The sequence below is a fragment of the Megalobrama amblycephala genome, linkage group LG14 (genome assembly GCF_018812025.1).
Source record: "Megalobrama amblycephala isolate DHTTF-2021 linkage group LG14, ASM1881202v1, whole genome shotgun sequence".
Classification (NCBI taxonomy): Eukaryota; Metazoa; Chordata; class Actinopteri; order Cypriniformes; family Xenocyprididae; genus Megalobrama; species Megalobrama amblycephala.
The window spans coordinates 19,641,931-19,714,019 of record NC_063057.1 but is presented as its reverse complement, the minus strand read 5'-3'; the positions used below and the strand labels follow the sequence as shown (position 1 = coordinate 19,714,019).

At 35.4% G+C, this 72,089-nt stretch overlaps 3 protein-coding genes across 3 annotated transcripts in view; 2 read left to right on the top strand and 1 right to left on the bottom strand.

Moving 5' to 3' along the window:
- nup107 (nucleoporin 107) overlaps positions 1-120 on the top strand; it is a 14,460-nt gene extending 14,340 nt beyond the window's left edge. Inside the window, exon 26 of the mRNA XM_048157165.1 lies at positions 1-120. This exon is cut by the window's left edge and continues 70 nt beyond it. Coding sequence (XP_048013122.1) covers positions 1-38 — 38 coding nt within the window. The 3' untranslated portion in view covers positions 39-120.
- Positions 121-20,248: 20,128 nt separating this feature from the next.
- Positions 20,249-47,965, bottom strand: gnai1 (guanine nucleotide binding protein (G protein), alpha inhibiting activity polypeptide 1). The gene is made up of 9 exons (XM_048157167.1): positions 47,527-47,965; positions 34,178-34,220; positions 33,947-34,088; positions 31,228-31,385; positions 26,958-27,086; positions 25,548-25,677; positions 24,499-24,652; positions 22,017-22,224; positions 20,249-21,284 (listed from the first exon to the last, which is right to left on the bottom strand). The coding sequence occupies exons 1-8, from the start codon at positions 47,642-47,644 to the stop codon at positions 22,034-22,036; spliced, it is 1,065 nt and encodes a 354-aa protein (XP_048013124.1). The 5' UTR covers positions 47,645-47,965; the 3' UTR covers positions 20,249-21,284; positions 22,017-22,033.
- A 6,884-nt stretch (positions 47,966-54,849) lies between these two features.
- cd36 (CD36 molecule (thrombospondin receptor)) lies at positions 54,850-69,662 on the top strand. The gene is made up of 12 exons (XM_048157166.1): positions 54,850-55,214; positions 55,865-56,025; positions 56,504-56,648; positions 58,329-58,475; positions 58,888-58,979; positions 59,087-59,136; positions 59,386-59,455; positions 64,735-64,919; positions 65,013-65,131; positions 65,234-65,307; positions 65,403-65,457; positions 69,156-69,662. The coding sequence occupies exons 1-12, from the start codon at positions 55,092-55,094 to the stop codon at positions 69,339-69,341; spliced, it is 1,407 nt and encodes a 468-aa protein (XP_048013123.1). The 5' UTR covers positions 54,850-55,091; the 3' UTR covers positions 69,342-69,662.
- Positions 69,663-72,089: the final 2,427 nt, after the last annotated feature.

Here is a 72,089-nt window from a genome sequence, read left to right as displayed (position 1 = left end):
AAGGTCTGGATCCACTTGGATATGAGATTCAGCCCTAGACCATGTTTTCTCATGCTGTTTATGTCCTTAGTCCTGTTTGGAAAAAATTTTTTGTATTTGAATAAAGATTGGTCGATTGTATTTTTTTTTTTTCCCCTTCTTCTATTTCTTCCTTAAATATTTATTTATAGTAACAGGTTTAGGATTAGTTCATAGTCTTAGAGAAACAGCTTGATTTATTTCCACTTTTTTGTTTGTTTGTCTGTTTATATAGCACAGTTTAATACAACACAGGTTGTCCAAAATGCTTCACAATCACAAAAACTAAAAACAAATATAAGGGTAAAACAAACATATAACCTATGACAAAACATACACACAATAAAAATCTCCAATCATTAAAACTCACAGAATTTAACAAATGTGATTTTAACATGGCTTTGAACACAGGTAAAGATTTGGCAGATCTAATAGCGACAGGGAGATTTAGGACTGGCTCGAGAAAAGGCTCAATCACCTTTATATTTGTATTTTGTCCTAATAATGCAAAGAAGATATTTATTTTTGGATCTCAAGGATCTGGGGGAAGTGTAAATTGTCACCATCCTGCACAGGTAAACAGGGGCTAAATTGTGAATGGACTTAAAAACAAGTATGATAATCTTATAAATTATATAACGTACTGGCAGCCACTTTAATGAAATTAATAACAGTGTCATGTTTTTTTGCAGACTTGATCATTTTTGCTGCTGTGTTTTGTGGTTTAGTCTTTGTTTAGTCTTTTTATCATTTATTTTCCTTTAAGCTTTTAACATTCTAACATCAAACTGTATATATAATATTATAATATATTTGTATGTGTGTGTGTGTTTGTGTGTATATAATATGTGTGTGTATATTTTTATATATATATATATATATATATATATATATATATATATATATATATATTATAACATTGTAGTGATATTTTGTGCTCTATACTCTAATTCGGCTGTCTTAGTTATAAAAAAAAAAAAAAAACTTTAGATTAGAGCATCTAAAGTACTTGCAATATAAAAAGCGCTCCAAACGATTCAGTTCGAGATTGAGCTGTTCGAATCATTCAGACCGATTCTGATTCAGACCGGTTTGTCTGAATCGGATGACCGATTCATTGTAAAGAACCGTTAAAATGATTCATTTGCGATTCTGGTATCGTTAATTGTAATTAGAAACAGCTGGCAGAAAAAACACGACTTTAGAGACTTCTTGTTCTTGAATGGCCTTTTCTGAACATAGTGACAGAGAATGAAATAAATATGATGGCGACACACAAATATTGGGAAGTCTTCTCACAGCTGTCACGACAGTGTCCAATCGAGACGCGAGTTCATTATCTGTCAACTTACAGTTTGAGTCTCGAGCAGACAGACCACAAATCTGACGAAAGCGTTTCCGGTGGAAAACCTAAAACCTTCAAATGACACATCTCATATCTCCGACACCATCTCTGTGAGTTTCCCAAACACCACAATACACGAGCTCGTGAGCTGTTTAAAGTGCTTTCTCGCGCGTGACAGACAAGCATAGTTTATATCTCACAATTTGGACTTCTTCCATACGAAAATGTATGGGTGCGAGTTCGGTTATAGTAGGCTATATCTATGTTACAAGGTAAAAAAACAAAAAAGAAAAGTAAATGTCATAGGCCATTTAGACCAAAATGTCTTTTCGCATAGCTATTAACCTATTTCAGCATTTCATTTTTATTCATTTCATTATTTTATTATTTACTATAGGCTACTATATTTTACCTTTTTATTTGTAAGCCATGAATTATGCAAGTGCTTTGAGTTCTTTAACATTGTTGATCAATATTGACCTTTGCAGTCGCCAAAAGTGAAAAGGCTGTGTTGACTTTGACATCAAATTCTGTCTTTGGTTGCTCTGGTTCATGGGCCATGTTACAATTTAAATAAATCAATAAATACCATTGATACACTGACCCTCACAGTCAAGTCCCAGACCTGAAACATCAATATAATTTAAAAATGAGTGTTAACTTAAGCATGTTGTGCTTTCATGATACTGCACAGCAGTGCTTCTCAATCAGGTGACCGGGGCCCACTAGGACGCATAAAATCAAGATGTAATCTAATGAAATCATTTATTTTTTCTCCACAATAATTATTTAACATGACGCTAGTTATAAATTATGGTTAATTAATATAATATATCACTATACCTCATTTTGTAAATAAAAAATAGTTTTAAAATAAGCACCTTTGTTGTAATTTTTTAGCAAATTACCGAAAAATCCTGCCTCCTTGTTTTGTTTTGACAACAGGGGGTCTTCGAGTCAAAAAGGTTGAAAACTACTGTTGTAGAGGTTATAATTATAATATTTATAATACTGTTGTAGAGGTTATATATTATATAGCTGTATTAAATTAAGTTAAATCTGAATTTAAATTAAGTTAAAACATGATAATTTAGACTAAGCGTACTATATTTAGTTTGTCAAGTCTAAGTGTAGAATTTTCTAAACAGAAATCAATGAATAAACCTAGGCCCTAAAACCATGAAATCAATCTCTCCCGCCAATAAACAGCTGTTTAAGTGGATGAGAGGCATTATGGGAGGCTAATGGGATGGATGAGTGATTGATGCAGTGCAGATAGATGTGAGGTCCAAAGTCAAGCCCATCTGAATGCTGGAAGAATGACATGAGGATAATATAGGGACACTAATACACCACTACTGAGTCTTCTTGTTATAGTTACTGGACATGGATTAATCAGTGAGCAACAGTGTGCTTGTTATGAACAAGTTAGTGCTGAGTAACTTACATTTTAGACACAATATTGCCACTTACTATTATTTATTCATTTAAGAATTTTTTTTATTTATTTATTTATTTTTTATTCTTGAACTAAACAAAGAAGCACAAATAAAAATAATGGGGTAAGACAAAGTAAGATAAAACTTAAAGGATTAGTTCACTTTCAAATAAACTTTTCCTGATAATTTACTCACCCCCATGTCATCCAAGATATTCATGTCTTTCTTTCGTCAGTCGAAAAGAAATGAAGGTTTTTGATGAAAACATTCCAGGATTATTCTCCTTATAATGGACTTCAATGGCCTCCAAATCGGTCATTTTTTCGAAAATGATCGATCGTTTCGCTAGATAAGACCCTTATTCCTCACCTGGTATCGTTTAAAGCCCTTTGAAGCTGTACTGAAACTATAAGTTTGACCTTCAACCGTCTGGAGGCCATTGAAGTCCACTATAAGGAGAAAAAGGAAAAAAACCTTAATTTCTTTTCGACTGAAGAAAGGAGGTTATCAGGAAAAAATTTTTTGAAAGTGAACTAATCCTTTAATACTAGAAATGAATATCTTTGCTTGCTTGCTTGCTTTAAATAAATGTTATTGTAAATCTTATTTTAAAGGTGCAATATAGGACATTTTAGGAGAGGCTACCAATAGCGAGCTAGCTTTCAAATTGTAACATCCCACCCTCCCTTCAGAGCGCTTTCCAAAGCCACGCCTCCTCCAAAACACATGAACGCGCACACACACAGCTGCTCTCGGGAAAGCATCACAAGAGACGGCATTAAAGTACCTCATGTCTCAGTGCACATAACATAACAATAATTATGAACGTAAACAGCCCTGTTTACACTAGTGCGTTTTCGTTTTAAAATGAAAACGATCCTTGTCTGCATTTCCAGAGCATTTCAGAAACGATCTCCATCTACACTACAAGACCAAAAACGCATGTCACATGACCGTTCATGCACTCTGGGAATGCATCTACAAGTGTAAACAGTTGACTTTTAGCTGAAATGCAGAGTTTAACTGCACAATGGCTGCTAAAAATGACAACCAGCAAAGATTGCAGTTCAGTCTCCATGTTATTGCTTACACGGTCGTCAAAGATATGCAGAGCAAACGTGAGCAGCCATGCCATCGTTTTCAAAAGTCTCCATTTTCGAGGTTCAAAAACGCTAGAGTAATGTAAACGAAAGGCGTAACCATAGCAAAACTTATGAGTTTTAAAACGAAAACGCACTAGTGTAAACGGGGCCTTAGAGAGCTTGTACCTGACTGCTGCAGATTAATTTTAGTGTTGATACTGTTGACATGGAATCACATAATTCCGAGTCTGACTGAACAGCTCCAGTTAGAACATACATTGAAAGGCAGGTATCGTATTATTTAATTTGGACCAAATATAATGATTGGATTAACATTTTATGGTCCTACGCCTTCCACAGACGATATATATTTATAAAAATTACATTTAGATCGTTTAACATAGTGATTGCTTTCAGGATATGAGACTTTCAAACAGTATAAAAAAAAAATTCTGTAAAGAATCAACTATTGCACCTTCAAGGATGTGCAGATTCTGTAATTTTATTTATTATTTTCATCTATTTAAGCTTTATTCTAACTTATCACATCTTTTATTAATATTGTCACTAGAGAGTTTTAAAGTCTTCGAGTAAAACAATAAATAAAAAATGCGTAAAAACTTTGTAAAACTTGTAAAAATGAGATAAGCACAGATAACAACATGATTTTTCTTATTTTGATACTTTTCCAAAAAAACAAAACAAAACAAAAACATTCCTGAAACACCTTAGGAGGAAGACTGTGTGCAGGACACAAGATTAAAGCACATCTTCTTGATAGTGATCCACAATCCATCCTGTGGGTTGTTGTCCATGTAAGCGGAGAAACCCATCTAAGTTTAAATCGCATACTCTGACACTCTGACAGGAGACAAATTGCTTGCCAGGAAGTAAGAGTACAGTGAACCCTGGTGTGTCAACCTTACGGGGGCGTCTCTTAATCTAGATCCAGACGAACGCAGCAGATTCTCCTGCTCTCCAAACCAGCAGACTTTTGACAAGTTTGTTAGGGCTCTTAAAAAGCCGTTTCCCAGGGGAGTTGGTTGAGCGCTCTTCATTGAGTGTTAATGAGGGTCATATACTGCTACTTGGCTGAATAGATAGATGTTTGCTCTCACCACAGGAAATGTTAAAGAACTTCCTGTGTGTTTGAGCAGCCCAATTAGTGAAGACTGTTCATTTAAACGTGTTAATTTGGGGTTCATGGAAAAACGAAAGCAGATAGGCCTTTTTAAATCTCAATATTTGTGTGTAATGAGCCAGAGTAAGGAACTGTCTTTGAGACAGAAGCCCACTTTCACAGGAAATAAGTATGGAGGCATTTCAATATGTGATGCTCCATCTTCATTGTCTTCTTCTAACAAGACTGTATTGTTTTTAGTTTGATCTAACAGAATGGTTTACTTGCTCACTCCTAATTATCTTAGTCGTATATCTAACATAACATGTAACATATATTAATACCATTTATTAAATAAAAAGATCAATCCTCATTTAACTTTTATTTATCATTTATTAATTTTAAAAAGGAAGTATTTTTGTATTTGTATATTGGTTTATGTCCAGAAAAATGCAGGTTCACTGTAAAAAAGTGTGCTGTCTCACATTTATCATTATATCAAAAGTCCAAATTATAATGAGGTGCATCACAAAAAATCAATTTAATTGTAATATATATAATAAAATTGCCTTGCCTTATACACTACCATTCAAAAAAAAAATATATATATATATATAAAAAAAAAATATATATATATATATATATATATATATATATATTCGTTTTTATAGAATAATTGAGCAAGGATGCATTACATTTACCAAAAGTGATAGGAAAGACATTTATAATGTTACAAAAGATTTCTATTAAAAAAATTATAATTATAAGCAGCACAACTGTTTTCAAAATTGAGAATAATAAGATGTATTTCTTGAGCACCAAATCAGTAGAATTATTTCTGAAGGATCATGTGACACTGAAGATTGGAGTATATTAAAATTGTAATATTTCACAAAATTACTGTTTTTATTGTATTTTTCAAATAAATCAAATAAATGCTGCTAAGGTGAGCATAAGAGATTTTCAAAAATAGTACAACTTTTACTGGCCCCAAACTTTTGAACAGTAGTGTATAAACACCACAAATTCTTACACATAATGTACATTTTATTTAAATTTTGCATTTAAAATATGTAGTCATTTGATAAGGTATCAGGATAGCATGAGGTAACACATTAGGAATTAATTTTTTTAAAGGCTGAAATGCTTAAGGTCTGCTTTGTACATTTTTTTTTCTGTCTAACATCTAGACTACAAATCTATAGCACTGTTTCTAATGATAAATGGGTCTCTGGATAATTTCCAATGACAGCATCACGTTGTCTGATTGCTCCCACTCTGTTCTGGATGAGTGTGCATTTACCCTAATGTGTTGATTACTGACTCCCATTAAAGGGCTTCACTTTCCCACACAGGAAACCAGCAAAGCCCCTGAGAATTAATTATGATCCCACAACACATGCTACAGTATATGACTCTTCATTAATACACACTCTTTCAGAAAAAAATCTACAAAATATACAGTATTTAACAGTTAACACATTTTATTTTATGACTTTATTATTATAGATGTTTGTCTACTATATTATGCATATTCAGAAAAAAACAAAGTGTGTGTGTGATCCTGGTAAACCCTATGTTATGGGGACAAAATGTCACCACAGAGATGGCAATCAATGTCCAAAATCCTTGTCCTTGTGGGGACATTTTTTGGTCCCTATGAGGAAAAAAGCTTATAAATCATACTAAGTCATGTTTTTTGAAAATGTAAAAAAGCAGAAAGTTTTCTGTGATGGGTAGGTTTAGTGTAGGGGGATAGAATATACAGTTTGGACAGTATAAAAATCATTAGTCTTTGGAAAGTCCCCATAAAACATGGAAACCCAGTGTGTGTGAAGACCTTCAACAAGCATTTAACAAACTCTATAATTCATCCTATGTCCTTTGGGTGGCGCTGTGATACAGGACAGTATGTTTCACTCAGTAAATCAGAATGAGGAACTGAACAGCTTGGGGTTTGATCTTTCATTTCGAAATTGAGAGGGTGTGAAATGGCTGATTGCTCTGACCTGACCTGCAATAAGTCTTTTCCTACTGTGTAATTGGACAATTTCTTGAACACAGTTGCCGTGTGTCAAGAGGACATTATAACCTGTGGCTAAATTTATTTACCACAATGTTATAAAAGTTCTGGAAAAAAAACACATAAAGTGCTTTGTTAATAATTAAATATTTCAAAACCTTTCAAAACACCTTTGGGGTCTGTAAGGTTTTTTTTTAATGTTTTTTTAAATAGGTCTCTCATGCTCAACAAGGATGCATTATCTTTCATGAAAAATACAGTAAAAACAGTAATATTGTGAAAAATTATTACAATTTCAAATAACTGTAATCTATTTGAATATACATACAGTCCAAAAGTTTGGAACCACTAAGATTTTTAATGTTTTTAAAAGAAGTTTTGTCTGCTCACCAAGGCTACATTTATTTAATTAAAAATACAGTAAAAAACAGTAATATTGTGAAATATTATTACAATTTAAAATAACTGTTTTCTATTTGAATATATTTCACAAAGTAATTTATTCCTGTGATGGCAAAGCTGAATTCAGCATCATTACTCCAGTCTTCAGTGTCACATGATCCTTCAGAAATCATTCTAATATGCTGATCTGCTGCTCAAGAAACATTTAATGTGTACAATTGTACAAAATATTTGTGTACAATATTTTTTTTCAGGATTATTTGATGAATAGAAAGTTCAAAAGAACAGTGTTTATCTGAAATCTAATCTTTTGTAACATTATAAATGTCTTTACTGCCACTTTTGATTGATTTAATGCATCCTTGCTGAATAAAAGTATTCATTTCTTTAATTTATTTTCAAAAAAATAAAAATAAAAATTCTTACTGACCCCAAACTTTTGAACGGTAGTGTATAATGCTACAGAAGCTTTGTATTTCAGATAAATTCTGAAAAAACAAAGTACACAACTGTTTTCAACATTGAAAATAATCATAAATGTTTATTGAGCAGCAAATCAGCATATTAGAATGATTTCTGAAGGATCATGTGACACTGAAGACTGGAGTAACGATGCTGAAAATTCAGCTTTGCATCAGAGGAATAAATTACTTTGTCAAATATATTTAAATAGAAAACTGTTATTTTAAATTGTAATAATATTTCACAATATTACTGTTTTTTACTGTATATTTAATTAAATAAATGTAGCCTTGGTGAGCAGACGAAACTTCTTTTAAAAACATTAAAAATCTTAGTGGTTCCAAACTTTTGGACTGTACTGTATATTAAAATATAATTTATTCCTCTAATGGCAAAGCTGAATTTTTTAGCATCATTACTCCAGTCTTCAGTGTCACATGATCAGAAATCATTCTAATATGCTGATTTGGTGCTCAAGAAACATTTATTACTAATCTTTTGTAACATTATATATCTTTACTATCACTTTTAATCAATTTAAAGTGTCATTGCTGAATAAGACTTACTCTTTCAAACAAAAAAATCCTTTGAATGGTAGATATATTATTTAGCTAATATACTATATTATAATATAATCCAAATTATTATTTGTTCACTAAAGAAAGGCCAAGATAAATGTAGCTGCCATCATTTCAACATAAAATGGTTGTCCACATATATCATGCATGTGGAATGAAGTAAGCCTGTGCATTTCTAATCCATATACATTAGGTATAGAGTTTCTGAAAGCAGTGCTTCTAAAATGACCAATTAACTGATTAAATATATATGATGGAGCTCCAGTGCTGCTCACCATCATCCATTAAGTGGCCTCGCACCATGTGGTGGGATGGAAACAACACATGTTAATGACTGGAGGACAGATGTTACTGTGCTAACTGAGCATTGACCTGCTCAATATTCATCAACCTCATGTGATCACTATAAGTAAAGAGCCTCTGTTGTGTTGTTGCAGGTTAAAATAGTGCAACCAAATATTTTTGGAGTACCAGAACCAACCAGAATGATGGGATGATAAATATTTTTTTTGTTCGTGTAACAGCATTTTATTTTCTGTTTCCGGGAGTGATTGTAGGCGGTTGCTCTGCATATAAATTGTGTCTTCATGTCACAGTATGAACTCAGACTCAGAAATGTAGGCCATGCTTTAGATGATTCACGCAAGAACTCTCAGCCTTCTCTGCCCACAGAATCTCTCGATTCGGTAAAAGAACATAAACATCTGCTCTAACAAACACATGCTGCTATATCCAGACAGTCGTCATCCTGTGATACAATGAATAAATATCAACAGATGATATTCATTGTTTGTTTTCATATTTGAGCCTGGAAGGAAAGTCTAAAGGCGCATGATGTTTGCTCACTGCAAGGTCATTGTGTAAGTGAACCAAATTAAACTCTTGGTCGGTGTTCATGTTACAGTAAACGCCATTGAAAGGTTCAGAATTTTTCATTGCTGTTTAAAAATTTGCATCTGTAAGATTGTAAAGGCACAATATTTAAGATTTTTGGAGTAAAATATCCAAAATAACAGTAGAACAATGTTATGTATTTTGTTGACTTGTGTTCTTACGATATCTCAAAGGTTATGTTTTAATCCAGAGAAATAAGCTAGGTACACAAAACTCACGGTTCGGTACGTACCTCGATTTTGAAATCATGGTTTGGTATGGATTCAGTACAGCAGGTGGGCAGAAAACTAAACATAAAATTTCTTTTATTATTTAACAGTGATTTACTGAACAAATTGTGTTTTTGTCTTTAAATATATTGCATTAAATCATAACTAAAAGTTTCATAAGGATAAAAAAAATTATCTTTGCTGATGCTATAAACTATGTAGGGAGCCCTTACTTGACCATTATTCTATAATATTAAAGGTTAACAACTGAGCCCAAACTATTAGCCTAAATTCAATAGCTTTTTATTTTTATATATAATAATCAACACTCAAATAACAAATTGTATGCAAACATGTAAGCTGCACATAAGGCAGTTTTTGCATTAACTTCAAAATCTAATTATAAAATTAAGTTTTTACTCCAATTCGTTGTTGAAATACATTTCTACGCAGTGGCTGTCATTTTCATGACAGATTTATTTAAACATATATTAAATTATCAAGACATCACTAACAGGTTAAGTAAAATATAATGATTATATACGCTAATATAATGCATATATTAAGCAAAAGAGTTCATTTCTCTGGCGAACTAACAAACTTTAGACACTGAATGGCTTTTCTGAGATATTATACGTTTCAGTAAGTTGTACTGTATCTTTCAATATACCTTCAGATGTTCATTCATGTTTATTCTGTAACTAGTAGGCTACTAAAAAGGACGAGATGATCGCGTTCAGTCGTGCTCCACGCTCGCGCTGGCGGTTGAACTGAGGCGACTATACAGAGATCTGTCACGCCACATCAAAGCGCGTCAAAACGGCATTTTCTGTTTGAATTTTGTTGACAGAATTTGAAGGATGACACTTTGTTTCTTATCAAAAGTAACAAAATGCGAATATTGCGATTTATAGGAGACCTTAATGTTGCAATGTAATGCATTCGGTACACACCGAAAGCCCTTTACCGAAACGGTTCGGTACGAATACGTGTACCGTTACACCCCTAAAATAAGCCATTTAACCAGGACACGGACCGTGTCCATGTGTCGCCTATCAATGACATCATACCTGCGTTATCCTCGATTTCCGGTTTTATTTTGTAGAAATCATGGAAACTCCAAAGATGCTTTAATATATTATGTTTTATTAGACAGTGAGCAACTGTTTGGATACATTTATAAACAGAAAACTAATCATGTTATATAGCTCACCATAGTAAGTCTTATTTATTTTGAATCTCGTTTTCTTGATTTACAGCGAGTACCATGTTTTACCATGCCTTATATCAATCTAGCTTACTGCAACGTGCATTAAGTCTCTCATTGTACAAAGTAGCATTATAACATCTTTCAACACACAAATGTATCTAATATGATAAAACAGCACTGCGTTACCCCACATACACGTGACTGGAAGAAGCGGAAGCAGTTGTCTGCGGCATAATAAAAGCTCTGCTGCTCTCGAGCCGTGTCGTGTGTTGCGCTCGTCTCTCATTAGCAATCGTTCCAGCGGCCTCGTTCCGCTCCAACGGCTTTCAGCCAGACCCTGCTTCATACAACAGTAATGTTAATAAATCTTTAATACATTAGCTCAACCATGAATATGATTTCTGCCCGAGTCCCTTTGGATTCTTTCCACCGACTGTAGACGGGAAGACAACACCTCCCGTGATTGTGTGAAATCAAGGCATCATCAAGCTACACCTTTTAGAATAAGCAACCTCTAGTGGCAAAAAAATTACATATTGTGCCTTTAATACTTTTATGCAGTAAGGATGCTATTTTTTCATCAAGTGACAGTAAGTACTTTTCTTTGTAACAAAAAATTCCAAATACAGTAAATTGTTGTTTTGAACTTCCTATTAAAGGTGCTAAAGAGGATCTTTTCATTGACTGAGAAACCAAAGACTGTTAGTGAGTTTTTGAAATGAGCGCATGCGTAAGAACAACCCCCCTCCTTCACAGCTCATTTCGAGGGAACGCCTCCCAAAACTCGTGCACGAGTATTGGAACACGAGTGTTTACCACCGGCATTCGCTGTGTCGTGTTAGTGGATTCATTATGTCAGACTCACCGCAGGTAACTCATAATCTGCAGTTGTTACTCCTGTCTCCTGACAAAAACATGTGGCGCCTGTGGAGTGTGGAAAGTTACTGGAGCGCGCAGCAGCGCACGTCTCTCACAAGGAACGTCACGGCAGTGATTGACAAGCCAGAGGGCCAATCGTTTACGCGATGATCGCGTAAATAATAAATAGTCTTGCATAGATGCACCTAATAAATAGTCTTTTATCAGGTTAGTAAAGACAGTTTCAAGTAATATTGCAAAAATGTATAAAACAAAACATCCTCTTTAGCACCTTTAATCAAAGAAACCTGAAAAAAAATACACTGTATTTTTTTTTATACTGTTTTTGCTCAGATAAATGTAGCCTTGTTGAGCATAACAGACTTTTTTCCCAAAAACATTCAAAATCATACCAAAAACTATGTATAGGTAAGTGAAGTTACCTTTGTTTCTATAGCGCTTTATACAGATTGTTTCAAAGCAGCTTTACAGTAATAACAGGAAAATGATTCAATGATGCAAACAAGGAACACACCAAGCCGACAGTTTTTGTTCGACGGCCTACTAAGTTTTCTCAGTGTGTTCCGCACCATCGGCTGAAGTTGGTCCTCGTCGTCTTTTTTCGGCCGATTCGAAATGTTGAATCGGTGTCGGAGCTCGTCGGTCCGTCTGGTCATCTGATCATCCTGGGGTGCGTTTCCCGAAAGTATCGTTGGTGAACCATGGTCGTAAGTCCCATTGAACTCTAAAGGTAACGACGGAACTTGCGACCATAGTTCGCTTCGGGAAACACGCCCCTGATTGGCTGTTCAGCTACTGCCACCTGCTGGTTCGGAAAGGCATTTCATCTCACGCAGGCGCAGAACTGACGTGCTACATGGCCGTCTGCTTTCATCGCCACTAGTTCGTCGGCGTCGGCTTGGTGTGTTCTGGCCTTTACAGCAGCTCTTAAAGAAAATAGTGTCATTGTTCAGCTGAAGTCAGTTCAGTGTTGATTCAGTTCCACTGTAAATATCATCAATTATTAAATTAGTTAATTTCGTCTATAAAACAGTGATGTCGTCATCCAGCTCAGTGCAGCCAAAACAATAATATTGTTGAATATTAAGTGTATTAATTTGTCCCCAAGCTAAGTGTATTAATTGTAAGCTATATGTATATATATTTTTATTACTTAAAAAAATTTAAATAATAGTGGTTATATACTAAAAATTAAATAAAAAATAGGTGGCTGAACACTGTTCCATGATGTGATATTCTGGTCATATGAGGACACCTCTCTTTCAATAAGCATTATTCATGTCTGTAGCACAGTGTGGTTTTGTTGAGTTTTCTTAAAATTATATGAGCAATGTGCCTCTCTATACTAAAGCAGCAAAATGTGGGATGAAATTATGCGTAACATGTGAAATTAACAATATAGAGCATAAAGGGAGGGCGAGCATGAGAGCGAGAAAGAAAACAAACCAATTGCAGAGTGGGCGACAAAATCATTTTGTGACCCACTTTAACTGTTTGCTGTCAGCTCTTGGAAAATTATAATTGCTTCATTTCACTGTCAATGAATGTTAATTTCATTTTAAATGCACTCTTTCCATGTAGCTATTCCAGGTAGCGCTATTTCCAGGTTTTCTGAAAATGCTGAAAATTAGTCATTGTTCAAGTGACATTAAACTCAGTTGGCATCAACAAACTCGTTCTGAGATAAACGATAATAGCCGAACGTGCGTAGAAGTGCACCGTTACGCATTGTCCAATGTCACAGTCAAAACATCAGGAGCTATTAATAACAGCCTGCTGAAGGCATCATCAGACCAAAGGAATATCTCTGTTGCTATGGAGTCCAGAGTTGATGACATCACAGGGCATGCGTTAATATGAAAAAAAAAAAAGGCTGCTGGTTACTGAGAGGGAGGAAATATTGTACACATGCATAAAGCATGGCTGACAAAAATGTGTGGTGGTGGTGTTGTTTTTTAGAGACTGTACAAATTAAATCAATTTATAATTTCTATATAAAAAAAAAAGCTTTGGGTATAAAAAGCAAACCACTAATCTGCCCTGTTGCATATGCAATTTACACACTCAAAAGTGTCTTGCCTCAGTGGAAGTGCTATCTATTAATCAAATGAATGCTTTACAACATGATGTCTAATTGCATGAGAAGGTCACTAATGGAAAATCTAATGCTTCTCGTCTCCCACGCTCAACAGTGAACGCTGAGGGCTCAATGGATGCAACAATGAGACACACTCATGTGCCAAATAAATTACCATCAACCAGTTTCCAGTATAGGATTCAACAAAAGAGGTTAAAAACTCATTTTATGTAAGCCTTAAATGGATAGCTCAAATAAAAATGCTTTTTATTCAGTTACATACTCCCCCCTCATGCCATCAAAAATTTATGAGGAACACAAAAAAGCTGTTTTGAAGAATGTCCAGACTGCTCTTTTCAATATAATGAAAGTGGATGGGGACTGGAGCTATTATTACTATTATTACTCTAAAATATCTTCTGAAGCAGTCTGATAGCTTTAGGTGAGGAACAGAATAAAATTTAAGTCATTATTTGCTGAAAATCCCTATATGGCATTGGAAGACAGAATATAGTCAAAGACTATAGAATAACACACGACGTGTCACTCGTATTGTTTTGAATGGGAGAAAGCGTAACGCGCAATATGGCGGGATAAGTCCCGCCTTCTAAATAAGAGCCAATCGCCGACTGGTAAAGTCATCGCGTCACTTCAGCGGCCGTTAGAATCACCGGTTTCTATAGAAACAGTCAGACTCGCGCCTCCAAAGAGACGCGCATTTAGGTCTGCGCATGCGCATTAGCTTGATCCAGCCTGAAAAATAGTTGTTTTTTTTTGTCATGATGATGATTCGAGCGTTTAGAAACTAAATTTATGAGCCGGTTGTTGTTAGATTTCAGTGGTGATTTCAAATATGAAATTTAATCGTAAGGTTGGCAAACAGTTTTGGAGAATTTGATGTTTCCCCATTCAAAGCGATTGCATGATGCCCAGGATGCCCGAGAGGCGTTTCAAAGATGGCCGCCGAGTGAAATGACTTGTCTTAAAGGGACTTTGATACAGTTCACAGGTTGTGTTTCTTATATCATGTTTTTATGGTGCTTTTTGGAGCTTGACACTTTCATTCACTTTCACTGTATAGAAAGTAGCAGCATTAAAGGATTAGTTCACTTTCAAATTAAAATTTCTTGATAATTTACTCACCCCCAGGTCATGATGTTTATGTCTTTCTTTCTTCAGTTGAAAAGAAATTAAGGTTTTTGATGAAAACAATCCAGGATTTTTCTCCATATAGTGGACTTCAATGGAGCCCAAAGGGTTGAAGGTCAAAATTACAGTTTCATTGCAGCTTCAAAGGGCTTTAAACGATACCAGATGAGGAATAAGGGTCTTATCTAGAAAAACCATCGCTCATTTTCTAAAAAAATTTTTTTAAATGTATACGTTTTGACCATAAATGCTCATCTTGAACTAGCTCTCTTCTTCTTCTCTATTAGAATTCCAGCAGTGTAGACACTGCTAAGTGTATTACTGCCCTCCACAGGTCAAAGTTTGAACTAAATTGTCATATACAATATGCTAGTGCAAGTATATAACAATTACAAACTTTGACCTGTGGAGGGCAGTAATACACTTAGCAGTTTCTACACTGCCATCATTCAAATAGAGAAGAGCTAGTTGAGCATATATTGTTAAAACTTTATTATTTTTTTTTTTTTTTTTTTAAGAAAATGAGCAATGGTTTCTCTAGATAAGACCCTTATTCCTCGTCTGAGATCACGTAGAACGCTTTGAAGCTGCACTGAAACTGTAATTTTGACCTTCAACTGTCTGGAGTCCATTGAAGTCCACTATAAGTAGAATAATCCTGGAATGTTTTCATCAAAAACCTTAATTACTTTTCGACTGACGAAAGAAAGACATGAACATCTTGGATGACATGGGGGTGAGTAAATTATCAGGAAATTTTAATTTGAAAGTGAACTAATCCTTTAACTTTCTGTTTCTTGTTTTGTTCCATTCTTCTAAAAGAAATTGTGTTGTTTGAAACATTAAGGTTAGTAAAAGATAATAGGATGTCCAACAAGGTCATTAAATTGTATTTGTGTGTTTGTAAGACAAAGGTAAAGCAAGTGGCATTCATCTTGTGCTAAAGAAGGTGCCTGACACTGACATTGTGTTCAGTACTGGAACAACACTGATAAGGCACTTTATCACTGGGCTACACGCGCGCACGCGCGCGCACACACACACGGAAAAAGCACTACAATAATGCATTCTTTGTTCTCTTTTACAAAACATCAGTCGTTCAGCTCATTTGTGCCAGAGAGTTTGATGGCAATGCAGCTACTGTGTCAAAGTGCTACATCATCGCCTCCATGACATCATCACTAATTTATCTTGCTCTTTTTTTCCATCTAAAAATACAGCATTATCTTTTCATCCGTCTTGTTCTTCCTCCACAGGCAGCAAATCTCCACATAAATATAGCACTCAGAACGTCATCCCTGACCTGAAGTTGAAGAGTGTTGGATCAGCACTGCGGTTTAGCCGTCTGTAGTGGTTGGGGTTTGAAGATGACGTAGGCCCAAAAATATTCAAGTAAGCACGAAAAAGAAAAAAATATTTACATGAGTACAAATGGTTCTAGCTACACATCATATCACATTCTATTAGTGAAGCAAAAATTGTCAACAACTTAGCCTACTAGCTTAAAGGATTAGTTCACTTTCAAATAAAATTTTTCCTGATAATTTACTCACCCCCATGTCATCCAAGAAGTTCATGTCCTTTCTTCAGTCGAAAAGAAATGAAGGTTTTTGATGAAAACATTCCAGGATTATTCTCCTTATAGTGGACTTCAATGGCCTCCAAACGGTTGAAGGTCAAAATCACAGTTTCAATGCAGCTTCAAAGGGCTTTAAATGATACCAGACGAGGAATAAGGGTCTTATCTAGCGAAACCATCGGCCATTTTCGAAAAAAATACAACTGTATATGCTTTATATAAACAAATGATCACCTTCCAAGTGGTTCCGCCAAAACCGCACTTTAGTATTCTTCAAAAAGCTTACGCTGCATGTCCTACGCGCTGTATATGCCTCGTCTGGTATCGTTTAAAGCCCTTTGAAGCTGCACTGAAACAATAATTTTGACCTTCAACCGTCTGGAGGCCATTGAAGTCCACTATAAGGAGAAAAATCCTGGAATGTTTTCATCAAAAATCTCTTTTTGACTGAAGAAAGAAAGACATGAACATCTTGGATGACATGAGGGTGAGTAAATTATCAGGAAAATTTCATTTGAAAGTGAACTAATCCTGTAATCTTTGGATTAGCTAGAACAAAATATCACACTATGCAGATATTCTCATATTAAACTACTTGTTTTGAAGTCTCTTAAAAGTGTGAAATGATTTTTGTGGCTACATGTTTATAGATGGCTATGTTAATAACACATTTGGTCTTGAACAAGAAAAAATGTAGGACAGAACTTGATTTTGCTTGGTTAGATTGATTGGTCCGTTGTTGTTTGTGAATTTCTGCAATGTCATGTGAGTGACCGGTTACTGGAGGAGAGGCATTATTGTTTTGCCTTCACACAAAGAGATGTTGTTGCAAAGGAGAGGAGAAATGTTTTTGTTTAAAGATTATGAGGGCACAAACATTAAAAATAATGTATCACAGATATATCATTTAAAACACAGAAATATTCCATTGAAAATGAATTGAAAATGGTGACTTTTACCATCAACCAGACACGAAACTACGAACACGCTACGGATGTAGGCAGTTTTCTATATGCTCCTCTACTGGCCCCCTGGCTTGTGACCTATATACATGCCAGGTTTTCTAGATGATTCCCTAGAGTAGCTTGTAATCTTCAGTGTTTCCATTTGCTCAGCTATGGATCCAACAACTAAAAGTGATAGCATGCTTTTACTATAAACAGGTTAGGAAAATACCACCCTGAGTCTTATCTGAGGCAACAGGGGCTATAATTGTCTGAAGCTTATATTAGCACACTGATTTCATTACATTTTTTTTTTTTTTTTGTTGTTGGCAGTCAGAGCCAGTCATAATGTTAACCAATAGCCAAGATAGCTATTTGGGAATTGTGTTGGCAAACTTTTATTGAAGTCTGGCTCCATTCCGGTCTGGAACACCCACTTTTTTATGTTCCAATCAGTTCCTGATGGATAAAGAAAGTACCACTGTACATTATTTTCCCCATTTCACTGGGAAATACATTTTACAAAGTAAAATGGATTGTGAATGACTTTTGTATGTTAAGTAGGATATGAAGGCCATAATATAGAAATCTCGGAGAGTAGCAGAATTAGCTCTGCTCCAAAACCTATGAGCTGCCTCATTGCCTATGTTGGCAGTTGCCTTCAAAAAGTGCAGTCACAATTTTGCGGACAAAAAAGGGTCCATTTTCCGTTACTAATGTAGAGATGCATGAAGCACAGCTCACAAAGAAGTCACTTTCAAACCAAACAGCTTTCTGTTGGTGAAGGTGGTCCATGACCAACTTTCGATTGGATCAACATGAGTGAAATCTGCATGTAGAACTTTACATTAAAGGCTTTCGCACCGAATAGTTCTAGGAAATCACTTATAGGAACTAGCCACTAGGATAGTTCCCTGGAAACTAATTTCCCTCCAGCACCTGGAATAGAAACTGTGAAGCGGCGGACAGCGGCATCTTTAAGCGCGGCATTTACAAACACTAAAATGTGTTTGTTGTGCGTCGTGGGTTTCGTGATAACGGAATGTAAACGCATAATTTACGTGACTGAAAGAGCAAAAAGTGGGGCTAAGAAATGAAATCTCCTATGACAACTTTCATAGTCAACTTTTAGTAAGAACACAAATGCTGTTATAGCTGTTTTCCATGTTCGTGAAGAAAATATGTTTACACTGCTTTTTTAAAAATGCCGGGTGCCGGTGTTTGACATGCATTTGACTGGTCAACGTACACTCACTATAGTGCTGGTTTAGACCCTACTCTGAAGTAGGAGCTAATTTAATTCCCCAAAAGGGTTCCTAGTTCCTGCGGTGCAAACATGGCAAAATCTTGATACTTCAGCCAATAGTTCTAGGAACTATGAAAAGGTTCCTCCCTTTTTACATTTACTCATTTAGCAGTGAATGTGAACCCACGTCAAAGCAATATTCCAAGTGAGCGATTTGGAATGATTTAGACTACGTAAGACACAATTTTGCACTCCACTCAGGAAACTTATATTGCAATTGATTTCTTGGAGATTTATGTTAGCATTTTTCACTTTTGCACTGGTTCCGGAAGTATTTTTTCCATTGATTTCTCCCATAGGGATATCAAAAAAGTCTTTAAGCGTTTTAAGTCATGAACCAAGCCGACCAGCTAAAAGGTGAATCATAACATTACAAACTTTGATTGGAGGCAAAAAAGTATTAGAAAATCAGACAAAAATACAAAGTTACAAGACTGTGTACTTAAGTGCTTTAGTGAGGGAAAAGAACTACAATCCCATGAAGCATTGTCGAATTAAAAATGATGGAGAACATAAAACTAGTAATTTAAAAATGTTTTATGTATAAAATTTAAAAATGAAACAGGTTTATTGCAAAACATGCATATATTTACAAATATTTTAAGTATTTTGAGAAACGACATCATTCACAGTGCTAAATGGGAGTGGGCGGAGCTAAAGAGATCTTTTGGCAATTTTAGCTTGTTTCGACTCTCTGATTGGTGGAATTTTCTGTACAGCATCATGGGTAATGTAGTTTTTACTACGAATTCTGCTGTTAAAAATGATTTTAAAACTAAGTTGAAAAACAGCTTCAACAGAAGCAAATACCATCTATTAACAACTTTGCAGCTAACAATAAGGTTGTCTTTAAGGATTTAAGGCAGGAACACACCAAGCCGACGCCGACGAAAGCAGACTGCGGGATTGGCTCACGTCGGCAGCGTCTGTGTCCAAAGTTGCCCTGACACACCAAACCGACGCTAAACAGCCGACGGCCAAGTAGCACGTCCGTTCTGCGCCTGCGTGAGATGAAATGCCTTTCCGTACCAGCAGGTGGCAGTAGCTGAACAGCCAATCAGAATGATCAGATGGCCCGACGGACCGACGAGCTTCAACATTTCGAATCGGCCGGAAAAAAGCCGACGAGGACCAACTTCAGCTGACTGTGCAGAACACACTGAGAAAACTTAGTCGGCCGATGAAGAAAAACTGCCCGACGGCCAACCGTCGGCTTGGTGCGATCCTGCCTTTATACGTTACCATTCAAAATCAATTTTTCCTATGGAGAAAATTAATTTAATGAGTTTTTACTTCTGGAACATGACTGTTGCACTCTATTTTGAATTAAACTAAACCATTATTAACGATAACTATTTTTTTTTTTTTGTATATTGTGTCAGCCATTTTGGATTTTTCACTGAGCTCATTGCAGTGTATTCTGGGATAGCTTTCTCCACAAAAGATAGACAAGTTGTTTTAGAATTTGTCTTTCTCAAGCTGGTAAGCAGACAAGGATGAGTAGAATGTGAGAAAGGATACAGACAAACAACTCAGGAAGTAAATGCCTTTTATTAGCAAAATAAGGGAAATGAGTGTACAAATGTTCCCCCAATATGGAGAACACACAGACAGAGGTGGCAGTTTTCTTCATAATCAATCAACAGTATCGCTTGCCTCAAATGTCTTTTTGCAGACATTTTTATATTGTTTTTTTTTTTTTTTCCTGTGAAATCCTGAGCCCCTTCTCAGTCCATTTGTCTCTCAATGGCGTTCCTCGGCAACACGCCATTCTTCGAGCAGAAAGCCATTAAAATGGCGACCAGTGTCTGATGACAGGTGCTTGAGAGACAGATTCCAAGTCCTGCATGCGTCTCAGTGTCTGACAGCTGAACAGGACTCATCTCCATCTGAAGTGGCTGTTTGGTCTACTCTTGTTGCTATGGAGACCCAGAGGTTTGGACCACCTCTCACTGTATTAACCATTAGCTTTCTCTACACCGCCGCATAATATATATATACATAAACACGCAAACAGATACACACTCTCACTCTCTCTCACACGCTCACATTCAATGCATATGAGGATTTGTGCTCTCAAATTAGTAACATCCAGTATGAATTTCTTTGACGTTGGAGAGATATTCAGCAGGCAAACCCAAGCAAATGGACAAAGACTGCAGAAACGCATGCGAAGGCACGAGAACCAACAAACTGGATCAAGTAGCACAATCTTCCTCTCTCCCCATAGCAACAACCACAAAGGCAAAAAAAAAGTAACATTTTACAAGAAAAGGGAAACTTCTCTGATGCAAGAAAGCAAAATAAAAAGAAATCCCTTGTTTTAAAGAAACAAACTTGTGCCAGGGGGAAAAATAAACAACATGGCCGTGACAGCAACGACTGTACGAACATTCGACACAATTCATTTTTAAATGCTACTTTTTAAAATTTCCAAAGACAAAAACCATAAATAAAGCTGACAAAAGTGGCGTAATGTACAGCACTGGTCCAAGACTAATTTTCTCAATACTTAGTCTTGCAATCTTTCTCCAACAAAATGCACATCAAAACTGGCTTCAATTGCACCTAGAAAGAAAGAAAAAGAAGAGTTACTTAAATGTGACTTAAATGATTCACTATCATATTCAAACAAGGCATTAAGAGTAAACTATTTACTGCACTTTTACTAGTTCGCACTTATTTACACATTTAACATCACAATTTAAAGGTGAAGTGTAGAAATTTTACAGCACTTATTGCACTAAACAGAATGGCAAAAATATTCAGATTTCCAAGAAACAAAATATTCATGGTGACAAACAAACAGCTTTCATCATTGTGTGCAGAACAAGCCAACAACCAAACAATCAATTTAATGATCAATTTGATCGATTTAATGCATCCTGGCTGAATAAAAGCATTAATTTCTTTCAAAAATAAAATCTTGGATCATCAGTAGTACGTTTAAAAAGATATTGCCCCCTTAAAAGGAAGTCCGGATCTAAACTTGAAGAAATTCTTTGCCAAAAATGTGTAATTCTTGTTCATCACTTACTCGCACTCATGTCAACTTGTAGTAATAAAGGTAACATGAAGGTGAGTAAATGACAGAAATTCAGTTTTTTTTGGGCGAACTATCCCTTAAACATTGAAACATCTACAGACGTCACTTTTAAACACACATTCGCCCTGTAATGTTTTATTCCCTGATGGCTCCAGGGCCAGTATGCGACTTCATTCGCAATATGAACATTGAACATGAACAACACACTGCATAGCCAGCATGGCACATGTGACATTGAGGAAGCTGATCCTCACCAGATACGAGCCAGTTTCTAGAAGAGTCCGCAGTCCTTCAGGTTGTTTTTGATGATGACATCGGTCACTGCGTCAAAGACAAATTGCACGTTCTTGGTGTCGGTGGCGCAAGTGAAGTGAGTGTAGATCTCCTTGGTATCTTTCCGCTTGTTCAGATCCTCAAACTGGCACTGAATGTAGGCTGCGGCCTCTTCGTATGTATTCGACCCTGTGGGGATGGGCAGGAAACATTTTCAGTATGAGGAAGTGATGTCACAGGATGATGTTCCTGTGACATCAAATAACTGGAAATTATGTAATATCAAAGACTATAGATAAACACAAGACGCGTCATTCGTATTGTTTTGAATGGGAGAAAGTGCAATAAGCAGTATGGCAGAATAAGTCCTGCCTTCTAAATAAGAGCCAATCGCCGACTGGTAAAGTCATCGCGTCACTGCAGCGGCCGTTAGAAGCTCCGGTTCCTATAGAAACTGTCACACGCGCCTCCGAAATGAGACACGAGACGCGTATTTAGGACTGCGCATTAGCTTGATCCAGCTTGAATAATACAGTTTTTTTGTCATGATTTGAGCATTTAGAAACAAAATTTATGAGACAGTTGTTGTTAGATTTCATTGGCGATTTCAAATATGAAATTTAATCAAGCTTGGCAAACATCTTTAGAGAATTTGATGTTTCCCCATTCAAAGAGATAGGAGCTGCACTTGAATGCCCAAGAGGCGTTTCAAAGATGGCCGCTGAGTGAAATGACTTGTCTTAAAGGGACGTTGGTAATATATAAGGGACCACATAAATTTTATTCCAGGCTGTGATCAGTTTTTTTTGCTCGAGTCTTCAACCCCCGTAACACTCAACATTTCAAAGCATTTGGTATGTAACGGTTAAATGAGAATTAACTCAGTTATCTATGCAAATTATATTCAAACTGTAAGTATACAGAATGTATTCCAACAGGGTTTCCATACATTTTGATCAACGGAAATCAAATTTCAAATATTTAAAGTCATTTGTGAGTAAGTAATAGAAATATTTAAATATATATTTAAAATATGTTTACAAATAATTTCAAATAGAGGCCCTGCAAAAAACAAGTTATAGCTGATATAAATTTAGTGATAATTTAAAGCTGTATTTCCATCATTTTTCAGTAATGTTTTAGAGTTTCATTCATTTCCATGTCATTTCCAGACCTGAACATTTTTTCAGATTTTGACATGCTTTCTGAGTTGGGGTTGAAATAATGCAGTGTTTTATTTTTCTTTTTAGGTTAAGGGATAGGTTTAGGGTTTGTAAAAGGAAATAACTACACTTGGGCCTTTCTTGGGCATTTCAGCATTAACCTTTTCAAATAATTTATTATAGGGCTGTCAAGCAATTAATATTTACAATCTAATTAATAACAAATGAATCGCACATCAAAAGTTTTGAGTCATTATTGTGTTAAATGAGAAAAGCATCATAATCAACACTTTTTATTACACACAAACTTTTAGGCAACAGCCATGATTATTATTATTATTTTTTTCAGAAGCTGCATCTGAACTAGTATTTAGATACATTTACAGACCAAACAAAGTTTGGTTACCAACATTCTTCAAAATATATTCTTTTATGTTCCGCATAAGACAGAAAGTAGTACAGATTTGAAACGACACAAGGGTAAGTAAATGTGAATAAACAGAATTTTCATTTCTGGGGAAACTATCTCCAAAATAAGATATTATTTTTTTAATGAACTGATACTCTAAATAAGAAACTAAAACTGCCAGTAAGTGGCGTTAAATGTCTAAATTTATTAGTTAGTTATTCATTCATTTGATTCGGTCAAAACGGCTGTTTCATTCAGGAATGAAGTAAATGGCTCTCTTTATGAATGTGCCATTGAATCATTGGTTCACCCGATTGTTTTGCTCAAAATGTGGATTAGTTCAGTAATGAAACAACGCTGTGTGTTGCTTGGAGATACACAACAGTTCTGCTCTGACGTCACAGGTAATGTTTTTGTTTGCAAAACTGAACAACAAAAACAATATTGTGTCTAAAATATAACACAATATTAACTTCTTATTTATTGAACTGTTGTATAAAATCAATATCACATTTAAACTCGTGCTATTTGGGACAAAAACAGCACTTGTGTGATATTGCATTCGTTACACGAGTGATATTGCTTATATAAATATGAGAAAAAAACTCATAGGGGTATTTTTGCCCCAATATCTTGAATTTTAGTGGCATATATCTGCATTCTATAGGCTACATCATGCAGTGAGTTGTTGCCCTGCTTCATGTTCATCACTAACCAAATGTCTGAAATGTAAGATGACATATATAGGTCTGGTTCGGGGCAAGTGTGTTAAGAGTTAGATTTTATTTGCGTTATTTTTCCAAAAATAATTAATTAAATTTAAATGTTAAATTGACAGCCCTGAAAAAGTACAGTCATGTAACAAAGAGTAAACCAGTATGGGGGTCTGACCTGCATATTCTGGGTAGCAGATGGTGAGCGGACTCTTCTTGATCTTCTCCTCAAACAAATCCTTCTTATTCAGGAACAGGATGATAGAGGTGTCCGTGAACCACTTATTGTTGCAGATGCTGTCAAACAGCTTCATGCTCTCATGCATTCGGTTCTGCAGAAAGAGATATTGGTTGATGGACCATAAGCAATAAGGACAGAAAGAGATAGAAAATGGGTGTCGATTGTGTATCTTGGCTTGGAAGCATCTTTAAACACTATATTACATTACACAATGACAAATACCATCCACTTAACCATCATTTAATGACTACATGCCGAACTTTGTATCGAGTTGAAGCTGGGGGGGGTAGATGTGCTTTAGCCCTCTGCCATTTACTATTAAATCAATCAATACCTGTTTGCGAACCCTTAATAAAGTAGGGCTTAGACTGAATCAATATCACGTTGGTATGGATTATATGATAAATGCAGGAATTGGTTTTCTAGTCAGGCTGAATTTACCTCTCATTCACCTGAACGACACAAATTCAAAAATACTTCAAACAATAGGACCTGTATATAATAGTGTCACTAGTAAATCTACGGAAGGTTTACAGGAAAAAAAAAAATTTATAGCGAAGAAGAGTTATGTTTTCTTTTTGAGAATTTTCCTTTTTGGGTGAACTATTGATTTAAGACTCATATAAACAGACTACAACATACAGATTTAATTTTTTTTTTTTAAGGAAATACTAATGCTTGCCAGGCAGAAAAAGAATTAAAGTTATAAGTTGTGTTGGGTTTTAGGCTTTGGTTAGTCACGCCATCACAGTCGGTTCATTTTTCAATAGCTAACTAGTCAATGGGAGAATTTCATATTTTTCTTCAATTTTCTTCAATTCCGAAAATGTTATCTACAGAATGTTTGAATGAAGTTTGTATGTTTCATGCTTCCAGTTGGAACTAATTACAGAAATGTAGGAATAAAAAGTATAATTTTAATCTAGCACTGCCTTGCAAGCACTGTAATTCTGTATTTTTCGAAATAACAGGAAGTATTCTCGCACCATCTCTTCGTCTTCAGCCAGCACCAGGTCATAGTCACTCAGTGCAACACAGAAGATGATGGCAGTCACACCTTCAAAACAGTGGATCCATTTTTTTCTCTCTGACCTTTGACCCCCGACATCAAACATCCTGAAATACACAACATTTTAGAATGGTTAACAAAAATCAGTCTTAAACGAGTGAGCTATTTTGCTGACAACAGCTGCCTGTTAAGGGAGCATACTAACTGAAATGAAACCACAGAAGTGATTGATCTGGTACTCACTAAGTAGACTGAGTTTTGTGTGTCATTTGTGTCGCACAAAATATCAATTCACAATTGATCTAAATAGCATGTTAAATATTGAGTTGGACACTAGTTTTCAACTCTGAAAGGTCTAAAGCTAAATATGGGCAAAGAAACTGATGCTATGTACTTCCACTTCCTGTCTGAATCAGAGTGCAAGCCAGTTCAAGACAGACACTTCTCTATTTGTCTCTCTCTGCTTCTCTTTTCTATCACTTTTGCTCACGATTGCAGTCACACGCTGCATGGGTTGTCCCAATATTCACAATTTACACCAAAACACCAAATAAAACTAATGTGAAGTACTTCCTAATTCAATCCATGAATATGCAAATGCATATCATATGTTACAGTAAGTGTAATAAAGCTAATAAATCACTGTAGGTGAATTTCACAAAGAAATCTGCCATGTTTACATGTTTAAAGCTGCAGTCCGCAACTTTTTTGGTGTTAAAAATTTACAAAAATGATATAATGAGAATATACAACATAAATACATTTTCCAAACTCTGTTTTTGTCTTATCCTGAATCATAATGGTACACTTATAATAAGTGTTTATATTCTGACTATTTCAGACCGGACTGGTAGGGCCCGCCGCAGAGTATCACAGAAACTGCGTGACTCGCCATAGACTTACATGGAGAAAAGTAGCTCCAGGTACAATGTTCTTCCGCAAGACGCGAGCAGTTCTGTTTATTAACCGCTAGAGGGCCAAAAATCGCGGACAGCAGCTTTAAATAAATAATAAATTATAGTTTGCCTAATTTTTTTTGAATGATTAAGAGTTTTTGCACAATTAAGCACATCTTCTCCCAAACTTTACAGTAATGCAAGTGATTTTTATCATTTTTATTACAATCAGAATAAATTAAATTTAGTACAACAAAGTACAATTACATTCTATGAATGCACTTCTCAATTTAAATAATTGTAATTATCTAAAATATATTTTGTGTATTCTCAAAGTAATAATAATGATATTTTATAAGATATAAGAAAATGAATGCAAGAAAATTAAGCCTATTTGAAGACCATATTTTTTTTTGTGATTTATTTTTTTGGGGGGAGAAATAGGAGTATTTTCTTTGCAGTTTTGTAATAAAACATCCTAAAGTGCTCACTTAAAGTGGAGGTCTTTAAAAGTGAAGTGGGTCTCCACAATGCCTGTGGTTTTGACTCTGGTCCTTAGCACATCCTGTTGAGTGGGTATATAGGTGGCCTGTGCTATTCTGTCCAAATCATTCAGGTAGCTGTGGAGATAAAAAACAGAGAGGGAAGGGTTAGTTCAAATGAAATGAAATCGTGAGTGCAGTAAGTCAGTTTTGGTTCCAGTAAATCTCTTGACTCATACAACTTTTCCACCAGCATGAGCTGGGTGCTATAGTTCAGAGATAGTGCTATTGCCGGTTCGGAGTTTGTTCAACTTAAGAGCCTTTCCATCCCTGTTGAAAAAAAACAGCATATGCTGGTTAGGTATGTTTTGAAGCATGGCAGCTGGTTTGAGTTGGTTTATGCTGGTCATTAGTTGGTTGTGAGCTGGTTTAAGCTGGTCCTGAGCTGGAGCTTGTTGCTTAGGTCCAGCACTTGACCAGCTTAAACCAGCTCAAACCAGCTGCCATGCTTCAAAACATACCTAACCAGCATATGCTGCTTTTACCAACAGAGATCAACATGCACATTGCCCAATTTCTATATCCTAATTATTGTTAATGTAATTCATTTTTCCAGGAGCTCATTGCTTCTACGTTCAGTTAAACTGCTAACAGTGATTGTAAATCACTAAATTATAACATTATTTGCTAACTGCATTCTTTAAATTGTAATGTTGACATGCATTCTCTGTAAAGCTGCTTTGAAAAGATATATGCATCGTGAAAAGCGCTATACAAATAAATAAATGTGAAATGTGAAGAGAGCCACCACAGAGCCAGGTCTTACATCACTGTATACGTCTCATCTTTCCCAGCAACACTAGCGCAGCAGCGCTAAACACAAACACACCATTAACAATGTCAGACGTTGCTCTACTATTGATGCTCGTGGCTTTGCGAACTAATATCGGCATCTAAACACAGCGAATCCAACATGTAGATTACAATCGAGCTGCTATTAGCTCAATTATCTGCTATTTTAAAAAAAATGGCGGTCATAAGTTTCTGTTCGTCTTGTTAGTCACGGTAACCCCGCTCCCAGCCCATGCCTCAAGCAGTTCTTACTTGTAGATCAGCAATATTTTGGTGTTACTTACGAAACACTTTTCCTTGTTCAGAGGTGGTGCTTTGGGTGTCAAACGACAAAGAACTGATTTAAAAACTAGGCTCTGGCTCTGAACCAGCACTCAAACTGCCTTGGTGGAAAAGGGGTACCAGAGGTTCCGACTGGGTCTCTCACGAGACAAGGGAACAGGGGTAGACCTGGGTGGAGACGAGGATTTAAACTTTCAATCTGCAGTAATCCCCTTCTGCTAAAACAGATTTTTATACACATGCACGCAGCTCTGCTCAAACAATTGCACAACAGTCAACAGGGCCGTTTCCTGAAAACAAACGCTGAGCCGTAACGTCTGCCAACTGCCCACTTCATATGATGTTCACAGCCCTGACTAAAATGGTATGACACAGGCTACGCATTAGCTCGCGATTTGGCAATGCTTAGTAACAGCTTAAACAAAAGCCAAACCACATTACGCACTCACAAATACACAAATAAGACCAATACCACAAACACACACACACATATTTACACAGAAGCTCTGTTCTAAAACCTAGTGAGCTACCCAACTAGACAGCATTTTAAGATACCACAGGTTTTTCTGGCACAAAGTCTGCTCTAAAAGCAACCTTATGTTCATCACTTCACTTTGGCTGAATAATAAAACACTTTTTAATGTATTTGCCACAGAGAAGGCCAATCCAAGAATGCATCGCAACAAGCTCAGTGAGCAAAATGTGGTTTACTAGTAGGGTGAAATGGCAAAACTGGAAAAAATTGTAATTCCATACTGGAAAGTGCAGATAAAACCATAGTTTTATTGATAATGAACCTATAAATATTTGTGTGTGCTATGTATAAATTAATTTTATATAACAATTATAAATTATATTATACTTAAATAATGTTTTAATCATTCGCAAAAAACAATATACAGGTAAAAGCTTTTGATTCATAAAGTGAGGTGTGATACTATAATAATAATAAATATTCATAATCCATTTTTTGTTTTTGAAATTATTCTTTTTTTTAATTCTTTTTTTTATATATATATATATATATATATATATATATATATATATATATATACATACATACACACTTTTTATTTGAATTCCATTGATTTGTCAAGTGAGAGTGATACAAAAATAATATAATAATATATATTTTTAATAATTTTAATACAATAAACCAATAGATTACATACAATACAGAGGATATTTTATGTAATCTATTGGTTATTTAGTTATTGTATTAAAATTATTTAAAAGAAACTTAAAAGAAATTAAACTCCTCACCTATGGCCTGAGACACTGGGATAGACTCTAGACCCTACATTGAACAGACAACCGGTTTGGAAAATGGATGGATGAAAAAAGAAATAAAACAATAATTGGTCGCACTTTATATTAAGTGGCCTTAACTACTATGTACTTAAATCAAAAAATAAGTACAATGTACTTATTGGGTTCATATTGAATTGCAAAACACTTTTTCTGCTATTGAATTGGGATACGGGTAAGGTTAGGGAAAGCTTTGGTGGTATGGGTAGGTTTAAGGGTAAGGGTTAGGTGTAAGGGATGGGTCAACAGTGTAATTATAAATGTAATTACAGAAATTAATTACAGATGTAATTACATGCAGGTGTTTTTCAAATATAAGTACAATGTAAAAACATGTATGTACACAATAAATGCATTGTATCAAATCATTAATTTAAATGTAAGTACATAGTAGTTAAGGCCACTTAATATAAAGTGGGACCCAATAATTAAAAATTGGTTCTGCATATCAGGATCAGTCCCACAAAACAATGTGCAGCATTTCAAATCAGATTTTTATGTTCTATTCAGTTCTGATGATTCCTTAGAAGGTAGCTGGCCATGTAAAACTAGAGAAATTCAAACACACACACAGTAGTGTGATTACTATTTTATTAAGACAAAATAAGAATTTCTGAGTACACTACATAATTGTTATCTGTAATTGCTATCAACTTTATCTTTATCAGTGGTTTTGTGCAACATGAAACCTTAACACGCACCCACACGTATTTGCATGCCTTAACTGTAGCAGCATGTGACACACTTTCATCTGTGTATTTTTCTCATGTGAAATGCAACAGCGTACGCGCGTGGCTAGTCTCGGACGGGCGGGTTTTCTGAGTCAAAGGTAACGGCGTGTTCTAGTAGCACAGTAAGCAGGCAGCTACAGGCAGCAGGCAAATATTGACAAGCTCGTTCAAGGCTTAAAAAGTGAGAGTCTGGATATGGTAAGACAGGAGATAAAGCTGTTTGAACTTGCTGTTTTGGCAGTGGCTGATGTTCAGTGAACAAGAAAAACAGAAGGGGAGGGAAAGAGAAAACAGAAGAGGGAATGAACGGTTGAGCACCCAAAAAGGTGAAAAGGCTGAGAGAGATAGGAAGGGAGGATGGTATGTGAGATAGAGAGATAGAGGAAGATAAATAAAGAATGGCTGTGAAGGACAAAAACAAAGAGTCATGAGGCGATTCATCCTCATCCTAACGAAATGTAAAACGACCCCTGCAGAGAGCAAAATGCTGTGTGAGGTGATAAAATCACAGTCGATAAAAATGTATAATCATGAAATGATACATATTTTATGTTTATTATACAACTTGGGCCAATGAGAAATCGGTTTGGGTAGTGAAAAACAGCATTTTTTTCAGCAGTCTTTGTTCCAAAAGTATTTGAAAATCAGACAAAAATCAAAGGTTACAAGAAAAACTTAATTAAAATGTCAAATCATGGAGAAACATATAAAACTATTGATTTAAAGTTATATATTGTAGTTTTTCAAAGTTATTCATTTTAAAACAAGTTGAAATAATACAGGCTAATGGCTTCAACAGAAGCAAATGTCATTGATTAACAACCTCATAGCTCACATTACGTCTGTCTTTATCCATTTATAAGTTATTATTTAAAACATGTCATTATCCTAGATGCTGAAGTCTCAATTTGCCCTCCATATAGTCTTGTTGTGTAGGGGAAAAAATTGAGATATAAAACAGATTTTCTTTTGCCTGTGGGGTGATTTATCACCTAGCGCTTTAGCGTTCCACGCTTGGTTAGGATGTGGTGTAAGGTGAAGCAGAGGATATATAGAGAAGACAAGAAAAATAGCATGGGTAGAGTAAGACAGAGATTTAGACCCACTATGCTGCTGAATCGTTGAGCTGGTACTCTCTGGATCGACTGAAACAGGCCTGCACTCCTCCATCCTTCCACAAACGCTTTATCACTCCAGCCAGCTCGGCTGTCATGAAACCCTCCTCAGCGCTGCCCGCCAACACAAACAACTGCCTTGCATCATCCTGAGACACAGAGAGAGGAGAGCAGATTTCAATTTTTTAGCACACATACATTCATTGTCCTAAAAATCATCCCTATTATAATGAAACCACAATTAACTTAATACTGCAACCTTTGTTTTTTTTGTTTTTTTTTTAAACAAGCTACAGTAACATCTTTAATACAAGCTAATATGTTGATTCTGGTATGATAATAGGTTTGTTACACAGATCCAAAAACAAGCCTTTATCGAAAATGACAAGTTATTGATTTAAAAAAAAAAAAAAAAAAAAAAAAAATTCTGGGTAATTTACAGTTGTGTGTCCAAAATAAAGAAAAAGAAAAATCTTTTAAAATTAATTAATCTATATAAGTTATTAAAATGTACTCTTTGTATCCATGTTCATGCATTTATTTTTATACCTTTAATAGCATTTATATCACGCATTCAAAAAGTTTAAATTTAATCACTTTAAATTTAATGTCAGTCAATAAAAAGTAACAAGCAGTATTTTTACATTATGAGTGTACACATCTTAATCATTATTTTCAAAAAGGTTTTTAAATAAATTTTTTCAAGGTAAAAAAAAAAAAAAAATATATATATATATATATATATATATATATATATATATATATATATATATATATATATATATATATATATATATTTTTTTTTTTTTTTTTTTTTTTTTTTTACAAATATCATGAATTGTTAAATATCATGAATTGTTAGGTTGTACCAAATAACATTTTTACAGCCTGAACTAACCTGGTCTTGTCATTACACTGTGTTCCAAATTATTATGCAAGAGATAAATCAGTAAGATTTCTGTACAATAAACATTCAGATTTTAGTTTTTCTCAGAAAATGTTTGTTTGTTTGTTTATCCATGTCTTTTTAGATAACTGGTATCAATCTCAGACAAAATAATTTGCCAGGTCTGTGGAAACCCTACTTAGAGGTTGTTCCACATTATTAAGCAAGTCACAATTCTCATGCAATATGGGGAGGAAGAAAGATCTTTCTGAAGATGAAAAGCATGAAATGGTGCAATGTTGTGCAAAAGGCATGAAAACAACTAATATTGTGTGAAACTGAATGGAGATTGATCAAATTATCATAAGATTTGTGAGTGATTTAGAGCACAGCAGAACTCAGTCAGATAAAGGCTTATTAAGGAAAGTTCCTGTCAAAAAAATTAATTGTATTAAAAGGGCAGTTATAAAAAAAAAAGCCAGTGTTGAGCTTTCTCTTTGTGAGGTTTGGTTAGTGGTGTCTAAAATGCATCTTTACGCACAACTACCAGCCTGCATGGAGAGCTTCTTGAGACTCCAGAGACACCAGCAGCTTCACATACCTGTTTGCTGCTCAACACTAGCTTTTTTTATAGCTGCCCTTTTAATACAATTAATTTTTTTGACAGGAACTTTCCTCAATAAGCCTTTATCTGATCGAGTTCTGCTGTGCTCTAAATCACTCATAAATCTTATGATAATTTGATGATCTCCATTCAGTTTCACACAATATTAGTTGTTTTCATGCCTTTTGCACAACATTGCACCATTTCATGCTTTTCATCTTCAGTAAGATCTTTCTTCATCCCCATATTGCATGAGAACTGTGACTTGCTTAATAATGTGGAACAACCTCTAAGTAGGGTTTCCATAGACCTGGCAAATTATTTTGTCTGAGATTGATACCAGTTATCTAAAAAGACATGGATAAACAAACAAACAAACATTTTCTGAGAAAAACTAAAATCTGAATGTTTATTGTACAGAAATCTTACTGATTTGTCTCTTGCATAATAATTTGGAACACGGTGTATAAAGGTCAAAAAAGGTCTTTTTTTTTTTCTTCTGGACAGTTGTACGACTCTGACATTTGACTTACTTTATGCCCCCCAAAATATAAAATTTTTAATAAATGGCCATCATACACTGTAAGAAAAAAAATCTTCTGCCAGAACATTATCTGTTAACGTTTCCTTTAACACTAAAACACAACACACTAGAATGCCGAATTCAAAATACTGGTAAAACACCTGTGAAAAATCAATATGGAAAATTCCTTCATATTAACACGGTACATCGGGCCCTATTTTTAAAGATTTTTTTAGAGCGTAGAAGAGGTGTATTTCAATCAGTAAACAGTAAACACTAAGGGCCCTATCATATACCCAGCGCAACGCGGCGCCAGGTGCGACGCAAGTGTTTTTTGCTAGTTTAGAGTGCAACTGGGTTTTAAAGGGAATGGGAGATGAGATTGGTTTATTGCACATTACGCCCCAAACCCATTACTCATTAAGAGAATAGGGACAACCCTTGTAGACCAACCATTGCACTTAGATCATGCACTTATATCATTAAAACAGGGCTCTAACTATCAAAAACAATTGATTAATTTAAATGAAAGGCAAAACTTCCATTCCCACAGCCGCCATATTGGCCATTACGATTTCTTCCATTCGCTTTTTTATTTTTTTGTGGTCCATCTCTTCATTTTTACAGTCTCTGTGAATCTACATAAGTGGGCTGTGGGCGACATGAATCGCACCAGGCCACCAATCCTGTGACTCACCGCTCGTGCTGCGTCTCCGAAATCGATCTTGAGTCGCCCCATGGCACGAATGATGGCGATGATAGACTGAATAGTGTTGCTGTAGACAACAGCTTTGTACTGTTTGCACTCCTCCTCCGAGTAGCCCGCCTCATGGATGATTCTATATAGAGAGATATGAATAACCAATAAATGATATTCAGCCTAAAACAGAAGTGTAGTTAGAGTAGAAAATGAAAGCAAAACACTTACTTCATTTGTTTGACTATTGTACTCTTCCCAGACTCTCCAGCACCTGTAAAAGAGCAGTTGCGTAAGAGTTAGCTCATTTGTCTACAAACGATTCAACTAGTGCAAGACTTAATGAATTTCAAGAACAATGACTAAGTTAATGTATTCACTCCTATGAGCCCCTTAAGACAGAAAACTAAAATTAAAATTCAAAAAGCCTCTGACAATTTCAGTTTAGTGCTTTGTTTCTGAGGAGCCCCTGTGTGAATTTTTCAAACCCTGTAGAGCGATGCAGACAACGACAGTCTCTTTTGTCCTGGAAATACAAGATCTAAGACATTGAACATTGTTGTACATAGTCGTTCTAACACTTTCATTTTTTCATTATTGCATATGAATATTTTATTTACTTCTCGTGAGAAAATTCTTCCAAACATCATTCTGTCATGTCATTCCAAACATCCACTATACAGCTTTCTATCATCCTTAAAGTAGCTTTGAAGAATGTTTATTGAGTCAGACAGACGCAATCCCCCATCCACTTTCAATGTATGGTAAAGAGCAACATGAACATGAAACATCTCCTTTTGTGTTGCACGGAAGAAAGAAGGTCATATGGGTTTGGAACCGACATAAGGGTGAGTAAATTAAATGCTGTGCAGATAAATTAAACGGACTACACATAAAGGTTCCTATCCCGTGTATGTTTACAAATGTGCACTGCTGGCAAACTCTGTCAGCTCCTGCTGCTGCATTGATTTGTTCAATAACGGCTCCACTTATAGAATCCAATTTAACCAGCTTATCTACTGGGATATCGTTCCCTAGCACTGAGACAGAAAACACCACTGCTGTGTGTGTGTGTTGTCTTGATCTGCTTAACAGAAAAAAACCCATAGACTTAGAAGACTATCTGGTTGTCCGATCAATGGCAGACAGGGAAAACGGGTTCTTCAATGCAAAAATTTGACATTTCAGCTGTCAAAATCAACTTATAAAGGTTGGACTACTTTTCTAAGAAAATTAAATTTGTTACGCCACATCCCTTTCCGATATCTTTGCTCGTATTGTGCAAATGTTACAGAGGTTACCAAGTTTAAATGGTCATGGTGTTTTCAATAGATCTAAACTTGTATTGGACATTGTGAACATTCCTTTAATATACACACACATGCACTTAGAGTGCATATTTAAGTGTGCACAGCTCTTTGCCAAAGGCTTAGTGCCTGATCAAAGATCAACATCTGATAAGATTATTATGGGTTACAATGGAAACCATGAGTAAGTGGATGGTGACCGATCAACTTCTAAGAGTTCAAGATTGTGGAAATATGGTTTGGATATTTCAGCATAATATAATTCATCCAGCACCTGGATGGTAATTGAGTTACTACAACATAGTACACAAAGGTATATTAATATTGTGTTTCTCTTTGTCCTTCCTGAATACAGGTTTCTTACTGCCTATTTTTCTAAGAAATAATAATGCAAGTTTAAATGACTCAGTAATATTTTCTTTTCATGAATTTCATTCTTTTAATCAGACTTTTTTCCCCTCATTATGATACTAGGACAGTTGTTTCACCTGTTTAGACACACCAAATATATCAAAATGAATTTGAATTCAGAAATTAAAAACATGTCCATCATAGACAGGCATTATTTTAGTATTATTTATACACTATTGTTTGTCCTAATTTGTATGTACACTAGTTTTCACTAATTGTAGTATTTGTAGTAATTGTATTTTAATTTAATTTTACTTATTTTATTTGCTTTTGTCATTTTAATTAGGTTTTTTTTTATAGTTTGTATATAGCTTTCATTTTTATTTCAGTTTTAATTTGTCTTTATAGTACTTTTTTAAAAAATGTTGTCTTGGCTGAACTAAAATATAGTAGTCAACATTTGAAGTGGATCAAAATGTTTCATCAAAGTTGTCACTAAAACCTTCTTAGGACAATTTTGATGAATTTATTTCGATTCACTTCAAATGTTGACTACTGTAGATAAGGTGAAGTTTTTCATCTATTATTTTATTTTAGTTCCGCTAATGCTTCAAAAACTTAATAGTTTTAGTTAATTATAACAACACTGATCATAGAAGAGGTGTATTTAATATATAGTGAGGGTCATGTCACGGATCCGTGTGTTACCAGTGTATAAAATCAGCTACTGCCAAACAAAACAAGTTTATTTCCATCCAACTGTTTTTAAGCACTAAAACATCATTACACCTGTAACAGAAGAATTTCGACAGGCTATGGTGGAATATTAAACCACTGAATCAGAAAATAGAGGTGTATGTTTTTATAACAAGAAACGGTGTTATAAGCAGTGCTTGAAACAGCCCTCCAGGGCTAGTGCAACCTGGGAGAGATCTTAATAAAGCAAAGGACAAACAGAGAGAATGTGCCACTAGAGGAACAAGGTGCAAACCAGTTTCTATTCGTGAAAATGAACTGTTACACTCATCTTGCTTTTGTACATTTGACACATGCGATCATGCATTTATGCATGCATCCGCGCACGCGCATGCTCAAGCCCGGTCTCTCGTCACACTGCCATAGCAACCGGCCCTGTTTCTGAGGACATGCTGCCAAAGAGGGCTCAGGTACCTGATGGGTGCATGCCAGAGAAAAGCAGCTCTGCAGTGTATCGCTCATATGCATTTGTTTCCAGTAATGCATGATAATGCCCATTTGTCATAGTAACTTGCTTCCTGTGCGCATACAGTATGTGCCACTTCATTGTGGCAGATAAAACTCTTCTCTGATCATCATTTCTGGTGGCTCATGTCTCTGTATGGTCAAGAACCTGAGCTGTAATTTGTTAGAACTGTAAACATTTGTTGACCTAAACAAAACCGTGTGGTATGAATCTATGAAAAATACTGTATATTGAAGTAATCTGTGAATTTGTAAATGACTGATTTTAGTTGTGCTTTCCTCCAAATGGGAGGAAAAGGCTTCACTTGGTTCGTAATTTAGCTGGATGGTACTAAAAAATGATTACAGTACCACAATTAATGTCAAAATAAGCAAATATCAACAGCCTGGCTGACATATCATCGTTACTTTTGTGGGTTGAATGAGCCAAGTGATTCCTCACAAGAGAACACCCACCATGACACATCTGATCACCTCATAAACTTACAAATTAGGAAAAGATGTTGCACACTGTGAGCAAACCTGCAGATACGACAGCTGGGGAGTGATAAACAAATGTCAAATGTTGGAATTGCCTTGGATGAAATAGTTTTCTCCTTTGATGTATCTTACAAAGAAATGTTTGTTATATTTTACCCCAAAATGAAAGAAACAACATTAAAATTATTTTGCATAAAAAGTGTCCACAATGTGTTTTTGTTCAGTTGGAGCCCATTTAAGAGTGCATATATCTTAAAGGTGCCCTAGATTATGTTTTTAAAAGATGTAATATAAGTCTAAGGTGTCCCCTGAATGTGTCTGTGAAGTTTCAGCTCAAAATACCCCATAGATTTTTTTTAATTATTTTTTTTAACTGCCTATTTTGGGGCATCATTATAAACGTGCCGATTTTATGCTGCGGCCCCTTTAAATCCCATGCTCTCCGCCCACAGAGCTCGCGCTTGCCTTAAACAGTGCCTTAACAAAGTTTACACAGCTAATATAACCCTCAAAATGGATCTTTACAAAGTGTTTGTCATGCATACGTCGGATTATGTGAGTATTGTATACTGTTATATTGTTTACTTCTGATTTTGAATGAGTTTGATAGTGCTCCGTGGCTAACGGCTAATGCTACACTGTTGGAGAAATGTATAAAGAATGAAGTTGTGTTTATGAATTATACAGACTGCAAGTGTTTAAAAATGAAAATTTAGACTTTTAGAATGAAACTGGACGTTTCTGAATGGTTAATGGATAAATTTATGTAGTTGCTGTGGAGTTGATTCAACTCATCGACTAGCATGTGCCGTCATGTTAAACTTTTGTGCAAATCCAGCGTTGAATTGACCCTCGTAAAATGCGTAAATGACGGCATGGCAACAACACTCTACTACAACAACTCTTCCTCTTCTCTAAAGCAGCCCAACATGGCCTCACCCCCCTTTGTTGCACAGGTTTTAAGTAAATTTTTGGGTTTGTGATATCACCAACCGGGGAAGAAGCTTGTTGTTATTTCTGAAAAAAAAAAAAAAATCTCCCTTTGCATTGAACTTTGAGTGTCGTAACTTTGCAGATGTTGTTTATACTCAAACAGCAACATTACACATCAACTAAAGTTAAAAACGTGAAATCATAATCATAACCCTTTAATAAATTAATATTAATCTCTGCCTTGGAAACAATTTGTAACCAGAAAAGCATTCAATTATTAGTTGAGCCACTGGCACAGCTTACCCCAAAGCATCTGATACGCTTCACCCAGCTATAACAGCTTATGATGAAAGCAGAATTTCATCATTTCGTTTAGAAGAACAACAAGAGAACTCTAAATCTTGCAAAACATGTCTTATGTATGTTTGCAATTTTTCAGTATGACATATAAATATATGATCACATTTCACCTCAGGCATCATTAATGATTAAAGTGCATCTGTTATTTTCAGCTCCTCCGTGATTATGTAAGCCACCTAGCGTTGAGAAATTCTTTTTCCTTTTAATTATTCCATTAATGTATGCATTTTTGGAATAGCATAATCTTAATAATTGATAGCAGCATGTCTCATGTTTGTCGCACTTCACAATCACCAATTTCCATCCACAAGGTTTCCTTTGAGATTTGACAAAATGACAACTCTTTTCTGGCCCTCTGAGGATACCTCTCCCCATTTTTGTACAGATTGCAATCGATAACAGACTTACATCACAGCCCTATCTGTGAAACACAACTCCAGCGTGTCTCAACACACTGACACCATGTGACAACTCTAATGCAATGCTTTGTCGCACTGCCCCGTCTTATTAGATTACAGCAAACACACGCTCTGTATTATATTACACACTTTAAGCCCTTCTAATGATTCATTTTCACGTGTTGTTTTTGCAGGTAAGATCTGTTAGCATTTTAAGTCAGAATTTTCACAAAATGAACTGCCAATAAAACAGTAATGCAAAAATAAACAAGATTTTTACATTTTGGGTCAATTGATGGAACTATTGGGTCAGTGCTTTTATCTTTATTTTTCTGTATTTATATAAATCTTTAATGGGGTCATGACATGAGAAATTGAATTTGTCTTGATCTTTTGACAAGACATCTTTGTACCATTTAAAACGTCTTCCTCATTATAAACAAAGCATTTATTTAATCAAGCTCCAAAAACAGCTTGTTGTGATGTTGGGTAACCTGTGACATCACACAGGCAAATACATGGCATATGACTGCCTCCAGAGCAAGACATCAACAAATAGTTTTACATCATCATTTTCAATAACAGCTCCATGTAAACATTTGACCTGGCAGAGACGTAGAAGAGCATACCTGCAATTGAACAGATTCCTTCAGAAGGAAGTAGAGAGGACACATTATTTTAATTATGTCTCACCACAGAGGCTCTGTAGCCCAGAGGGACTTATCAATGTACCCATCCATGGGAAAGACAGAGAGAGAGACATAGTCACACAGACGCATACACAAGTGCATCTCTGAAACAAAGAGCCTCTTAGATGATCCAAGATGAACAGTTTGTTCTTTTGGATCCCAATAAAATCATGACCCGCACACTAATTTGAGCACGTAAACACCTAATGAAGACTAACAATAATCTCATCTCATTTGGTATTCCCAAAACATCTTCTATTGAAACCACGTCTCACAAAACACACTGGCTCATCGAACAGCTGACACTCATAGGAGTTCTTTGGCTTTTTAAATTCTTTCTCGTCTCTTTCGCAGGGTTTGGATTAAGCTTGAAGTCAAAATGTGACAGTTTTCTGAGTTAAACTATAGATATTTAATGAGAAGGGGAAAAAAAAATGTTGGACGGGACTCATTTAGGTCAGGAACTGACTGAAAATTGATTTTACTAAGACTGCATTATCTACAAAAGTAACCTAGTATGTCTAAATGGAATGTAAATTATTTAATGTAATTAATCACAGTTTTCTGTAATTAATCATGTTGGGTGCAATCAATTTACACATTGACTAATTAAAATAAATGAAGCATATTTTATGATATTTTTATATTTTTAATATACAGATAGATACCAAGTATTATCAAGGCCAGTATCGCAGATATGGATGCCAATTAATTAATTTATAAATGATTAAATGATTCATTTAATTAATTGAATTATATATATATATATATATATATATATATATATATATATATATATATATATATATATATTTAACATATATATATTATTATATATATATATATATATATATATATATATATTATATATATTTAACATATATATATATATTAATTATATATATTTTAACATATATATATATATATATATATATTAATTAATATATATATATATATATATATATATATATATATATATATATATATATATATATATATATAAAATTCAATAATGGCACAAATACCAGTAAATTGATTAGCGCAAACATTAGTAAATCGCGTTGCGTGATTTATTTAAATACTCTCCTCCCAAAAATGTCCGTCTGAAAGGGAAACTCCTACAAATGCATATGCAATAAAGTCAGCTGCAAAAACAACTCAGTCCAAACCTTTTCAGCGCTAATTTTGCACTGCGTGTCTTTAGTAAATCCCGACAGTAGTTTTTTTAACACCAAAAGAGGGTTTGTGCTGGTGCAAGCTGTTGGTAAATCTGGTCCCTAGACTGTAAATTACCCATTTTTAAAGCCTCAAACAGTACACATTACTTGCAGAAATTAATGTGCTTATTTTCTTAGGCCTACAAAATCTGTTTGGAGGTTGGTTAAAGGGATAGTTCACACAAAAATGAAAATTCTCTCATAATTTACTCACCCTCCTGTTGTTCCAAACCTGTATGGGTTTCGTTTTTATGTCCAACACAAAAGAAGATATTTTAAAGAATGTTGGTAATCAAACAGTTTTTTGAAAAATTTTTTGAAAAATGTATCAACATTTTTTAAAATATCTTTTTTTTTTTTTTTTTTTTTTTTTTCCCAACAAAAGAAACATGAGGGTGAGTAAATTATGATAGAATTTTCATTTTTGGGTGAACTATTTCTTTAACATTTTTCTCCTTATGCACTCTTGAAACTCTTGAACACAGAGAGTGAACTCAAAGAGAGAGATGTTAGGCAGAATGAGTCATAATACTATGGATTATGCAGTAGAAGTGAATGGTGAAGCATTCTTCAAAGCATTTCCTTTTGTGTTTGATGGAAGAAATAAAGGCAACATTAGGGTGGGGATATACTGTAAGATGACAGAATTTTCTTTTATTAGGGTGTTACTGTGAACTATCCCTAGTAACTAGGGTCAATTTTGATTTTATGCTTACTTTAAAAAGCATTAAAGCCATACCACAAGTGGAAAACACCCATGTTGGTGTGCTTTGTGATGTTAATTTATTGAACGGCCTATGAACTTTCACTCCAGTGACATCATTGGAATGTAAATGGAATGCACATCAAACCCTCTTAAAACCCTCAAACCATGACGTGCAAAAAGACCGATCTATGCTTTCGCTCACCCACACACACACAAACCTACTTTATAACAGATAATAATACCATACACTAAATTTGACCAGGTTAAAAAAAACTTTTTCATGACCAACAGATGCCACGCTAAAGTCTTCTCAATTGCTTGCGTTTTTCCTTGAAGGAGATATTGAAGGGCATGGTGATGCTTCACTTTAGTGTGTGTGTGTGTGTAAGTGATCAACAGCGAGGTGGTCTGAGGTTTACATGCTTTACAAACATTAGTGCTGCTACATTAGGCCCAGTCAGTTCATTTTCATCCCTGTAGTTCCAAACATGACACACACACATCCGCTGAGACCAGCTGTCCAGCAATCAGTTGGGTTATCACACACAAGCCCAAGGTTATCATCTGTAATACACCACACCCCGACCTCAATGGTGCAAAAACACTAGCCATTTCCTGCCAAAAATCTAATGGAAATCAACCCAAAGCACCAGCTGTAAAAAATCAGATAGTGTTAGTAGTGATAGACCGATATGTATCAGCCAGAAAAATGAAGCAGTCAACATTGGACCATTTTTATATTTTCAGCCAAAATCATCAGCCAAAACCTGTACTCACTTGACTATTTAACAGTAATTTTAATTTTGTGTAAACATCCAGATACAGCCTTGTCAATGGGTTAACCTTATTTTTTGTCCAAAGGCCCTAATAATAATAATAATAATAATAATAAAATAGATATGACATCCAAAGTATGTAAGGTAGTACAACTAGATCTCTTTTATTGAATCCAAAAGATTTTAATTATATTTTGCTACATAAAAAAATATTTTAAAGATTTTGAAGTGTCAAAAGGTCATTCGGTTTAACCATCCAAAGGCCAATACAGCCATTTAATTTGTGATTAAAATATCTTAAAATGTAATAAATGTATATAATTTTTTCATATATATATATATATATATATATATATATATATATATATATATATATATATATATATATATATATATATATATATATATATATAAACAGTGCAAAATGGTATTAAAATTATGTGTAGAAGTCGTTGCTTTGTTATGAGAATGTCCAGAAAAATGAATTTCATTGATGTCATTTGGAGTAACCAATATAAAGGGACCATTTTGGATCAAGTCATGTGGTCAATATCATGTGACAGGATGTGACATCATTCAGACACCTGCAAATGAGCACATGGTCGTAAAGCAAAGTAACTAACTCTCTTTTATCTGTTTGAAAAATTCATGTTTTCACTTGCTCATACGCATGTCCAGAAACATCAGGTCATTCGGTACAACCGCTATGAAACATGGAAAATGTTGTAATATTTTAATAACTTGTACTAAATATAAAATGTTTGATTGTCCTTTTGCTAGATATGAGCCTGTTAGCATTGTTTGAAAATATTGTCATTCGGTATAACCAAAAGTGTCATTCAGTAAAACCAAAATTTTGGTAAAACCGAATGACTTTTTTGGTGACAAATTTTGTCCATCTTGTAAAAAAAAATTACAAAAGCAGTGTTAACTGATTATAAAAACCACATAATCTCATTGCTAACACTTAACACAACTTCAAAATTAGATTTATCTCTATTAGGTTTTTATACACTTTTAAAAACCTTGTTCTTCAATGACCCAATTACATGGGTAATTACCAAATAAGTAAATAAGAAACAGCTAAAATAGCAAGTTTTATTATTATTATTATTATGCGAGAAGGAATATTACAAATATTTGATCAAATAATGCAACCAATAATGTTCAATAATCAGTAATGTTCACTATTGACCACAGTGCATCGACACTGAAAGAAAATCACATTTTCTCCACCATAAATCTCTGTGCAAATGTGTTATGTATGAAGAATCATTTTTATATAAATCTACAAGATTACTGGCCAACAAAAAAAACCCTCAAAAATCTCATATCTGACCAAGAAAAATATAAAACGGCTCTCTTTTTTTCAAATGGATTAGATTTAAAATATTATTGGATTTTATCGCAATTAAACCGCTTATTGAAATGCTCATATTACAGCAAAACATTCAGCACACTGAGTGATTGCATCAGCATGTGAGCGTTCTGGCTGCTAAACCACATCAGGTGTCAATGCACCCCATGTGAGATTCACGGGGTCGACTACGACCCAGTGCCTGATACGGTTCTGTTTCAGACAAACACGTGAAGTCACCAAACCTTCCATGTGCTGGTCAATTCTTGCAAACCAAAGAGGCACTCCATACTAAAAACACTATAATGGTGTGAGTGTTGGGTCCGTTCTTTCACCAGACTCTATTGGTGCTACTGTTATGGGTAATTTGAACACATTGAGTTTGTGTGTCTGTGTGCGTCTGCGTGTTGCCTGGAGACGAGTGGCAGTATTTGAGATACAATCTAACTAAGATCACGGTGGAAGCAGTGGGTACTTCTTAGGTCACAATGACTGCAGACAGTACTGGCTTGAACATGGAATTACAGATTAATGCAACAGATAACAGATACGCAAATGAGGTATCTGTTGACTGGCATCAGTATGATATCTAGCCATTTGTTTGGTAACTAGCTCTGACTGAGAAATGGAAAACTACTATCTTGTAGTTCTAAAATACAACACAGTGTTGATGTCTGAATTATGTACAGTATATGGCAGTAAGAGATAAAAATTATGCTATTTCTATTATGCTAGCCTGACTGTCATAATCAATACTGCCTTTCAGCCTTTCAGTGGACTAATATTTTAAAGCAGAAAACAGCTAATAGCTTTTCATAACAGTAAATGGCTTATGAATAATCAGGGTTGGGGTTAGTAGTTACATATCAGGGTTAAGGTTGGATAGTTAGTTCCTGTACCATTAGATCATTGTAGGTACAGGACAGAATTAGGTTAGCTATGGGTTAGGATCAGAAATCTAGCATTAGTATGCTAGATAAGACACAATAAGTGAATGGATTTAAAAAGCTGTGGGCTTTTTTCTTATAAGCCTATATTATTTTAGATATTCTTTTAACATTTATTGATAATAACAAACATCATTCGAATGCAGTCTATAGGTAAAATATAATAGTAGGCCTATAGTATAGGTTAATATAATAATTTCTTATTTCCGCACTTTTCTGTCATACTTAATTCAAATTAATATATTAATTCACTATTAATATCCATTTCTGATTATCCCAGGTTGCAGGTTTGTTTACGCATTAAAGGGTTAGTTCACCCAAAAATGAAAATTCTGTCATTTATTACTCACCCTCATGCCGTTCCACACCTTTGTTCATCTTCGGAACACAAATTAAGATATTTTTGATAAAATATGATGGCTCAGTGAGGCCTGCATTGCCAGAAAGCTACTAAAAACATATTTAAAACGGTTCAAGTGACTACAGAGGTTCAACCTTAATTATATAAAGCGACAAGAATACTTTTTTGTGCACCAAAAAAACAAAATTGGGACTTGATTCAAAAATATGTAGTAATGGGCGATTTTAAAAACACCGCTTCATGAAGCTTCGAAGCTTTACGAATCTTTTGTTTCGAATCAGTGGTTCGGAGTGTGTATTAAACTGCCAAAGTCACGTGAACTATTGAAATTTCGAAACACTTATGACATAATGAAGCCTCGTTTAATGAAATCACGTGACAGAAATCACTGATTCGAAACAAAAGATTCGTAAAGCTTCATGAAGTAGTCTTTTGAAATCGGCCATCACTAGATATTGTTGAATAAACAGGCCTCTCTGAGCCATTTTATCAAAAATATCTTAATTTGTGTTCTGAAGATGAACGAAGGTCTTATGGGTGTGGAACGACATGAGGGTGAGTAATAAATGACAGAATTTTAATTTTTGGGTGAACTAATCCTTTAAACTCGTGGCTACGAGAAAAGGATGTCATTGCCTCCCTCAACATCAGATCACGAGACCACGACCTCACATTGCGAGGCCACAACATAAGGATGTCTTTACCTCGACAAAATGATCTTGTGGCTATGACATATTATCACATTCCCACGAGTTAATATGTCATGGCCACCACAGAACTAAATGAACCAAACATGCATATTTTTCAGACATATAAATGTAATTTTTTTAATCAAAGGGAAAATCTAATTTATTTTGGATCATTTTACTTATTTTATATGTGATCAAAAATGTAAAATAAAACTCTGGCACTCTGGTCAACTGGTTTAAAAGTCTCTCACAGTAGTCCTGGCCCAGTATGAAGTCCTTATTGTGGCTAGTTATGGATAGAGGAAACTTGTTAAAGGGTTTGCCACAGCAGTCCAGAGATCACCCATGAATGCATTTAGGCTACACCTCAACACAAGCTTTGTCTTCATCTATCATGAACCAGAGGGTATGCTGTTAAAGGAATAGTCCACTTTTAAATAAACTTTTCCTGATAATTTACTCACCCCCATGTCATCCCATATGTTCATGTCTTTCTTTCTTCAGTCGAAAAAAAGATACGATTTTTGATGAAAACATTCCAGGATTTTTCTCCTTATAGTGGACTTCAATGGCCTCCAAACGGTTGAAGGTCAAAATTACAGTTTCAGTGCAGCTTCAAAGGGCTTTAAACAATACCAGACGAGGAATAAGGCTCTTATCTAGCGAAACGATCGGTCATTTTCAGAAAAAAAAAAAATACAACCGTTTATGCTTTATAAACACAAAATATGACCTTGAACGTACTAAACTGGCGCCACGTTCGTTCCATAAGTATTATAGGGAAGGCATAGGACATACAGCGTAAGCTTTTAGAAGAATGCGGAAACCGGAAGTACGTTCAATGTGATATTTTGTGTTTATAAAGCATAAACAGTTGTATTTTTTTTCGAAAATGACCGATCGTTTCGCTAGATAAGGCCCTTATTCCTCGTCTGGTATTGTTTAAAGCCCTTTGAAGCTGCACTGAAACTGTAATTTTGACCTTCAACCGTTTGGAGGCCATTGAAGTCCACTATAAGGAGAATAATCCTGTAATGTTTTCATCAAAAACCTTAATTTCTTTTCGACTGACGAAAGAAAGACATGAACATCTTGGATGACATGGGGGTGAGTAAGTTATCAGGAAAAGTTAATTTAAAAGTGGACTAATCCTGTAATCTTTATTTATTTCATATTTCACATGTTTCCGTGCTGACACACAGATGCTCAGTTGCACGACTCATCATGATCAAATGCACCCTTGTTTCACAATGAGAAGGGAATGAAGCAACAGGTCGCCATTCTCAGACCCCTCCTACATGTCAAAGCATCATCACCACAGCAGCTCATTACCAATGGACCCTTCAAAAGATGCATTTCCGCCTACTTAAAGCTCTTCTTTTAGTTTGCAGTGCACCACATAGTGTGTGGGGGTTTGTTTTGAGTGCATTGCGACAGTTTTCCCTGACAGCTCTGTCACTTTGTGACCATTTATTGGAACGATTAATATTTCCTTCTGTCCAAATGTTCTGTTATTATTAATAATGTATCATAATTATGTGAATTAAAGTGAAATGTTGACCACCTCGACAGGTATAAAGTCCTAAAAAATATAAAGCGATATAAAAGTAACACTCCCGAAAGCTTCAAATGTATCAAAAGTCCACCATTATGGCACACACTCAAAGTTTCCTTACTAGTTTTGTTGGTAACTACAGCATAATATTGTTTTAGTGACTGCCTATAATGCAGTTATAACAAAGAAACGGGACAGTTTAGGCCTCTCATATATGTTTAATAGTTTCTTACCGAGCAGCAGGAGTTTGACCTCTCTGGCCGCTTTCTCTCCGTCATCTCTCAGGTTTCTGTCGATCATTTTACTCCTCTCCACCGCCGCCTTATCCTCCGTGCTTAACGTACAGCCCATCCTCACGACGATCCGAACCGTTTAAATCTAACGCACAGTATTCAACATGCACCAGCTCCCTCTCCGGAAAACCACCACACGCCCTTCTTTAAAAAAAAAAAAAAAAAAAACAAGAGCCGAGCGCAAAAGGGGGTCCTGTAAATCAAAAGACAGAGGATATGGTCTGACTCTTGCCTTGTTCGATCAAACTATTCCTTTTGCCGCTGTTATTTCACCGTAAATCCCTTCAAAGGGATGAAAAAGAGTCCGTAAAAGCGTAGCGATCCGTTCCCCAGGGCGTCAGTATTCACGGGCTCGCGCTGCTTCCTGTTCGCATGCATGCAAGCGCGTTCACGTGAGTGAAGGGACGCGCGCTCCGCTCTGCCTCAGCATCAACAGGACATGAATGATGCAGGGCGAGGCGCTGGAAGTGTCATCTCTTGATGTCAATGAGCCGCTGCTTTGCTTTTCCCGTCAGGGCGACGTGGCCCGTCTGTGTGCACGTTCAAACAGACTGGAGACATTAAATTAATTTTTATGCATGGGTTTATCCTCCTTTTACAATGTAAAAATTAGTTATACACAAGTTAAATACACTTTTATTTATTTACTTAAAGGGTTAGTTCACCCAAAAATTAAAATTATGTAATTTATTACTCCCCTCATGCCGTTCCACACCCGTAAGACCTTCGTTCATCTTCGGAACACAAATTGAGATATTTTTGTTGAAATCCGATGGCTCTGTGAGGCCTGCATAGCCAGCAAACACTGCATTTCCAAACACTGCTTCATGAAGCTTCGGAGCATAATGAATCAGCGTATCGAATCATGATTCGGATCGCGTTTCAAACCGCCAAACTGCTGAAATCACGTGACTTTGGCGCTCCGAAGCTTCATGAAGCAGTGTTTTGAAATCGGTCATCACTATATAAGTCGTTATTTTGTTTTTTTGGCACACCAAAAGTATTCTCGTCGCTTTATAATATTAATATTGAACCACTGTACTCACATGAACTGATTTAAATATGTTTTTAGTACATTAATGAATCTTGAAAGAGGAAATGTCATTGCTGGCTATGAAGGCCTCACTGAGTCATCGGATTTCAACAAAAATATCTTAATTTGTGTTCCGAAGATGAACGAAGGTCTTACAGGTGTGGAACGGCATGAGGGTGAGTAATAAATGACATTATTTTCATTTTTGGGTGAACTAACCCTTTAAGTAAATATCTTGGCTGAACTTAAAATGTTAAGCTGCCGTGACTTAAAACCGGCCATAATTATTAATTTAGATACAAGAATAAAGAATTAGAATAAAGTAATAGAAGATTCTTTAAATTGTTTCTAGACAAACTGAACATGGTTTAAATTCAGTATTATGTGCTTCATGTTATGTTTTTATGCAAAAAAAAAAAAAAAATTGTCTTAAAAAAACTTGTGAATTCCTTAAAGGGTTAGTTCACCCAAAAATTAAAATTCTCTCATTTATTACTCACCCTCATGCCGTTCCACAAGAGGACCTTCGTTCATCTTCAGAACACCGATTAAGATTTTTTGATGAAATCTGAGAGGTTTTGTATTGACGCGCAAGTCTGAACACAACACACATGCGTTGTGAAGCTCTCGTGAACGCACGTTGCAGATCTATATTTTTGTAAGTAAAGTGGCAAATTATTTTTTTTTTGCACAAACAAAGCACTCGTGTCGCTTCATAAAATAAAGCAATAAGCCCCAAGAAAGCTGACGCGGAGCAGAGTGCCTAAAACCCCTTTAGCTGTTATAAATTCACTGTAAACCACAGCTTCACGAGGTTTATTGCTGTTATAAAACGGTAACTAACTATTCCATTTCAGAATATTAGATTTTCTGATCTAATATCTGATTTCATATGGCAGCCTTTACAAGGTGAAAATACTAACTTTACATAAACACTCATTAAAAAGCAAACAAACAATAACTGTATACTTAAAACTGCCATAATCAGACCTTAAGATTTGCTGCATAGAATACAAGGGTGGCACAATCAACAAACTGACAAAGGTAACATAAACTCAACATGGCAACTAAATCAATGAAACAACAATAGTGTAAATAAAAGCAGCAAATGGTCAAACAATGCAGCCATATTAATTATTCATGCTCCAGTGCATGCTGGGAAGAAGGTGAATGGGACTGAGTCACAAAACCCCTTAGGCCTCTTTGAGCTAACACATTAAAACATACCTTCTCTTTTGTAAAAGTATCTGCATACAGTACACTGATTTGAAGCTGTAAGTTATTAGAATGGCAAGTAAACCTAAGCAAAATACAATAATAAAACAAATATTTATTTAGTTTTTTTATAATGTAACTTTTTAAAAAAAATTGTAATAGCTGTTTTTAATACTAAACACTCAAAAATAAATAAATAATTTTTAGATTATTTATTTTGAAAGTGCATATTCTTCAAGTTTCTAGTAGGACTGAGTTTTTTGTTAGTTAGTTAGTTAGTTAGTTTGTTTGTTTGTTTGTTTGTTTGTTTTTTTGAATAGGGCATATAGCCTATAAGAAATTTGTTTTCTATGATGTTTGCTGTAGTCCAACCAAATAATAAAATTAAGTTGCTTATTGAAAAAATGTGGGTATTGGTATCTGCTGTTGTAAGAAGTTTTTTCTACTAGATCTGATCTTTTGTTGGTATAACCTAATCAGTAATTTAAGTCATGTAATCAGTCATGTAATCATATTAAATTATATTTTTGACTTTAATTTTTGACTCTAAAAGCATTTAATTCGGAGCGTCTATTTAAGAGGCTATTTACGGGGGGGTCTTTAGGGATATAGGAACAAGTAATGTCCCAATAAGGCAGCATCCATTTATAGTTTTAATAAATATAATTATATACATTGAATATGTTGTTATTATTGCATACTGTTTTATAATATACTACAATACATTGAGGTGCAATAGCACAAATAGATTTGTAAATTTACCTATTCAGTAATTTAAGTCATGTAATCATTTAATCATATTAAATTATATTTTTGACTTAATTTTTTACTCTAAAAGCATTTAATTCGGAGGTCTATTTACACCAAGAGGCTATTTATGGGGGGGAACTTTAGGGATAGGAACAAGTAGATTTGCGCTATTGCACCTCAATGTATTGTAGTTTTTACAGTACAAATAGCATCTAACAACTATTTACACTTAGTGCAAAGAAAATATGCTATTTTCACTTTGTGTAAATGGCATCCCCATGAAGCGGCTGTTATCTAATATAATAGATATTTCACAGTACAGTAATATAGTAATCAAATATATTAACTATACAAAAAAATACATTATATATAGATTAACAAAATATACATTCAATTCTTTATCAAGGTCTTGGATGGATAAATAGATGTCCTACACTGTAAAAATATCTTGTCAAATAATGGTTTGAAACCTAGAAATTATTAAATTAACTTGGTTTAAGTTTAACTGAATCATTTTTTTTTTAATAGAAATAAGCTCCTCATGGTATCAACTGCACGTTACATTTTTTTGCATATTGCCTATGCCTATTTGTTTACTGGATACTGGTGCATTTCCCAAAAGCATCGTTTGCCAACTAAGATGGCAAGTTCCGTTGAATTATGTTTGTAATGGCGAACTTGTGACCACAGATGGTTTCAGGAAATGCACCACTGTTCTGCTCTATTTTGTCATCTCCGCATCCCAATTGTGTTTTCTCAGGTTTATGCATTTGTCCTAGACCCATCACAGATGCCAGTGTCACACTGGACCATGTGTTCCAAGGTCAAATGAACTGTGACGTTCCTCACTGTGACATCAATACTGCTGAAAATCCTGTGTAGCTTGCAGAAAGAGCTTGAAAAATCATTACACTAGCACTCCTTGGCCGAGACTCAGCCTTTTAATATGCGAGCATGGCTGTGAGGTTAAAGCAGATAAATTAGACAATGACCTCAGACCTTACAGTTGCTTCGAGCTGTCTGGGAAACACATCTGCTTTGAGTGAGTATTTGCATTGGATCTCAGAGGGTTACACTACTATAACCACACATTTACATGTCATGAGGGTTTTATAGCTTGTATGCAAAGTATTTGACTGTCTGCTTCAGATCTACAGTTAGGCTAGGACGTGAGCCAGTGATAATAAAACAATAACTGTCAATACTTTGGAACTTAACAACAATAATTTGATATCTAGATTGTTTATTAGTTATACTAACTTCAAACTGGTGTCAACTGGTGCCAGAATATGCTTTAGAAAAACACACCACAATTTAAAGAATTCACAAGGTTTTATTCCAAAATGTATCTATCATAAAGTCTATCATAATTTGTAATCGACACGATATAGTGACTGTTTTATATTATAGTACAACAATATGGTAACACCTTACAAAAGCTAACTACAATAGTTAACATGAGCTATCATTTTTAAAAATCAAATGTCGTATCTGTAAATCCACTGTGAACAAACATGAAGAAACAATGAAGAATTGTATTTTTATTTTGTTACTAACATTAACAAAGATTAATGTGCTTTAAAAATATTCCTAGTTGAAAGGCTAGTTCATTTTAGCTGATGCATTAATGTTGCATTAATGTCTACTAGAAAATATACATAAATATATTCATGGTGTTTCATACATAGGTAAAATATGATATTATTCTTATGCACACTCAGCATTAGGCAAAGAAACCTCTGAAAATAAAAAAAATTACTTGGTGACAACAAAACAAACAGAAATGTAAATGCATTATTTATTAAATGCCAGCAATAGAAGTACGGTGGACTATTTACCGATACTAGGCCCACATATATAAAAAGATTACTTCACTAAAACATTACTTAACTGCAATCATTGTGATTATATAGGACATTTCTATAAATTACAACAATTTCCTTCTCCTGTTCACTGTGACGTCAAATTATAGGATACCGTTTTACAGCAACTTTAGCTAGGAAAATTCACGCTACATTTTGTACAGCTTATTTGTAACCGCTAAGTTGACATAAATAATTGAACACTGCCCTCTAGTGCCCAAATAGATGCAAACTTGCATTGATACGACTCCTTAAAGAGTTAGTTCACCCAAAAAATGTAATTTATTACTCACGCTCATGTCGTTCCACACCCTCGTTCATCTTCGGAACACAAATTAAGATATTATTGATGAAATCCAATGACTCAGTGAGGCCATTGAAACTTTCAAGGTCCATAAAGGTATTAAAAACATTTTGAAACAGTTCATGTGAGTTCAGTGGTTCTATCTTAATATTATAAAACGATAAGAATACTTCTGTGTGCCAAAAAAACAAAATAACTTTTTTTTTTTTTAACAATATCTATATGGGCCGATTTCAAAACACTGCTTCAGAACTTTACAAATCGAATCAGTGAATCGGAGCGCCAAAGTCACATGATTTCAGCAGTTTAGCCGTTTGATAGGAGATCCGAATCACTCATTCGAAAAAAAAAAGATTCATAAAGCTCAGAAGCTTCACGAAGCAGAGTTTTGAAATCGGCCCATTGACATTGTTGAAAAGTCGTTATTTTGGTATTTTTGGCGCACAAAAAGTATTCTTGTCACTTTATAATATTAAGATAGAACCACTGAACTCACATGAACTGTTTCAAATATGTTTTTAATAGCCTACCTTTATGGATCTTGGCAGTTTCAATGGCTTTGCTCTCAATATAGGCTTCACTGAGCCATCGGATTTCATCAACAATTTCTTAATTTTGTGTTCCGGGTGTGGAACGACATGAGGTAATTAATGACAGAATTTTCCTTTTTGGGAGACCTTTATTTAAACATAGTCGCATGAAGCTCGTGTGAAATGTGTTCGAGAACTTCATATAAATTTATTTTGCACATTTTCATAATAGAGGAGATATTTACATTTCTTTTCTCCAAAGCAACTCGCAGTACAGTCAAGCAATAGCCTACATTTTACAACACATTTTGCAACGCGTGTTCCCTAAAATGACCCATGAACCCCACACGTAAACACAAATATAATACTTGTGTCTTAATCCACTCCGACAGCAGAGTCCGGTACATAATCACACTACAGTCTGCAGTATGGACAACTCGAGAGACCAATGAACACTAGAGGACAGTAGAAGCTAAAACTTCACATGGTGACATTACTTATACTCAGAGATAACGCTGAAATATAACACATAGCCTACAGCACACACGTGAGAGGGGAAGTATGTAAAGATATTCCTCTAATGCACAGCAGCAATAACTAATAAAAACTATCCTTGAACTTTTTATTGGTCTGCTATTTGTTATGTCAGCTAGTCTATATGTTTTTACTTCCGCAGCTGCTTGGGAAAATGCTGTCATTTTTAAATGTAAGGAAATTATATTCATCTGACAACAAGTTTATCAAATTGCACAATGCATTTTTTCTTTTTTTCCTTACCAATTCTATTATAATTTAAATATGTTCTGACTTTTTTTTTTTTTGCTGTCTGGAATGCTTGATTCTGATTGGTCAATTGGGGCTTTCAGTCAGTGGCCTGATATCCTATTCTATTCAGTTCTATAAATTTATTTATATATATATATATATATATATATATATATATATATATATATATATATATATATATATATATATATATATATATATAATGTTCCGATTGACCAATCAGAATCAAGAATTCAGAACTGAAATTCTATTCTATTCTATTCTAATATTAAATTCTAAATATATTATTATTTTTATACATCGCTGTCCGAAATGCATTCTATTCTATTCTAAATGATATTTTTATATATGGCGGTCCATATTGACCAATTGACCAATCAGAATCGTGCAATCATCTGAAATTCTATTCCATTCTATATTCGTCTGTTAAATTTTAAATATAAATTTTATACACGGCTGTCTGAAATGCAATATTCTTTTCTGTTAACATCTATTATATTCTGTTCCTTTCAGTTGTAAGTAAATTCTGTTTGTGTTGTACATTATGTTCAAAAGTGAATTTAAATCTAAATTTAATAAAAAATAAAACTGAAATTAAAAGTTATTAATGTTAAATTCTATTAGCCTACATGTTATTCTATTAGATTTCATTCTATAACAGATTTTTTTTCTTTTCTTTTCTTTTACTTTTTTTCTTTTCTGAATCTGATTCTGAATTTTCCAAGTCATCTAAATGTTTTTGAAGTGTAGATATTTCACTTTTGAGTCTCGGCTCTCGTCTGACAGTGACATTGGCCTCTGAATGCCGTGTGTTACGCGCCCGCTCCCCGCCCAGCAGTGCGTTATCGCGCTGAGATAACGTCTTTCGGGTCTCCGGGTGTGATAAACGGCAACCAAATCCTCAATCTCCTCCTCTACAACCTTCGATCTCTGGAACTTAGGAACTTACATAATTCCCAGGACGACCTAATGCTCGCACCTGACGCGCCACCGGTCAGTGTTGGTCCAGGCTGCTGCTCGCCATCATGACCTGCTGTGATCAGAAATGCGCGCTCATCACAGGGGCCGTGCTGGGCGCCCTGATCGCCGTGCTGGGCGGGATTCTCATCCCTGTGGGCAACATGTTTATTGAAAACACCGTGAACAAGGTAAGCCGTCGTCTTTTCTTATCAATATTCGGCGCACATGCGTTTGCAGATACTCCAGACAGACAGCTGTACATGTCATGATGAAGTTGCTGTGGAGAAATATTCTGAATAATTTAGGAATCGCCAATGCAGGGTGCAACGTAATTAATGATATATGAGATTAAATAAAATGGGGTTTATGGGTCAAGGACAGAATGTTGGGGCATGTGCAATTTATTGATTAGAATTTAAGTTAACATTTCACATTTTCTTCTGCTCTTTCATGAACTGTCTTAATGTTTAAATTGAGCTGAAAAGCCATTAAAATGACGTCTAATACATTTTAAATAAATATATGTCGTGTATGTTGGTATTTCATATTAAAGGTATTTAAACAGCCGGTTCTTGTCTTGCCTCATAAAGTCAAGGTCAGTGACTGTCTGTGTTAAATGAGCTGTATTTTTCTTCTGAGCCAAAAACATTGGAAATGTTCAATAGCATTATTATAGCCAAGATTTTAAGGTGTGTGCCTATACAGAGATTGACTGAAAATAAACCCATGTTGACAAAAATTCATTTGATTGTGACAACTTGCCCCAGTCTCCCTTGTATACAAGAATAAAAAGGTATAAAAGAGTATCAAATACCAAGAATGTTTTGTGTCTCTAAAGGAAACGGTGTTGGAAAGCGGGACTTTAGCATTTGACACCTGGACGTCTGTTGACACAGCAATATACAGGCAGTTCTGGCTGTTTAACGTTCAGAACCCTGACGAGGTTGTAAGTCAAGGGGCCAAACCTGTGCTGGTGCAGAAAGGACCGTACACGTACAGGTAAGATCTGTCGCCATAAAGATAGACATCAATCTTATTTTCCAGCAAATTCACCTCTTGATCTTTAAAATTCAATTGACTAGATCACTATCTCTTGATCTAGCATCTCAATGCATTAGTAGTTTTGCCTATAGTATAGACTATTTGTGCCTACTTCTTATATCAACATAATGCACTTCAAGCTTTCGTCATGCTGTTAGCATTTAAACGTTGTTTATAAGTTAGATTAATATACTTTTACATACACACATATACATTTTAGGGGCATCAATTGGCTTAATTACCAAGGATACAAGTCTTTTTAAAAAAAAAAAATGTTATCTGATGTTACATATTCTTAAAATATAGCATTACGCTGCTTCATAGAAATATGACCAGTAAAACACCACGTAACCTTCCACTTTTAGCCACTAAATGGTCATAATGTATTTCCTAATGGTCTGATATGCATGCTCTCATCCTCTCTGTTGTCTTTCAGGACACGTTTTCTCCCCAAAACAAATATCACCTTCAATGATAACTTCACTGTGTCCTTTGTGCTTCCGGCGGGAGCCATCTTTGAGCCTGGCTTGTCAGTAGGAACAGAGGAAGACATATTCACATCACTCAACCTGGCTGTAGCAGTATGTATTTCAACAACCATCTCTTGCCATCCGTCTCTGCCCTTCTGTCTTCCTCCTTGTCTCTTTTCCTCCCTCGTTCTCCATGCCGAGTTAATGTGATGAGTAATCTTCAAGACTGGATTAATGGCTGCTGAAAATTCAGCTTTGCCATCACAGGAATAATTTACATTTTAAAGTATTAACTGTTATTTCGATTTGAATAATATTTTAAAATGTTACTGTTTTTACTGTATTTTTGAGCAAATGAATGCAGTCTTGGTGAGCATTAAGAAACTGGTCACACTTTATATTTGGTGTCTTTACTATACACACATCAAAAAATATGTACAATGTTATTGTGCTGATGTATGGCAAAGCACTTTTGTTGCTGTTGAGGTGGGATGCGGGTTAGGTTAGGGGCCGGTTTGGGTATGTTTAAGGGGTAAGGGAAGTGTAATATAGATGTAATTACAGAAATTAATTACAGATGTAATTACATGCAGGTAATTATAATTATATAAGTACAATGTAAAACATGTATGTACATAATAAGTGCATTGTATCAAATGATTAATTTAAATGTTTGGACATAATAAAATAAATAAAGTGGGATCAAAAAGCTATCCGACCCCAAACTTTTGAACAGTGGCATTTCCTTCTGTTCAGAAGATTGATGATCAAATGATCAAAAGTGACAGTAAAGACATTTTCTTTTCTGTTCTTTTGAAGTTTCTATTCATCAATGAATCCTAACAAAAATGTACACAATGTAGCACAGCTGTTTATTGATAATAATAAGAAATGTTCCTTGAGCATTAAATCAGCATATTAGAATGATTTCTGAAGGATCATGTGACACTGAAGACTGGAGTAGTGAAGTTGAAAATACAGCTTTGCCATCGCAGCAATAAATTACATTTTTAAATATATTTTAAATAGAAAAACATTATTTTAAAACTGTAATAATATTTCATATTACTATTATTATTTTAATATTATATTATATTAGTAATATTAATATTAAATATATTAACAGTAATATTGTCAAATATTATTACAATTTAAAATTATAGTTAACAATTAAAATGAACAATTTAAGCTGTAACATACACGGCCCTGCCCTGCCTTGGGTTTGAATAGGCAAATGCTTAGGAATCTATGATTGGATCATTATTACAGTGATTATTATGTTTCTTGCATGTTTTATGTTTGGCAACGGTTCTTTCAACCCTTAAAGATGGAGTGTGTAGCTTTTCATTTCTTAAACAACCATGTAGGAAGACACATCATGACTATATTCCAGGATGACAATGTCAAGATTAATCAGGCTCAAACTGTGAAAGAATTGTTGGGAGGGTGCATGAAGAATCATTTTCACACATGAATTGCCACATCTGAGTCCAGACCTCAAGTCCAGTTCTAAAACAAGTCAAAGTTTGTCAGATCGAAAGATAAAATGCCAGATTATGTCCAAAGGCAGCTCAGCACTTGAGTCTGCATGTTAATGCATAACCAACACAGTTGTATAATCATTTCATATTCATTGTTGTAGCTTATATTCATAATTACAGGTGATGTTCGATCAGATAAAAATGTAGGCATTTACAGGTTATAAATGCAAATGTTGTTGACTGAATTCAGAAAGTTTTATTATGGTTCCATACTTGTGCTGTGATCAATCAATATTTTCTTCTCTTCCAGGGTTTCTATGGCTTAATTGATCATAAATTGGCAAATTTGTTTATCCAAAGCTCCAATGCCAACCTCTTCCAGAACAGGACTGTTAAGGAGTTGTTGTGGGGCTACAGAGACCCAATGCTGAGCAGCATGATAGGAGTTTTCTATCCAGTAAGGATGACAACATTTCACTTGCTAATAAATCACCCTTATAGCCCCATTGATTGAAGTATACATAAGTATACACAGAACAATGCAAGTTTACACAAGTTTTATTATGAGTGTGCAAAATCATTTGCAAATTTGGACGTGACCTAAAATGAAACACATGCAATTATATAAGTAAATGATACAAGCAAATATGTATTTAAGAATACAAAGACTAAGAATGTCCGATGTAAGAATACTTAAAGGCCCCAAGAAATGGTTTGACAAAATATGATGCATGAAAAAGCCAGAAAATTTAAATTTCTTTTAATTCTGAAGGTTTTTAAATCGGAGACTAAGAAATGCTCCCAGTTTGTACTGCCCCATATTTATGCTTTAATATTCAAAGAGAAAATATCTCTGTTTATTCTTTTAGTACAATGACACCACCGATGGACCATACACTGTGTTCACAGGCAAAGATGACATCAAAAAGGTAGCCACGATTGAACGCTGGCAGGGAGAAACGTAAGTATGTTACATTAGCATGAAAAATACATGCAACGTGCAACATTTACATGTAAATAAAACATGCATGTAGTAAAACTCAGACTAACAGAAAAACTGTTGTACAGATCACTGAGTTACTGGAATGACCCTTATTGCAACAAGATAAATGGAACAGGCAAGTTTACCTCCAATATATTTCATTAATATCGAAATAATTGTAATTATGTTACTATTGACATGCAAATATGTGGTATGTCCCAAAGCTGTTGACCTAAAACTGTGATAGTTGTGTCCATAGATTTGCATCTGTTTATCATCTAATTAAAGGCACTTCTGCAAGTCACCATTTGTTCTAAGATTTCCTTTACAACTGTAATATTGCACACATTATTCAATTGTTACTGTTGTATTTATATGTCAACAGATGGTTCCTCCTTCCACCCGTTCCTGGACAAGAAAGAACCTCTATTCTTCTTTTCTTCTGATATCTGCAGGTTAGTTCATTCCCTGTTAATCAGTAGAAAAAGCAAAAATGTCATTGCTTTATAGAACAAAATATGAAATCAAAGCATCTGCAAACAGCTGATTCTAAATCTTTTTTCAAAACTTACTTAAATTCTCTCTCAGAACTAACTTTACTAGCTGGCAAGATCAATTTTTCAATTTGTCATTTAACACAAAACTTTGTTTTGTGAAATGTTTTGCTTAAAAACTGTGCTTATGCTAGCATTCTTTACAATAAACACCATTTAGTTTGACATGGTGTACTGTATGACATTTATACATGCAAACATAAGTGACACTGGTGTCCACATACTTTATGAGACTACTATATGCTATTTTGATATGCATCAGCAATGTTCTGATAATCTATTGATTAAAGTCCCGTTTACTCCATGAGGGTTCATGGACTTTCATCTCTTCGTGTCCGATTAGTTTGATAAGATATAACAAATCCAAGTGAAGGTTTCATGTGTCCACTCTTTTCTTTGTCATTACCACCAGAGGTCAGGCCACTCCTTCTCTTCTGCAGGGTCAGAGATGTCAGAAAAGATTCTAGCAGTGCCAACATTCCTTCACTTTCATCATAATACGTCATCTGTGACTAGAAAGCTATAACTGCAGGAGATCAAAGCTAGACAGTGTCTTTTTTTCATTTAGTCACATGATAAGTGTTAAAAATGTATTACAGAGACCACATGTTAAGGCTTTTGAAATGTCTATATTTTTTCCTCATGTTTTCATTCATGCATATACAATGGCTAAAAAAGAATTTAGACACTTAACACACACAGCACACTTAAAAATGTATTAATGTTATTGCATACATGTATGTGTGTATACATACACACACACACACACACACACACACATACATATATATAATATAAAATTGAACTTATTTTAAAATATATTGCACACTTTTCAAACAAAGCAAAATATTTCACAAAAATATTAATGTAATATAATGAAAACATTTAAAAAATGTAATGTAATAAAAAAAATAGAAAACATCTCAGGTAATGTATGTAACCATGGTTCCCTGAGATAGGGAACGAGACACTGCGTTTGACACGCTTTGGAACGCCTCCTCGTGAACCGGTGTCTGAAAAGCATATGATGTCATCATTGCGCGACCTGGAAGTATATAAGGAGGCAGCCCCGATGCATGGCAGGTAACGCAAGCTGCGTTCCATTCGACAGGGTCCCTACGCAGTGTTCACTGCTCCCTACTCCCTGAGCACGGTATATCAGTTGAAGTGGACTTCGCTGGCAATAATTGCTCATTCGGAACGCACTGCAAACATCATCAAAGACAGTCACGACGGTGTCGCGCAGATTATGATATAACATAAATAAATATATATTATATATTCGTATAAGAATAACAAAATGTATGAATACTCAAAACGTAAATTCCTCCATCGGAGAGCCGTTAAAAACTCTTTCAACGGCTCTGCTCCATTGTAGTTCTGTCTGGTGACGCGGTTCGCAGTGACAGTTGGGTGATTTTACCCCTCTACTTCCTGTGAAGTGATGTATCGTGTTCCCTTATTCCCTATGCCGTTCGCAGTGCCCTTCGAACTGAACACGTTCGCTCCCTTCGGAATGGAATCTCACTTAAGATGGCGAAATACCCTGTGAAGTCCATTTCGCAGTCCACTTACGGTCGAATGGAACGCACCTGCAGTGTCTCGTTCCCTGTTCTCAGGGAACCATGGTTATATACGTAACCTGAGACGTTCCCTTTTGAAAGGGAACTCAACACTGCGTTTGACATGCTTTGGGGAACGATATACCAACGCCGCCAGAAGCTTAAAGGGCGGCCTGTGAAGGCCACACACCTAGAACAGATTGGTTGCTGATAAACAAGATCCCACAAACATGGAACTAGCTCAGAATGAAACCGAGTTTAACTAGCAGATAAGACTGTAGAGTGCCCACATATTACAGTCTACCTCAACACATTCCAAAAAACAGTGTACTCCGTAAAAAACACTTTTTACTTTTTAAGCAAGAGGAGTACAACTTACGCCATCATGCTCTAGAGGAGGTCCAAACAGGACCTGCGACTTCAGAATGACACGGGCGTCAGCTAGTGGCAGTGTCTATGCTCTAAGGGAGCCAAATCTGAGAACCAAACTATCCAGTGAAGTTGACTAGTTTAGCTCAACCTGAGCACACATTCCAACAGGCAATGTACTCAGTAAAAACACTTTTTATTCTTTAAGCAAGAGGAGTACAAACTTATGGCATCATGCTCTGAAGTAGGTCCAAACGGGACCTGCGACCTCAGAAAGACACGTGGCGTCAGCCAGTGGCAGTCTAAACTCTAAGGGAGCCAAATCTTAGAACCCAACTATTCAGTGAGGTTAACTAGTTTAACTCAACCTGAGCTTAATTTTATCCACACATTTCACCAGGCAATCTACTCAGTAAAAACACTTTTACTCTTTAAGCAAGAGGAGTACAAACTCACGCCGTCATGCTCTGAGGGAGGTCCAAATAGAATGACACGAGCATCAACCTGTGGCAGTGCTAGTTTCCAACGTTAGAAGTTATGTGTGTGATCAGATCTCAACACTATGGGACGCAGATGCACATACTTCCTGAAACATAATTAGTCTTAACTTAACACCGGTTTGATAACGCTTGCTTTCAAACAAAACAGTCCCTGAAAACGAAAAAGATACTCGGTGCGTTCCAAACGGGATATATCGCCCTCTGAAGGGCACTTCGGAGTGAAAACAATCATGGCCGCCATATTGAAGGGTCATTCCAAACCGAAGTGCTCACAACTGACCACTTCAAAGGGCCCTTTGGAATGAAGGATTTTGAAGGGTACAACTGATCGACACTTCTGGCCCCCATGATCCTTTGCACAGGGAAGTTGTTTGACGTCACAGAATGGGTACAGGAGGCTCGGAGTTTGATTTTACCTATAAATGAATGTATTTTTCTAGCCTGGATGCCAGCCGAACTTAGCCCCGCCCACAACATTTTGAGGTCGGGGAGTTCGGTCTGGACTCGATCCGTAGAGGAGTAATTATGCCCGAACAGAAACTGTTCGGACCAATCACATTGTCAGGGCGATGATTGACAGATTATCACCAGAAACGTAATCAGCCACGTCATCAAAGAGCGCTTGGGGAGTTTGATTGACAAGCGATCTAACCAATCAGAACGCAGCATCCGCCATTTTGTCCGACAAAGCAGTCAGGAGTTAGAAGATTAACCTCGGTGGAGTTAAACTTGAAAAATTGTGCATATTGACGTCTTTCCGCGTTTGAAACAACATTCATTATCATGTTCATTCATGTTTATTTGATGCTATAAATGGACTATTAGGAAGAGATGATCGTTTCACGAGCCTCTTGAGCTGAGGCGCTACAGCAATCTGTCACGATCATGGTCACAACCCATTAAAGAGCCACAAAACGGTTTTTATTGTTTGAATTTTTTTAATAACTACACAGTTTGAAAGCTGGGACTTTGTTTAATATCATAAGTAACCTGCTCTGTCTCGTCTGTCGATGTGTTGTCAGTTTCCTCTTTGCTCCGCGATGTATTTTCCACTCTGTGTGGCGTGACAGCGCCACGGCTTGTCGGACAAAGCAACAGTAACTAAGGGGGGCGAGTCTTTGCGAAAGGTCAATTAGTTTACAACAATGATGGCTGTTGAAGAACTGAGATGTGTAGATTCCGCCATCGCGTCCGTTATAGAAGATATCGACAGCGCATTAATTTTAAAAGAGGAACAGAGGACCGCGATCAAGGCATTTGTCGATGGGGAAAGATGTCTTTGCCGTCCTTCCTACGGGATTCGGCAAAAGTTTGATTTATCAGCTGGCCCCGATGGTCGCTAAGAAGAGTTCTGTTGACAACTATGCATTGCTCAACATACGTCACTTACTCTGTAGCTCTGATTGGTTGTAGGTCTGTCCAATTGAGGTCTTTCCTGGATCGGTTGAAATACGCCCCCATAATCAAAGCCCAATGGAGCAGTATCAGACTCATATTCGAACTAGAATTGAGCATGACCACGTCAGGCTAGTATTTTTCGATACTATTGTAATATTTATACAAGTTAGATTTAGTGCATTATTTTGGTCAAAATTGCATTGTACTTCAACAAAAATACTTTACAGATCCCTTTATCGGTCCATTCAAATGTTTCAAATACGGTGCGATAAACCAAAAATAAATAAATATAGGGCGCAGATTGCACAATCTACTCTTTCTTGATTGTCACGTTAAGATGACGCAGAAGTGCGTTCCAAAAAAAGAGTTTTTTTGACCCCTACACCCTTCATCCCTTCGACGCTCTCACTCCGGAGGGTAAACCCTTTGAAGGGATTAGGGTATAGGGATGAGCCCTTCCGAATGGAACGCAGGGACTGACTGCTTCTCTAGTCGCTATTTATATACTTCCGGGTCACGCAATGATGACGTCATAGGCTGTCGCCGCCCAATAGGATAGTCGTGATTTGATACTTGTTTTCAGACACCGGTTCACGAGGAGGCATTCCCCAAAGTGTGTCAAACGTAGTCTTGAGTTCCCTTTCGAAAGGGAACAATTCATATACACTATTGCTCAAAAGGTTGGTGTCAGTAATTTTTAAAAAATAATAAAAATTTATACTTTTATTCAGCAAGGATGCATTAAATTGATCAAACGTGACAGTAAATTTAAAAAAAAATTGTGCTTTTTTTTCTTTTTTTTAAAGGTTTTTACTTTTTATTAATAAATAAATAAATACTGAAAAATATTCATGGTTTCCACAAAAATGTTCAGCACAACTGTTTTCAAAATTGATAATAATAAGAAATGTTTCTTGAGCAACACACCAGCCTATTAGAATGATTTCTGAAGGATCATGTGACACTGAATTCTGAAGTAATGATGCTGAAAATTCAGCTTTGCCATCACAGGAATAAATTACATTTTAATATTCACATTTAACATATTACGTTAAATTTGTACAAATATTTCACAATATTGCTGTTTTACTGTATTTCTGATCAATTAAATGTAGCCTTAGTGAGCATAAGAGAGTTTTTTTTTTCAAAAACATTAAAAAATCTTACCAACCATTTTGAACAGTAGGGTATTATATCACTTATAAAACAAATGATAACATTCAAATGTTCAAAATGAAGACAAAAGGTATTTGGACACTTTCTGGTTGTCAAACGTTGGTAGACATATCAATAGTTAATGTAATGAAGCACACCTTGCCCACTTGCAACACATTTTGTGCCTGTCCTCTAGGTCAATATCTGCTGAATATGAGAGAACTGTGGACCTGAAGGGAATCAATGTGTATCGGTACATGTTGCCTGCTGAGGCTCTGGCCTCTCCAGCGGTCAACCCAGATAACAAGTGCTACTGTACAAACGATGTGTTCACCAAAAACTGCACTATGGCAGGTCTTCTTGACATGACTCCCTGTAGAGGTCAGTGCTTTGAGCCTCTTATAAAGTCAGCTGAGACTAAAGTTTATTGAATGCATTTGTTTTTCACAATTTAATTTATAAATTTCCCCACAGGAACCCCAGTATTCATCTCTCTACCCCACTTCCTCTATGGCAGCAATGATCTCGCCCAGGCAGTGACCGGACTGAATCCGAATTTTGATGAGCACTCCATATTTCTGGATGTGGAACCGGTGAGGAGCCCATTTCACTTTGCATTTCACAATTTTTTTTTTTAAAGGAGGAAGCTTGAGGATATAATAATATAATGGTTATGCATCTTTTGTCATTTGTAGATTACAGGATTCACTCTGAGATTTGCAAAAAGGCTTCAGCTCAACATGTTGTACGGCCCATCGGCAGATATTGTGTATGTAAACAGACGTTGTGTCAAGAACGCATGTGCGCATTGCTAAATTCATACATGCCTGGCCTAACATGATGACTTGTCTTTCTTTCTCATAGACTTTTGAACAAAATCAAGGACTACACAATGTTCCCTATTTTGTGGGTGAATGAGGTGAGTGCTAATGAAGCACCTATTTAGCAGTTAAGTCCAACTAAAGCAACCGGGCCTATAATAATTTTAGCATTCCCATGTATTACAGAGTAAATATGTCAATTTGACATCTTAATTATTATATATAATATTATTACACACACACACACACACACACACACACACACACACACACACACACACACACACACACACACACACACACACATTTGCTGACATTGAGTAAAATATTTAATGGTAATACAAATACTAAATAAGGAATATTCTTAATAAAAATGGGTCTCATTTACTAATAATTGAGTACACTATTCATATTTATACGCACATTTGAACTTTTCACAAAAATTTCCACCTAATTCACAACACGTGCGTACGGACACAGATTTGTTCTTAAACTCGTTCTAATGTTGATGAATTCGGAGTATTCTAAATGAGTGACCACATACCCAAGATATGTAATTTGCATAAAACACACCCAAATCATGTCCATATAAGGGCTTTTTTTTTCTTGTTAAATTTAGAATAATTTTAGAACGAAAGTTATTGATGAATCATAATTTGTTGAATAAGTTGATTTTCTGATCATATTTCTTTTTCAAGCACATTTTACCAATTCCAAACCACATCAATCTTAATAACTACTATTAATTTTGTATTTAATCATTTATAAGTTATATATAATTGTTCATGAAGGCTGGAAATGAAAAACACGTCATATTTCAGGTGTGCAGAATTATTAGGCAGGTTTTCTTTTACAGGCAAAATGTGCCAAAAAAGAGATTGGAAAGTCAAAAATGGTTAAATGCTCATGAGAAGGATGCAATACTAATGCAATACTAAAAAATTGCAAAGTTAATACTTGACCATTGGGCAGTGAAATGCTCATTAGGTCAGCAGGGTCAGACTGCAAAACTGCAAAAGAATTAAGTGTGAAACCATCAGGAACCCTTTAGTCTCCAGTGCCACCATTTTCCAGAACTGCAACCTACCTGAAGTCTCCAGAAGTGCTCCATTGTGAAGGTGTCAGGATCTCAGAGACTTAGGTTAGGTAAAGAATCCTAAAAAATGACCCCCACAAGCTGAAGTGTTGAAGTGTAAAATACATGAAGACTGATTTTTATAGACTTTATAGACAGGGAAATTGAGAGTGACTCTTGAAGGACCAGCACCACATCCTCTTGTACTACTGTTTGAAAGGTGAAATTGGATTTACCTTGGCATAGTTAAATAACAAGAGTTCAGTACATGGAAATGACATACAGTGAGTCTCAAACAACATTGTTTCCTCCTTCTTATATAAATCTCATTTGTTTAAAAGACCTCTGAAGAAGAGGCGAATCTCAACATAACACCGACTGTTACGTAACAGTCGGGATCATTAATATGTACGCCCCCAATATTTGCATATGCCAGCTCATGTTCAAAGCATTAGACAAGGGCAGCCAGTATTAACGTCTAGATCTGTGCACAGCTGAATCATCAGACTAGGTAAGCAAGCAAGAACAATAGTGAAAAATGGCAGATGGAGCGATAATAACTGACATGACCCATGATTACATGATATTTTTAGTGATATTTGTAAACTGTCTTTCTAAATGTTTCGTTAGCATGTTGCTAATGTACTGTTAAATGTGGTTAAAGTTACCATCGTTTCTTACTGTATTCACGGAGACAAGAGCCGTCGCTATTTTCATTATTAAACACTTGCAGTCTGTTTAATTCATAAACACAACTTCATTCTTTATAAATCTCTCCAACAGTGTGTAATGTTAGCTTTAGCCACAGAGCACTATCAAACTCATTCAGAATCAAATGTAAATATCCAAATAAATACTATACTCACATGATCCGATGTATGCATGCAGCATGCATGACGAACATCTTGTAAAGATCCATTTTGAGGGTTATATTAGCTGTGTGAACTTTGTTTATGCAATGATAGAGTCGAGCGCTCGGGAGGGGGCGGAGAGCGCGAGCAATTAAAGGGGCCGCAGCCTGAATCGGCGCATTTCTAATTATGCCCCAAAATAGGCAGTTAAAAAAATTTATTAAAAAAAATCTATGGGGTATTTTGAGCTGAAACTTCAGGGGACACCTTAGACTTATATTACATCTTGTAAAAAAACGTTCGATGGCACGTTGAATTCTTGATTATTTTGCAGTTAACATGTGTCTTTTCTTCTCCACCTGTTTTTGTCTGACCCTGCTGACCTAATGAGCATTTTGCTGTCCATTGGTCAAGTATTAACTTTGCAATTTCTAATACTGCATTAGTATTGCATCTTTTTCATGTGCATTTAATAATTTTTGACTTTTCAGTCTGAGTTAAATCTCTTTTTTGGCTCATTTAGACTTTAAAAGAAAACTTGCCTAATAATCATGCACACCTGAATATAAGGCGTTTTTCATTTCCAGGCTTCATGAACAATTATATATCACTTATAAATGATTAACTACAAAATTAATAGTAGTTATTAAGATTAATGTGGTTTGAAATTGGTAAAATGTGCTTGGAAAAAAAATATGATCAGAAAATAACTAATAACTAATAATAAACTAATAATTCTGTACAAATTCTGTATAAACATAAATATTCTGGATTGATGTAGGTTACTATGTACATCAATTTGAGAGGAAATTGAATCTTGATTTATGGCCGAGCTTCAATTATGTAAAGTATATTATGTATTATCAACTTTGTAACTGATAAAGATAAAGCATATCTTATATACTTGTTAATATTAATAGGAAAATTTCACATCCATAAAATGAAATGGTCTGACTTCAAAACAAATATATATATATATATACAATCACGTGTCGTGTTTTTATTGATGCCATATACTAGAATATTACAATGATATATAATCGATCATTGTAATATTCTAGTATATGGCATCAATAAAAACATAAAAAAAACATCTAGGTTGAATTAAAGCATTTAGGTCCAACTAAAGTGTTTAGGTTCAATCAGTGATCCATGTTTATCAAGTCAGTAAAATCATATTTAAATAACGTGATTGTATGCTGTGGGTTGTGATTGGTCCAAATATATAACGTTTAATATATAATATAACAGTTCCATTGAGGTTCAGTCAGCTTTCTGAGCCCAAATGTAGTTTATTTCATAATTCAAAAAGTGTACAAACATAGCAATAACTTGAAAATAAACATAAGTTAAACATAAACTTGATGGTAAAGCATGGCAGTGGACTACAGCATTAAAAGATGACAAAGCTAGATCAAGACACATGACAAAATGAGGGCTATAAATAGACAGACTGAGCAATATAGAGCAATATAGAGCAAATAGACAAATGAGCAACACATGAACGCAATGAAACAATAAACCAATGATAACGTAACACAAATGAAAACAAAAGCACATGGCATGAACACAAGGGAAATGTGTGCACACGTGACATGACAAAGAGCCCAACCAAACATCAGCCTTACAATATAGCATTTAGATACAATAAGCCCACTCTAGATCCATTATCTCCACTAGGTACTTTATTGGGACAAACAAAGTAATTTCTGAAATCTTACATCTAATATATCAGTAGAATTATTGTGGTCCATAAACAGCTAATCTCACACATGTCTGATCCCTGGACCGTCATTGCTTGTCTCATCAGAGCAGGATTAGGTGTCGCCTCACTGCTGACTATAGGATTTGTGTCTCTTATTTGTGTTAGACGGCAGTTCTGGACGATGAGACGGCCGACTTGTTCAAGAAAGAGCTGATTTCACGGATGGATCTGCTGGAGGGGTTTCAGATCGGACTTTTAACGGTCGGCTTAATCATATTTGTCAGCTGTACGATTGGATCATTGTTGGTGTGCAGGAAACAGGAGAAAAATGCATATCCTTTTGTTAAATAAAGGGAGGGATGCTTGGTGCTTTGTGTCTTTGATTTTTTGTAATTGGAATTACAAAAAATGTATTTATACAAATTGTAAGTGTATATTGTAATTGTTATTTGAGCTCAGAGTAGTGCAATTCTATTTCTATAATTTATATTCTGCTTTTTTGCGGAGCAAAAATTTCTTTCTTTCTGTATTTGCTTGATATTGTATCAAGTCATATTTTCAGTAGTTATCAAGGGCAAATATTCTGCCATTATGTAGTCATACTGTGGTTGATTTAAATATGAAATAGTTTTGTATGTCAGCACAATTTCAATAAAACAAACAACTGTAAAACTTGGCCTCATTGTTATTTTTGTAATTTTTTCTGTCCTCCTTGCATAGTTGTTGCAAATCTCAAATCACAAATCAAGTTCTGCCTTCTCATGCGTAAGAACAACCACCAGGCTGAAGAGTAGAGAAACAGAGAAAATTCTGAAACAGATTTCTCTGTTATACCCTGTAAATCCATACGATTTATTTTCCACTCTTCAATGGATGCTAAATCAAAATGGGAGGGTTTGCAGAACAAGAGGCCTGTGGTTGAGTGGGACAAAGGGGTTTGTTTAATATTAAAAGTAAGGGTAGGAGCAACCCTCTCTCTGCTTTATGAATTATGAAGTGCCACTGGTCATCTCTGTTGCTTTTCTGCTCTGGTTTGACCCATGGGTTTTGAACTGGTAAGAGCAAACAGCATGTAGATTTATACTCTACTTTGATTTATACTCTACAGTGTATATATATAATGTCTCATAATGTCATTATTTTTGAATACTGCTACCCTATTTATAATGCTTTATGGCTTTATATGTGTGTGTGTGTGTGTGTGTGTGTGTGTGTGTGTGTGTGTGGGCATGTTTTTGTGACCTATCAGGACACAAATTTGTATAATGACATGGGTATTACAAGGAGAGGGTGACTTATGAGGACATTACCCCATGTTCCCATTTTTCAAAAGGCTTATAAATCATACAGAATTTTTTTTTTTTTTTTTTTTTTTGAGAAAGTAAAAATGTGCACAGTTTCCTGTGATGGGTAGGTTTAGGTGTAGGAGGATATAAAATATGATTTGTACAGTATAAAAACCATTATGCCTATGGAATGTCCCCACAATTCATAAAAACAAACATTTGTTTGTGTATGCATTGCTAAGGACTTCATTTGGACAACTTGAAAGGCGATTTTCTCAATATTTTGATTTTTTTTTTTTTTTTTTTTTTTTTTTGCACCCTCAGATTCCAGATTTTCAAATAATTGTCATATCAAGTATATCAGCTGTCTAAAAAGTGCAGAAAAGGTCAGGTATGTAACATTTTAAATTGATGACAATCAAAGTCGTAATCGGCTACGTTGTGTTTTGGAATTGGCAAATGTCCGATGTTTTCTATTCTCGCGATAACTGACTGTCACCTGTAAACAGTAGGCGCCAGTTTATCAGTCAATTTACCAGTAAGTCTAATTAACCGAGAGCTCTCTTATACCTGACTGAATATGACCATAAAACTGACTGGAGTGGAAGATTACTGGATCTAAAACACATCTTGTTTCTGCGTCTCTGTAAGTTACCAAAGCCAAACATGAAAATGCAACACGCACTAGATGCACACGCGTTCAACGTAGGCTATTACGTGACAAGACGTACGGTTCCGTTAACATATTAAAGGGTTAGTTCACCCAAAAATGAAAATTCTGTCATGAATTACTCACGCTCATGCCGTTTTACACCCGTAAGACCTTCGTTAATCTTCTGAACGCAAATTGAGATATTTTTGTTGAAATCCTATGGCTCCGTGAGACCTCCATAGCCAGCAATGATATTTCCTCTCTCAAAATCCATTAATGTACTAAAAACATATTTAAATCAGTTTATGTGAGTACAGTGGTTCAATATTAATATTATAAAGCGATGAGAATATTTTTGGTGCACCAAAAAAACAAAATGACAACTTATTTAGTGATGGCCGATTTCAAAACACTGCTTCAGGAAGCTTCGGAGCGTTATGAATCTTTTGTGTCGAATCAGCGGTTCGGAGCACCAGAGTCACGTGATTTCAAGGTCCCGTTCTTCGTGATCCCATGTTTCAAACTTTAGTTAGTGTGTAATGTTGTTGTTAGAGTATAAATAAAATCTGTAAAATTTTAAAGCTCAAAGTTCAATGCCAAGCGAGATATTTTATTTAACAGAAGTCGCCTACATCGAACGGCCAGTTTGGACTACATCCTTCTACTTCCTTCTTTAATGACGTCACTAAAACAGTTTTTTGACTAACCTCCGCCCACAGGAATACACAAGAGTTGCGTTTGTAGAGTGTGTTTGTCGCCATGTCGCCGAAACGCTGTTATTTTCATCCCGCAGTCCAATCACCGGGTCTGATTCCGGCTCAAATTGATAGGGTAAAATTAAAGACATGTTTACAATAACACTGAGCGCATGCATCTCCACGTTATGGTAAGAGGCGTGACCTTTCCGGGCAAGGTTCGCTAAGCTGCTGTCGAATCACAACACAGGAACCGCTGGCACAATCAGAACTCGTTACGTATTTCTGAAGGAGGGACTTCATAGAACAAGGAAGTCATCAGCCCATTTTTATGACAGTGGAAACAGCGGTATACAGATAAGTAAATTATGTGAAAAATACTGTGTTTTTTTACACGCGAAACATGAACACATGTTATATTGCACACTATAAACACAATCAAAGCTTCAAAAAAACACGAAAAATG

Bases quoted from the DNA above. Each gene is read 5' to 3' on its own strand.
- cd36 (XM_048157166.1), top strand. From the start codon at position 55,092: ATGACCTGCTGTGATCAGAAATGCGCGCTCATCACAGGGGCCGTGCTG. The intron at 55,215-55,864 runs GTAAGCCGTCGT...GTGTCTCTAAAG, and splicing joins TTGAAAACACCGTGAACAAG to GAAACGGTGTTGGAAAGCGG. The intron at 56,026-56,503 runs GTAAGATCTGTC...GTTGTCTTTCAG, and splicing joins AAAGGACCGTACACGTACAG to GACACGTTTTCTCCCCAAAA.
- gnai1 (XM_048157167.1), bottom strand. From the start codon at position 47,644: ATGGGCTGTACGTTAAGCACGGAGGATAAGGCGGCGGTGGAGAGGAGT. The intron at 27,087-31,227 runs GTGGGTCTAAAT...TTATCTCCACAG, and splicing joins CTCAACGATTCAGCAGCATA to CTACCTGAATGATTTGGACA. The intron at 24,653-25,547 runs GTGCGAGAATAC...CTCTTTCTGCAG, and splicing joins TGGCTGAAGACGAAGAGATG to AACCGAATGCATGAGAGCAT.